This window comes from Mesoplodon densirostris, chromosome 3, assembly GCF_025265405.1.
Source record: "Mesoplodon densirostris isolate mMesDen1 chromosome 3, mMesDen1 primary haplotype, whole genome shotgun sequence".
In the NCBI taxonomy this organism is placed as follows: domain Eukaryota; kingdom Metazoa; phylum Chordata; class Mammalia; order Artiodactyla; family Ziphiidae; genus Mesoplodon; species Mesoplodon densirostris.
The window spans coordinates 36,747,050-36,807,997 of NC_082663.1; the positions used below are offsets into that span (position 1 = coordinate 36,747,050).

A 60,948-nucleotide genomic window follows, 5' to 3' on the forward strand; every position below is an offset into this window, starting at 1 on the left:
TTTATGCCACACCCCTCAAAGGCCACAGCGGTCTTGGTTTTAGACTTGGAAAAGATGACGATGGTGTGGAGGCTCAGAGCTATCAGAGCAGGGGAATCTAGGGAGAAAAATAAGTTGGAAGAAAGAAGAAAAGCGAGAGGGAAGGAAACTTTGGGTCAAAAATCCTGTAGAATTGAGAGGGAATCCAAACTGCGATGCAGACGTAAAGTTTTGCCTGCTAGAGTCGCCCCTTCCAAAACCAACGGTCATCAAAATTCATTTGCAAAAGCTAAGCAAAACAAAACAACAAAAACTAAAAAACTAAAACAAAAAAGCCCAGACAGTTTAGATCTGGGTCCCTGCCAGAAGATCCGCTCTGTCGTCCACTTTCTATGTCGTGTTCGTTTTGCACCTCTGCAAGCAGGGGAATAGCGCTGACTGGATAAGGGCTCCTGTCCTGCACCTCAGTTGAGGGATTTCATCTCAGCCCACCCTCCCAGTGCTGGGCCTGACGATTCCTGCTGACTGACTCAATTATTTGGGGATGTTTGAGGGGGGGAGATGAACTGTGGGTGGTTTCAATAGTCCAGCCAGTTTCAGCCTTTGTTAACCTCCAGGCTGGAAGTTTGGGGCCCCCTCAGGCTGGAAGAAAAGCAGTGGGGACTTTACCGCCCACTCACCATAGGGGGCAGCATGCCAGGCTCTACCGTGACACTGTGGTTCAGGGGCAAACCTGGAACCTGCAGTGGCCTATAAATCTGCACCCTTGGTCTGAGAGGATGGATCAACGTTACCGTTTTAAATTCAGCCACCAGGGGGCGGTGCTGCTTTCTTCAAAAAACATTTTTGTTTTGTTTTGTTTTTCTTCCCCCAGTTTTTTTGAGATATAATTGACATATCATATTGTGTAAGTTCAAGGTGTACAATGTGTTGATTTAATACACTTATATATTGTGAAATAATGACTACTGTAGCATTCGTTAACACCTTCATCACCTCACATAATCATTTCTTTTTCTGATGAGAGTATTTATCTACTCTCTTTGCAACTTTAAAGTATACAATGCAGTATTGTTGACCATAGTCTCCATGCTGTACATTAGATCCCCCAGAACTTATTCATCTTCTAACTGGAGTTTGTGCCTTTGAGATCTCTCCATTTCCCCTGCACCCCAGCCCTGGCAACTATCATTCTACTCTCTGTTTCTACGAGTTCAGCTTTTTTAGACCCCCCCCTGTAAGTGAGACTGTACGGTATTTGTCTTTCTCTGTCTGACTTATTTCAGTTAGCATAATGCCCTCAAGGCCCATCCATGTTGTTGCAAATGGCAGGATTTCTTTCTTTCTCATGGCTGAGTAGTATTACATTTAGTATATTTACCACATCTTCTTTAGCCATTCGTCTGTTGACTGACACTTAGGTTGTTTCCATGTCTTGGTTATTGTGAATAATATTGCAGTGAACATAGGAATGCAGATATCTCATCAAGATCTTGATTTCATTTTCTTTGGATATATACCCAGAAATGGGATGGATGGATCATATGATCATTCCATTTTTAATTTTTTGAGGAACCTCCATACTATTTTCCATAATGGCTGCACCAATTTACATTCCCATCAACAGTGTACATCCACATTCTCACCAACACTTGTTACTTCTTGGTTTTTTGGTGATAGCCATGCTAACAAGCGTGAAGTTTTATCCCATTTTGGTTTTGGTTTTACATTTCCCTCACGATTAGTGATGTTGGTATATTTTTTTGTACCTGTTGGCCATTTGTATGTCTTCTTTAGAAAAGGATGTCTATTCAGTTCCTCTGACCATTTCTTAGTTTTTTTTTTTTTTCGATTGTGTTATGAGTTCTTTATGTATTTGGATATTAGCCATTTATAAGCTGTATGATTTACAAATATTTTCTCACATTCTATAGGTTACCTTTCCATTTTTTTGATTGTTTCCTTTGCTATACAGAAGCATTTATTTAATATAACCCCACTTATTAATTTTTGCTTTTGTTGCTTGGGCTTTTGTGTCGTATTCAAAAAATCTTTGGCAAGACCAATGTTAAGGAGAGTTCTCCTATGTTTCCTCCAGAAATTTTAACGTTTCAGGTTTTATGTTTAAGTCTTTAATCCATGTCAAGTTAATTTTTGAGAGTGGTGTAAGATAAGGATCCAATTTCACTTTTCTTAGAGTGGTTATCTAGTTTTCCCAGCACCATTTATTGAAGAGACTATCCTTTCCCCATTGAGTATTTTTGGCTCCCTTGTCACATATTTGTTGACTGTACATGCTTGAGTTTATTTCTGTGCTCTCAATTCTGTTTGACAGGTCTTCTTTTATGCCAGTACCATGCTGTTCTGATTGTTATATCTTTTGTAGTATAGTTTGAAATCAGGAGGTGTGATGCCTCCAGCTTTGTTCTTTTCTCAGGATTGCTTTGATATTTGGGTCTTTTACGATTCCATACAAATTTTAGGATTATTTTTCTATTTCTGTGAAAATGTCAATGAATTTTGTTAGGGGTTGCACTGAATCTATAGAAAGCTTTAGATAGTGTGGACATTTTAACTATATTAATTCTTCTGATGCATGAACATAGGCTATTTTACATTTATTTGTGTCTTTTTCAATTTCTTTCATCAGTATCTTATAATTTTCAGTGTATAGATCTTTCACAGCCTTAAATTTATTCCTAAATATTTTATTGTTTTTGATGCTACAGTTAATGGGTTTGTTTCTTTTATTTCTTTTATTCCTTCTTTCTTTCTTTTTCTTTTTCATATAATCTGTTGTTAATATATAGAAACACAATTGATTTCTGTATGTTGATTTTTAATCCTGTGACTTTGCTGAATTTGTAGGTTAGTTCTAACAATTTTTTGGTGGAGTCTTTGGGATTATATAAAATCATACCATCTGCAAAGACAATATTACTTCTAGCATTCCTGGTGGATGTTTTTTGCTGTTGTTTTTGTTTGTTTTGCCTGATTGTTGTGGCTAGGACTTCCAGCACTATATTTATAGGAGTGGTGAAAGTTGACACCTTGTCTTGTTCCTAATCTTACAGGAAAAGCTTTCTACCTTTCACCATTAAGTATGATATTAGCATGGCTTGTCATATATGACCTTTATTATGTTGATGTATGCTCCTTCTATACCAAACTTGTTGAAAGTTTTTATCATAAAAATATTTTGTATTTTGTCAAATTACTTTTATGAACCTATGAAATTATCTAATAATTTTTATCATTTCTTCTTTTAATGTGGTGTGTCACATTTTTTTATTTGTGTATGTTGAACCATCCTTGTATCCCAGGGTTAAAACCTATGTGATCATAGTGTAGGATCCTTTTAATGTGCTGTTGAATTCAGTTTGCTAGAATTTTGTTGAGAATTTTTGCATTTGCATTCATCAGAAATATTGGCCTATAGTTTTCTTTTCTTACAGTGTCCTTATCTGGCTTGGTTATCAGGGTAAAACTGACCTCATAAAATGAGTTTGAGAGTGTTTCCTTCTCTTCAATTTTTTTGGAAGAGTTATGAAGGATTTGTGTTAATTATCCTTTAAGTATTTGGTAGAACTCACTAGTAAAACCATCTGGTCCTATGCTTTTCTTTTTGGGCAGGTTTTGATTACTGATTTAATCTTCTTACTCATTATTGATCTGTTCAGATTTTCTATTTTTTCATGATTCATTCTTGGTAGGTTGTATGTTTCTAGGAATTTTCTATTTCTCCTAGGATATCCAGTTTTTTGGTGTTCATAGTAATTTCTTATGATCATTTGTATTACTGTGGTATCAGTTGTAATGTCTCCTCTTCCATTTCTGATTTTTTTAATTTTATTCTTCTGTCATTTTTTTCTTAGTCTGATTAAAAGTCTGTCAATTTTATCTCTTCAAAAAAACAGCTCCCATTTCCCTTGATCTTTTCTATTGTGTTTGTGGTCTCTCATTCTTTCTGCTCTCTTCTTTATTTCCTTTCTTTGCTAACTTTGGGCTTAGTTTGTTCTTTTTTTTCTAGTTCCTTAAGCTTTAAAGTTAGATTGCTCATTTGAGATTTTTTTTCTTAATATAGGCATTTATCACTATAAACTTTCCTCTTAGAACTGCTTTTGTTGTATCCCCCATATATTTTGGTATATTGTGTTTCCATTTTGGTTTGTTTCAAGATATTTTTTATTTCTCCTTTTATTTCTTCTTTGACACATTTTTTGTTCAGGAGTGTGTTGCTTAGTTTCCACATATTTTTAATTGTCCATCTGTCATCCTGTTCTTGATATCTAGTTTTATACCATTGTGGTCAGGAGATAGTTGGTATGATGTCAGTCTTCTTAAATTTGTTAACACTTGTGCTGTGACCTATGATGTGGTCTGTCCTGGAGAATGTCCCAGATAGAAGGATGTGCTGGATGGAGTGTTCTGTATATGTCCGTTAGCTTCATTCAGTATAAAGTATAGTTCAAGTCTACTGTTTCTTTGCTGATTTTCTCTCTGGAGGATCTCTCCATTGTTGAAAGTGAAGTATTGAAGACTTCTACTATTACTGAATTGCTGTCCATTTCTCCTTTCAGATCTGTATTTGAATAACATGTTTAGGTGGGTATATGTTGATTATTATATCTTCTTCGTTAATTGACTTATGATTACATAACGACCTTCTTTGTCTCTCGTTATCATTCATGGCTTAACATCTATTTTGTTTGATACAAGTATAACTAGCCTTGCTCTCTTTTGGTTTCCACTTGTATCAAATATCTTTTTCCATCCTTCACTTTGAGCTTATGCATGTTATTTAATCTGAAGTGAGTCTCTTGTAGGCAGCATATAGTTGGTTCTTGTTTTTTTAATCCATCCAGCCACTCTACGCTTTTTTTTTTTTTTTTTTTTTTTTTTTTTGTGGTACACGGGCCTCTCACTGTTGTGGCCTCTCCCATTGCAGAGCACAGGCTCCGGATGCGCAGGCCCAGCGGCCATGGCTCATGGGCCCAGCCGCTCCGCAGCATGTGGGATCCTCCCAGACTGGGGCATGAACCCGCATCCCCTGCATTGCCAGGCGGACTATCAGCCACTGTGCCACCAGGGAAGCCCCCACTCTATGCCTTCTGATTGGAGAATTTAATCTGTTTCCAAATAGAGAATTATTAATAGGTAAGAACTTGCTAATGCAATCTTATTGTTTTATGGCTCTTTTATAGTTCCCTTGTTCCTTTCTTCCTCTCTTGCTGCCTTGCTTTGTGAATTGGTGATTTTCTGTAGTGGTATGCATTGATTCACTTCTCTTTATCTTTTGAGAATCTACTGTAGGTTTTTGCTTTGTGATTAACAGACAGCTTACATAAAACATCTTATAGATAGAACAGTATTTTTGTTTGTTTTTGTTTTGTTTTTGTTTTGCAGTATGTGGGCCTCTCACTGTTGTGGCCTCTCCCGCTGCGGAGCACAGGCTCCGGATGCGCAGGCCCAGTGGCCATGGCTCATGGGCCCAGCCACTCCGCGGCATGTGGGATCTTCCTGGACTGGGGCACGAACCCGTGTCCCCTGCATCGGCAGGCGGACTCTCAAGCACTGCGCCACCAGGGAAGCCGGATAGAACAGTATTTTATGCTGATAATCACATAACTGATGGCATACAAAAACTACCCTTTTACTACATCTTTTTGATGTCACAATTTACCTCTTTTTATACTATGTATTCATGCAAATTATTGTAGCTATAGTTATTTTTAACACTCTTATCCTTTAACATTTATACTAGAGTTAAGTGGTTAACACACCACCATATTACAGTGTTAGAGTATTTGACTATATAGTTACCTTTCCCAGTGTGTTGTACGCTTTCATGTTTTCATGTTACTCCTTGACTTTTCATGTTCCTTGAAGTTTTGCATCATTGCCTTCTCATTTGAAATAGCAGTCACCTCCTTCAGGCTTTACTAACTGCCTTTGGGAGAGAAATGTCTTCTCTCAGTCCTCCTAGAGATTCTGAGGCTATCTCAGACCGGCTATAGGTACACCTCCTCCACTCTTCTTGCTCTGTCTTGTGGAAGAATTCTTAGCTTGTATGCCTTCTCTGGATTCTGCAATGAACCTGGCCTAGGGATGACTGCCTCTCTTTTGTTTTCCCAAAGGTGGCGCTCAATCTCAAGTTTGGACACACTCTGGCTTGCAGAGTTGGGCAGGCTTTATGCACATGCTCACTAGCCATCTACCAAAGCTCACTCCTGCCACCACAGTGGGAGAGGGCCTCTTTGTCAGCATCTTGCAGAGTTGGAGAAGCAACATATCTTTTTTTTTTTTTTTTTCACGGTATGTGGGCCTCTCACTGTTGCGGCCCCTCCCGTTGCGGAGCACAGGCTCCGGACGCGCAGGCTCAGCGGCCATGGCTCACGGGCCCAGCCGCTCCGCGGCATGCGGGATCTTCCCAGACCGGGGCATGAACCCGTGTCCCCTGCATCGGCAGGCGGGCTCTCAACCACTGCGCCACCAGGGAAGCCCAGCAACATATCTTATTTTAATATAAGGAAGATCATAGGCCAAGAAAACCTCTCTTGGCCTTACTGTGCTGCTTTGGGGGTGGGGTGATGCAAGTAAAGTCAAGCTGTTTTCTTACACCCTTTGATGCATCTAAACTCGTGTGTGTGTGTGTGTGTGTGTGTGTATTTTTCCCTCCAGTGATGTGCTAGAACTTCTCTGGAAACCTGGACTTCCACAAAAGGGTCTTGTCATCCAATGGTGATTTTCTAAAACGGTGCTTTCCAGGTGCTCCTGGGCCACAACCAAGGGAAGCTGGAGATGGATCACAGACCACCATAGTGTCCATAGGCAGGATCAAGGTCTAAATGCATATTACCTGGTGCACAGGTGGGCAAGACTTCTCCTGGGTCCCTTGGCATATGGTACGAGATCTCACAGTGCCCACAAAGGCATCTCTGCCCGTAAACAGATGGCAAATTAATGTTGTTGACGGGGAAGACAAAAACAAGGGACATCGTATTCTACCATGATGTTGATGCCACTTTTCTGAAAACTCCTTTTGTACCACTCTTCCTGAAAATATCTGCTGGGAGAGGTGAAAGGAAAGAATAGAAGGCAAATCTTTGTAAAGTTGAGCGGAAGAAAAATCAAGAGCTAGGGATGACTTGTGCAGGTATGGCCATTGCTGATCCTTTTAGCCAAAGGTGGTCTAAAGGAAGGGATGAAGATTATATTAAAATAAGACACAATCCAGGAAGAGCAAGAAATGGAATTCTAATACATTTATCCCTTTTCATTTTATTTTTTACATTATAAAGATTCATTTAAAATTATTTAAGAATCTACTATATGTAAGACACTGTTCTGGGCACTTCAGATACATAAGGGAACAAAAAAATGTATCTGTCTTCATGGAGCTTACATTTAATAATAGCACATGCTTGGTGTAAAACATTTAGAAAATACTGAACCTTGTAAGGAAGAAAAGAAAAACAGACTATTACTCCACCAACAAAAGATAGTGAGTTTTTAGAGAATGGACTTGAGGACACGGGGAGGGGGAAGGGTAAGCTGGGACAAAGTGAGAGAGTGGCATGGACATATACACACTACCAAATGTAAAATAGATAGCTAGTGGGAAGCAGCTGCATAGCACAAGGAGATCAGCTCGGTGCTTTGTGACCACCTAGAGGGGTGGGATAGGGAGGGTGGGAGGGAGGGAGATGCAAGAGGGAAGAGATATGGGGATATATGTATATGTATAGCTGATTCATTTTGTTGTAAAGCAGAAACTAACACACCATTGTAAAGCAATTATACTCCAATAAAGACATTAAAAAAAAAATCCAGATAGTTAGGAGACTAGAAAATGGAATTATCTAGCACAATTATCCTCCACAGAAGATGAGTTGATAAGTTTCTGGAAAAACACATTATTTAGTGATATGGACATAATCAGCAAAATAATTAAAATTTTTAAAATTTTGAATTTAAATGTTTCAGTCTGGGAATGGGATAAGGGTGTGGAAAAATTAAAACTGAACGGACATTTTAAAAAATTCATTTATTTTTATTTAAAAAAAATGATAGTGAGTTTTAACATTCTGATGCATTTTTTAGTTCACTTTTTGCTATGCCTATACTCACACATCTATATAGTTTTAAAATTTGGGATTTTATTGTACCCTTGATTTACATAACACTATACTATTTGTAAAAGGATATGAAACTATCAAGCCTCCGTCATAAAAGTTGCCAAATGGCTTTCCAGAAATTTTGTTAGCCAACAGTCTGAGAGTTATTAGGGGCTTAAAATCAACAGAACTTGGTAATTGATTAGATGTATGTGTGTGTGAGAGAGATAGAAAAGTGGGAGAGAAAAAGAAAAGGGATACTTCTCAGATTTATGAGTTGCTCTACTAATGGACAGATGGAGGTATCAATAAACAAGAATAAAATTCATTAAAAGGAGTAAATTTGATATGCAGAAGATGTTGTTTTGAGGTACCCCAGGGGCAGCATCCCAACAGAGCCACCAGCCTGGAGCTGAACTTTAATGTCTGAGCTGGAGATATGGGTCTGTATTGTATATTAAACAAGGCCAAGGGTGAGATCACCTTGTTAGAGTGTACAGAATAACAAGAAGATAGAAGCTGAGTTTCAGGGAACTTGCACTGTCCCAGAGACTTAGCCTTGGACTTCCCAATCTGGGGGAGCTGGGGATGGTTGGGATGTTTCTAGGAAAGTCTAGAGTTTTCATCTACTCTGGCATTCACTATACATGGCTCTAGAGTTCTCTGATTGAGTTATCCCTCAGGTTTATCCCTAATCAAATTGGCTTATGGGGTCAGAAGTTGAGGTATAGATTTTCTGTTTACTTCCTTCTCCCTCTACACACTCACACATTCCTTGAGTTTAGGTTAGATTTCTCCATATAAGAATTTGTAATCATGCTAGGAAATCACGTGGGAAAATTATACATTGGAAGTTCTAGTAACATCACTGCAAAGTCTCGAAATTATGTGTAAAACAGAACTTTGGGAGTCCTAGCAATGGAATATAAAACTCATATTTTAGTATCCTAACTTTCAGAACTCAAATGAGTCATTCTTAAGAAAGAGTTTAGTCTAAAAATGAATTTCAGGGCTTCCCTGGTGGCGCAGTGGTTAAGAATCCGCCTGCCAATGCAAGGGACAAGGGTTCAAGCCCTGGTCCGGGAAGTTCCCACATACCGCGGAGCAACAAAGCCCGTGCGTCACAACTACTGAGCCTGCGCTCTAGAGCCTGCAAGCCACAACTATGGAAGCCCACGTGTCTAGAGCCCATGCTCTGCAACAAGAAAAGCCAACGCAATAAGAAGCCCATGCACCGCAACGAAGAGTAGCTCCTGCTCGCTGCAACTAGAGAAAGCACGCACGCAGCAAGGAAGACCCAATGCTGCCAAAACTAAAAAAAAAGAAAAAAAGAAAAAAGAAAAAAGAATTTCATTCTTTTTTATGCCTGAGTGATAGCCCATTGTATATATGTACAACATCTTCTTTATCCATTCCTATGTTGATGGACATTTAGGTTGCTTCCATGTCCCGGCTATTGTAAATAGTGCTGCAACGAACACTGGGACGCATGTATCTTTTCGAATTGTGGTTTTCTCCAGATATATGCCCAGGAGTGAAATTGCTGGGTCATATGGTAGCTCTATTTTTTTTTTTTTTTTTTTTTTTTTGCGGTACGCAGGCCTCTCACTGTTGTGGCCTCTCCCGTTGTGGAGCACAGGCTCCAGACACGCAGGCCCAGCGGCTACGGCTCATGGGCCCAGCCGCTCTGCGGCATGTGGGATCTTCCCAGACAGGGGCACGAACCCGTGTCCCCTGCATCAGCAGGTGGACTCTCAACCACTGCGCCACCAGGGAAGCCCCTATTTTTGTTTTTTTTTTAATGAACCTCCATGCTGTTCTCCATAGGGGCTCTGCCAATTTACATTCCCACCAACAGTGTAGGAGGGTTCCTTTTTCGCCACACCCTCTCCAGCATTTATTGTTTGTAGACTTTTTGATGATGGCCATTCTGACCACTGTGAGGTGAGTGATGTTGAGCATCTTTTCATGTGTTTGTTGGCAATCTGTATGTCTTCTTTGGAGAAATGTTTATTTAGATCTTCTGCCCATATTTTTTTAGAAATTTATTTATTTTATTTACTTTTGGCTGCATTTGGTCTTCGTTGCTGCACACAGGCTTTCTCTAGTTGTGGTGAGTGGGGGCTACTCTTTGTTACGGTGTGCGTGCTTCTCATTGTGGTGGCTTCTTTTGTTGTGGAGCACGGGCTCTAGGCACACGGGCTTCAGTAGTTGTGGCACGAGGGCTCAGTAGTTGTGGCTCGTGGGCTCTAGAGTGCAAGCTCAGTAGTTGTAGCATACAGGTTTAGCTGTTCCCATGTCCTCTGCAGTGGCAGGCAGATTCTTAACAACTGTGCCACCAGGGAGGTCCCAAGGTCTTCTGCCCTTTTTTTTTTTTTTTTTTTTTGCGGTACACAGGCCTCTCACTGTTGTGGCCTCTCCTGTTGTGGAGCACAGGCTCCGGATGTGCAGGCTCAGCAGCCACGGCTCACAGGCCTAGCCGCTCCATGGCATGTGGGATCTTCCCAGACCCGGAGCATGAACCTGTGTCCCCTGCATTGGCAGGCGGACTCTCAACCACTGCGCCACCAGGGAAGCCCTCTTCTGCCCATTTTTTCATTGGGCTGTTTGTTTTTTTGATATTGAGCAGCATGAACTGTTTGTATATTTGGGGGATTAATCCCTTGTTGCTTACTTCATTTGCAAATATTTTCTCCCATTCTGAGGGTTGTCTTTTCGTTTTATGGTTTCCTTTGTTGTGCAAAAGCTTTTAAGTTTAAATAGGTCCCATTTGTTTATTTTTGTTTTTCTTTTCTTTAGGAGGTGGAAGAAAAAAGATCTTGATGAGAGGCCTGTGTGCGAGCACAGGTCACTGTCCACGCCACCCTTCTGGGAGCCTGTGCAGCCGGTCATTGCCGGGGTCCTGGGATCCAGGGAAGGCTTCCCAGGGAGAACGCACGGTGCGCCTCGGGCTGGTGCAACGTCACGCCGGCCTCTGCCGCTGCAGGCTCGCCCCGCACCCCGTGCCCCTCCCTCCCCCCCGGCCTGAGTGAGCCAGAGTCCCCGAAGCGGCTGCTCCTTTAACCCTGTCCTGTCTGAGCGAAGAACAGATGCCTGCCGGCGACCTACATGCAGAGGCGGGGCCAAATCCAAAGCTGAGACCCAGGAGTGGTGAGAACAAAGAAGAGAAAGGGAAATCTCTCCCAGCAGCCTCAGAAGCAGTGGATTAAAGCTCCACAATCAACTTGATGTACCCTGCATCTGTGGAATACATGAATAGACAACAAATCATCCCAAATTGAGGAGCCAGGAGTCAGTGCTGTGCCTCTGAGGTGGGAGAGCCAACTTCAGGACACTGGTCCACAAGAGACCTCCCAGCTCCACATAACATCAAATGGCGAAAATCTTCCAGAGATCTCCATCTCAACACCAGCACCCACCTTCACTCAACGACCAGCAAGCTACAGTGCTGGACACCCTATGCCAAACAACTAGCAAGACAGAAACAAAACCCCACCCATTAGCAGAGACGCTGCCTAAAATCATAAAAAGTCCACAGACACCCCAAAACACACCACCAGACGTGGACCTGCCCACCAGAAAGACAAGATCCAGCCGCATCCACCAGAACACAGGCACTAGTCCCCTCCACCAGGAAGCCTACACAACCCACTAAACCAACCTTAGCCACTGGGGACAGACCCCAAAAACAACGGGAACTACGAACCTGCAGCCTGCAAAAAGGAGACCCCAAACACAGTAACATAAGCAAAATGAGAAAACAGAAAAACACACAGCAGGAGAAGGAGCAAGATAAAAACCCACCAGACCTAACAAATGAAGAGGTAATAGGCAGTCTATCTGAAAAAGAATTCAGAATAATGATAGTAAAGATGATCCAAGATTCTATATCCAAGATCCAAAATCTTGGAAATAGAATAGACAAAATGCAAGAAACAGTTAACAAGGACCTAGAAGAACTAAAGATGAATCAAGCATCAATTAAAAACACAATAAATGAAATGAAAAATACTCTAGATGGGATCAATAGCAGAATAACTGAGGCAGAACGGATAAGTGACCTGGAAGATAAAATAGTGGAAATAACTGCTGCAGAGCAAAATAAAGAAAAAAGAATGAAAAGAACAGAGGACAGCCTCAGAGACCTCTGGGACAACATTAAACGTACCAACATTCGAATTATAGGGGTTCCAGAAGAAGAAGAGAAAAAGAAAGGGACTGAGAAAATATTTGAAGAGATTATAGTTGAAAACTTCCCTAATATAGGAAAGGAAATAGTTAATCAAGTCCAGGAGGGCTTCCCTGGTGGCGCAGTGGTTGAGAATCTGCCTGCCAATGCAGGGGACACGGGTTCGAGCCCTGGGAAGATCCCACATGCCGCAGAGCAGCTAGGCCCGTGAGCCATAACTACTGAGCCTACGCATCTGGAGCCTGTGCTCCACAACAAGAGAGGCCATGATAGTGAGAGGCCCGCGCACCGCGATGAGGAGTGGCCCCCACTCGCAGCAACTAGAGAAAGCCCTTGCGCAGAAACGAAGACCCAACACAGCCATAAATAAAAAAAAAAAAAAAAAAAAAAAGTCCAGGAGGCACAGAGAGTCCCATACAGAATAAATCCAAGGAGAAATACGCCAAGACACATACTAATCAAACTGTCAAAAATTAAACACAAAGAAATCATATTAAAAGCAGCAAGGGAAAAACAACAAATAACACACAAGGGAATCCCCATCAGGTTAACAGCTGATCTCTCAGCAGAAACTCTACAAGCCAGAAGGGAGTGGCAGGACATAATTAAAGTGATGAAGGAGAAAAACCTGCAACCAAGACTACGCTACCCAGCAAGGATCTCATTCAGATTTGATGGAGAAATTAAAACCTTTACAGACAAGCAAAAGCTGAGAGAGTTCAGCACCACCAAACCAGCTTTACAACAAATGCTAAAGGAACTTCTCTAGGAAAGAAACACAGCAGAAGGAAAAGACCTACAATAACGAACCCAAAACTATTAAGAAAATGGGAATAGGAACACACATATCAATAATTACCTTAAATGTAAATGGACTAAATGCTCCCACCAAAAGACACAGATTGGCTGAATGGATACAAACACAAGACCCATATATATGCTGTCTACAAGAGACCCACTTCAGACCTAGAGACACATACAGACTGAAAGTAAGGGGATGGAAAAAGATATTCCATGCAAATGGAAACCAAAAGAAAGCTGGAGTAGCAATTCTCATATCAGACAAAATAGACTTTAAAATAAAGACCACTAGAAGAGACAAAGAAGGACACTACATACTGATCAAGGGATCAATCCAAGAAGAAGATATAACAATTGGAAATATTTATGCACCCAACATAGGAGCACCTCAATACATAAGGCAAATACTAACAGCCATAAAAGGAGAAATCGACAGTAACACAATCATAGTAGGGGACTTTAACACCCCACTTTCACCAATGGACAGATCATCCAAAATGAAAATAAATAAGGAAACACAAGCTTTAAATGATACATTAAACAAGATGGACTTAATTGATATTTATAGGACATTCCATCCAAAAACAACAGAATACACATTTTTCTCAAGTGCTCATGGAACATTCTCCAGGATAGATCGTATCTTGGGTCACAAATCAAGCCTTGGTAAATTTAAGAAAATTGAAATTGTATCAAGTATCTTTTCCAACCACAATGCTATGAGACTAGATATCAATTACAGGAAAAGAGCTGTAAAAAATACAAACACATGGAGGCTAAACAATACACTACTTAATAACGAAGTGATCACTGAGGAAATCAAAGAGGAAATTAAAAAATACCTAGAAACAAATGACAATGGAGACACGACGACCCAAAACCTATGGGATGCAGCAAAAGCAGTTCTACGAGGGAAGTTTATAGCAATACAATCCCACCTTAAGAAACAGGAAACATCTCCAATAAACAACCTAACCTTGCACCTAAAGCAATTAGAGAAAGAAGAACAAAAACATCCCAAAGTTAGCAGAAGGAAAGAAATCATAAAAATCAGATCAGAAATAAATGAAAAAGAAATGAAGGAAACGATAGCAAAGATCAATAAAACTAAAAGCTGGTTCTTTGAGAAGATAAACAAAATTGATAAACCATTAGTCAGACTCATCAAGAAAAAAAGGGAGAAGACTCAAATCAATAGAATTAGAAATGAAAAAGGAGACGTAACAACTGACACTGCAGAAATACAAAAGATCATGAGAGATTACTACAAGCAACTCTATGCCAATAAAATGGACAACCTGGAAGAAATGGACAAATTCTTAGAAATGCACAACCTGCCAAGACTGAATCAGGAAGAAATAGAAAATATCAACAGACCAATCACAAGCAGTGAAATTGAAACTGTGATAAAAAACCTTCCAACAAACAAAAGCCCAGGACCAGATGGCTTCACAGGCGAATTCTATCAAGCATTTAGAGAAGCGCTAACACCTATCCTTCTCAAACTCTTCCAAAATATAGCAGAGGGAGGATCACTCCCAAACTCATTCTACTAGGCCACCATCACCTTGATACCAAAACCAGACAAGGATGTCACAAAGAAAGAAAACTACAGGCCAATATCACTGATGAACATAGATGCAAAAATCCTCAACAGAATACTAGCAAACAGAATCCAACAGCACATTAAAAGGATCATACACCATGATCAAGTGGAGTTTATTCCAGGAATGCAAGGGTTCTTCAATATATGCGAATCAATCAACGTGATACACCATATTACAAATTGAAGGAGAAAAACCATATGATCATCTCAATAGATGCAGAGAAAGCTTTCGACAAAATTCAACACCCATTTATGATAAAAACCCTGCAGAAAGTAGGCATAGAGGGAACTTTCCTCAACATAATAAAGGCCATATATGACAAACCCACAGCCAGCATCGTCCTCAATGGTGAAAAACTGAAACCATTTCCACTAAGATCAGGAACAAGACAAGGTTGCCCACTCTCACCACTCTTATTCAACATAGTTTTGGAAGTAGTAAAGCTGTCACTGTTTGCAGATGACATGATACTATACATAGAGAATCCTAAAGATGCTACCAGAAAACTACTAGAGCTAATCAATGAATTTGGTAAAGTAGCAGGATACAAAATTAATGCACAGAAATCTCTGGCATTCCTATATACTAATGATGAAAAATCTGAAAGTGAAATCAAGGAAACACTCCCATTTACTTTTGCAACAAAAAGAATAAAATACCTAGGAATAAACCTACCTAAGGAGACAAAAGACCTGTATGCAGAAAATTATAAGACACTGATGAAAGAAATCAAAGATGATACAAATAGATGGAGAGATGTATCATGTTCTTGGATTGGAAGAATCAACCTTGTGAAAATGACTCTACTACCCAAAGCAATCTACAGATTCAATGCAATCCCTATCAAACTACCACTGGCATTTTTCACAGAACTAGAACAAAAAATTTCACAATTTGTATGCAAACACAAAAGACCCCGAACGGCCAAAGCAATCTTGAGAAACAAAAACAGAGCAGGAGGAATCAGGCTACCTGACTTCAGAGTATACTACAAAGCTACAGTAATCAAGACAGTATGGTACTGGCACAAAAACAGAAAGATAGATCAATGGAATAGGATACAAAGCTCAGAGATAAACCCACGCACATATGGTCACCTTATCTTTGATAAAGGAGGCAGGAATGTACAGTGGAGAAAGGACAGTCTCTTCAATAAGTGGTGCTGGGAAAACTGGACAGGGACATGTAAAAGTATGAGATTAGATCACTCCCTAACACCATACACTAAAATAAGCTCAAAATGGATTAAAGACCTAAATGTAAGGCCAGACACTATCAAACTCTTAGAGGAAAACATAGGCAGAACACTCTATGACATAAATCACAGCAAGATCCTTTTTGACCCACCTCCTAGAGAAATGGAAATAAAGACAAAAATAAACACATGGGACCTAATGAAACTTAAATGCTTTTGCACAGGAAAGGAAATCATGAACAAGACCAAAAGACAACCCTCAGAATGGGAGAAAATATTTGCAAATGAAGCAACTGACAAAGGATTAATCTCCAAAATTTATAAGTGGCTCATGCAGCTCAATAACAAAAAAACAAACAACCCAATCCAAAAATGGGCAGAAGACCTAAATAGACATTTCTCCACAGAAGATATACAGACTGCCAACAAACACATGAAAGGATGCTCAACATCACTAATCATTAGAGAAATGCAAATCAAAACTACAATGAGATATCATCTCACACCAGTCAGAATGGCCATCATCAAAAAATCTAGAAACAATAAATGCTGGAGAGGGTGTGGAAAAAAGGGAACACTCTTGCACTGCTGGTGGGAATGTGAATTGGTACAGCCACTATGGAGAACGGTATGGAGGTTCCTTAAAAAACTATAAATAGAACTACCATATGACCCAGCCATCCCACTACTGGGCACATACCCTGAGAAAACCATAATTCAAAAAGAGTCATGTACCAAAATGTTCATAGCAGCCCTATTTACAATAACCCGGAGATGGAAACAACCTAAGTGTCCATCATTGGATGAATGGATAAAGAAGATGTGGCACATATATACAATGGAATATTACTCAGCCATAAAAAGAAACGAAATTGAGCTATTTGTAATGAGGTGGATAGACCTAGAGTCTGTCATACAGAGTGAAGTCAGTCAGAAAGAGAAAGACAAATACTGTATGCTGACACATATATATGGAATTTAAGAAAAAAAATGTCATGAAGAGCATAGGGGTAAGACAGGAATAAAGACACAGACCTACTAGAGAATGGACTTGAGGATATGGGGAGGGGGAAGGGTAAGCTGTGACAAAGCAAAAGAGCGACATGGACATATATACACTACCAAACGTAAGGTAGATAGCTAGTGGGAAGCAGCCGCATAGCACAGGGAGATCAGCTCGGTGCTTTGTGACCACCTGGAGGGATGGGATAGGGAGGGTGGGAGGGAGATGCAAAAGGGAGGGGATATGGGAACATATGTGTATGTATAACTGATTAAATTTGTTATAAAGCAGAAAAAATATAAAATTAAAAACTTAAAAAAAAAATAAAATGGCATGGCATACCCAATTGTTACCACTCTGCTCACCATAAAAAAAAAAAAAAAGATCTTGATGTGATTTATGTCAAAGACTGTTCTGCCTATGTTTTCCTCTAAGAGTTTTATAGTATCCAGCCTTACATTTAGGTCTTTAATCCATTTTGAGTTTATTTTTGTATATGGTGTTAAGGAGTACTCTAATTTAATTTGTTTGCATGTAGCTGTCCTGTTTTCCTCGCACCATTTATTGAAGAGACTGTAATTTCTCCATTGCATATTCTTGCCTCCTTTGTCATAGATTATATGACCATAGGTGTGTGGGTTTACATCTGGACTTTTTATCCTGTTCCATTGAGCTATATTTCTGTTTTTGTGCCAGTACCATATTATTTTGATTACTATAGCTTTGTAGTATTGTCCGAAGTCACAGAGCCTGATGCCTCCAGCTCCATTTTTCTTTCTCAAGATTGCTTTGGCCATTTGTGGTCTTTTGTGTCTCCATACAAATTAGCCATAAAAAAGAATAAAATAATGCCATTTGCAGCAACATGGATGGGCCTAAAGATTGTCATACTGAGTGAAGTAAGTCAGACAGAGAAAGACAAATATCATGATATTCATTATATGTGGAATCTAAAAAGGGGTACAAATGAACTTATCTACAAAACAGAAACAGAGTTACAGACGTAGAAAACAAACTTATGGCTACTGGGGGTGGGGGGGAGGGACAAATTGGGAGATTGGGATTGACATATACACACTACTATATATAAAATAGATAACTAATAAGGACCTACTGTATAGCACAGAGAACTCTACTCAATACTCTGTAATGGCCTATATGGGAAAAGAAACTAAAGAAGGGTGGATATGTGTATATGTATTACTGATTCACTTTGCTATACACCTGAAACTAACACAACATTGTAAATCAAGTATACTCCAGTAAAAATTTAAATAAAAACCATTATAAGACCCAGAAAAAATCAATTAAGAATAAATAAAAACAAATTTCAACAAACATTTGTTGAATGTCTGCTATGAACCAGCCACTGTGCTAGGCTCCAGGTACAAAGATGAATAAGACCAGGGCCAATGCAAGAGTTGGAGCCAGAGGAGGCAGGAGGCCCATTTGAATTAAGACGTCATATACTTGAAAGGCCTCAGAAACAGAGCTACAGTGACAGGAATGCAAGGTGGTAATTCTACAACTTTAACTTTTTGTCCCTGTTTGGCACTATTAAGTATCTTCTTTTTAAAAATCCTGTCATTTTTTTTGGAAAAGCATAACTATATTATATTATACTTTAATTTGTGAAAAAGCAGAAATTTATTAAATCAGAATTTTTAACAGGCTACAATTTTTGGAAAATTGTTTCAGGATTTCTCGGTGTTTTAATATGTGAGGAACTTCCAAAAATGAGAGAGACCCCTGAGAGACCACAAACAAGACATAGTCTCAATCCTCAAGAAACTTGCAATCTAAGGGGAGAGAGACACACATTAACAGGCCATTTCAGTTTTGTGTGAACCTGAAGCTTTCTTAAGCCCTATGTGAGAATGTTTCAAGACAAACTGGTATCAACAGCAACAACAATGGTTTGGCCAGAAACAGATACTAAATTGAAGTACTTAGTGGTGAGGGGGAAAATGCTAAATTTTTTCACTCCATTTATTCTTCAAGTTTCAACTAATTCCATGTCCCATTCTGCTATTCCTATCATTTCATTTCAATAAAGGTTCAAAATGTATTGAACAAGTTACTTTGCCTCTTTTCATCTAGTTAATGTCATCTTATGAAGTGAGATTATGAGCTATCTCTATTTCAGGGGAAGACAAATTATTTGGTTGGAAGTCTATCCAAATTAAGAGTCTGCACAAAGACCATCCCAGGTCTCCTCCCCACTACAGGTTATAAACAGACTGTTCATACAGCACTATTCTCAATGTCTTTCTTTATACCCACTATAATGTTATTTTTCTTTTTTGACTGACATCAACTGCAGGACTCTGTTTGCCTGATCCTCAGAGGAAAAAACAAAACAGGGGTTTAAAAGATTCAGAAGAAACCAGTGAACATATAAGAAAGTGCTACCTTCGTCAATAAAAATAATGTTCTGGGCTCTAAAGCTTACACAAAAAGTGGTGAGAGAGAGGGATCCTCACACTAAGCCCATGTGCCCTCACCCTATCTCAGTGGTTTTCCTTAGACCTGAAAAACTCTTATTTATCATTATCACCTCAGGCCAGCCAGGGCAGGGCACTACTTCCCCTTTAACTCTGTCTGGCCCAAGGAAGTACAAAATATTGATTACCAGCATAGACAATTATGGAATATTATAACATTCCAGAAACAGACAATGAGAAAAAAATCCAAACAATATTAACAAAGAAGAGGCTTTGATGTGGGTTAAGAACCTATACCCTAGGATTAAGGGAGAACAAGAAGTAGATTGTTCCTCAAAGGGCAAGAAGCTAATCTTTGAATCACCTCTATTTCTGACATTGGATAAGGTTATCCCAATTACCAATGTCCCTAGCTGCCTGCCAAAAGCAAAATTAAATCTTCTGTGGAGGCACGCCATGAATCACAACCAGACAGCCTGTGCAGCACAACTACTGAGCCCGCGCACTCTGGAGCTCGCATGCCACAATTAGAGAGCCTGTGCACCGCCCAAGAGCCCACGCGCCGCAACAAAAGATCCCTTGTGCTGTAACTAAGACCTGACAGCCAAATAAATAAATAGATTTTTTTAAAAATCCTTTATGGAGGAAGATAAAGTCATCCCATTTCCATTCGGTTCTTCTTTATATCTTCTATCACTTTGCTGAGGCTTTGTATTCTTTTTCATTTGTTTCAAGCATGTTCATAATTGCTCCTTGAAGCATTTTTATCATGGATAATAACTGTCTATTCATTCTCACGTCTCTGTCATCTTTTTGTTGGCATCTATTGATTGAAAATAGTTTGAGATCTTTTGGTTCTTGCTTGGTAGGATAAGTGATTTTTTTCCCCCTTAGGATGAATGACTTTTTAAATTGAAACTTGGTTATTTCACATGTTATGAGACCCTGGATTTTATTTAAACCCTCTGTTTTGACTGTTTTTTTATGACACTGCTCCTGCAGAGGAAATAAGCACCTTATTACTGCCCGATGGAGGTAGAACTCCAGGTTCCCCACTTGGCCTCCACTGACACCCAAGGAAGAGGTTGATCCTTGTCATTACTGGGCAGGAGCGGATGCTCTGGCTTCCCACGTGGTCTTCACTGACACTGCAGTGGAATTGGCCTGTTACTGCTGTGAGAGTCCTGATGCTCCACTAGGCCTCCTGTAACATCACCCCAGGGGGAGAGAGAGGGGAACCTTGTTACTGCTGGGTCTGGATTAAAATCTGGGTTCCTACTTGGCCTTCTGTGACACCACCCCAGGAGAGGAGGGGAATTGGGATGCATCACTACAACCTGGAGAGGGCAAACGTTTATGCTCCTCACTCAGCTTTGCTGCCATGGGTAGTGGTGGGACCACATTCTTCTCTGTGGTGTTTGGCCTCAGTAGAGAAGTTTCTGTCTAAAAGTTTTATGTCTTGTGAGGCTGCCCCTTTCTTGGTCTTTTGACTAGAGAGAGCAGGCTATTGCAGGGTTGTTTTTTTTTTTTTTTTCGTGTGTTCATTGGCACCTCTGACTTGCTGGCTTCTTTGCCTACAAATCTGGGATATATAAGCCAAAAGAAACCTCAAGGAAGTTAACACTGTGTTGTTCCTCGGGTTGTGAGGTCCCTAGTCAGTCTTCTTTCTTCTATGTTTCAGAGTCTTCTTATGTTTGTTTTTTACATAAAGTGTCGGGTTTTTAGTTGTACTTAGTGAGTGAAATAGTGAAAAGTACATCTACGCTATCTTCCTGGCAGTAGAGGTCTTGCATTCATTTTGTTTCTAAAAACATCCTATAAGAATAGTATTTATCTTGATTTCTGAGTTTTGACCCCCTCTTAAATTTGGCAAGTCAGGCAAGTGCCTCCCTCACCTTACCCTAGTTCCAGTCCTATTTAGAAGTCATCTTAGAAGCCAAAAAAAAAAAAAAAAAATCCAAAATAAGGCAAGAAATGAGAGAGAAATAACACAGAACAGTAAGACAAATAGAAAACAAATGTTAACAAAATAGATTTAATCCCAAATATATTAGAATTACAATAAAATTAATGGGGGGGCACATGAACATGGAGAAGTTAAGGAAAACAGGAATATCCAGAGAGACCAAGGAGAGTTCAGTGAGTTTCATGTTTGCAATAAAAATTTAACAATAAAAGCAGAGTGCATGGATCCTAAAGGACACTTTGACAGTATCAGCATTCGTGAGTTTCTCCAACTTCCAGGAGAATAGTAACCACTTCCACACCTGGGTGTTATTACATTTCATATGGTTGTTATGCCAAGATGGGACCAGAGCTGAACTTGAACACTCAAGGTTTAGCAGCCACTCGGGGCAACAATGCTGAAAAGAAACTTCTAGGTCTGGTGTGTCATCCCCTGCTTAACTTGCTGTCTTCTGTGATTTTTGCTGTCCAGCTGCTGTCCTGCCTTCCTCAGCTCCACAGGAATGATTGAGTGCTCTCCTAATTTGGAGTTTCCAAGCCAACATTAAAGTTTGACTAGTATAAGAATAAAGGTCACCATCTACAAGTTGGGAAGCAACTAAGTAACTGTCCTCAAGCACATACTGACACCCTAGTTCCAGCATGTTGCCTGAAGAAAGAAAAGGAGGAAATAACCCTAATAATTTGGTCAGTTTCTTATTTGTGGCATATGTAAAATATTATGTGCCGCTCTGAAAAATCTGGACTCGTTATGATCCCTTTATCAGCTTTCTGTATCTGTGGGCTCACTGGGGACATCCTGGATTTTTAGTTCCTTTGGGCAACCACAAGAAGATTTCTTTTTTTCTTTTTCTTTTTCTTTCCTTTTTTTTTTTTTTTTTTGCCATGCCACACAGCTTGTGGGATCTTAGTTCCCCGATCAGGGATTGAACCCAGGCCCCAGCAGTGAAAGCACTGAGTCCTAACCACTGGACCGCCAGGGAATTCCCAAAGATTTCGTTTTTTGACCCATAAATAGCCTTTTAAAATTTTTAGCAGGTAGCAAACAGAATATAAACCTTATACTGGGGCATAACAATGAAGACCATGTAATGAAAGCTTACTACGTACCAGGTACTAATGTAGGTGCTTCCCATGTATTATCTCATTTGCTTCCCCTAACAACACTATTTTAAAGATGAGGAAATATTTTAAAGATGAGGAAATGGAAGGTAAATGAAGTTAAACAATTGGCCCAAAGTCACCCCACTATTAAGTTGAACTAAGACTTCAGCCCAGGCTATCTTTCAAACCAAACTCTTAACCACAAGGCTATCTCCTTCCCAATGTTGCCTTAAAACATATACAGGAATATGGTAGCCAGAACTACCCTTAGTTTGTCAACTCTCCTTAAGTTTGAAGAATCCATTTTAACTCCAGAGAACATCTATAAACCTGGTTATTATTAACTGACACAAAATCTGCACCACAGAGAACTGTGTTTTTTTTTTTTTTTTGAGAACTGCGTTTTAACACTAACTTCATTCTTATGTCCTCATCCTTATTATCCTTCTAGGTACCTGATTACTAAATGCTTCTGGAGGAAATCACAATGCCTGACAGACTGCTATCACAGAAATTCGAGGTCACCAACTTCTACCAGATCCTGTTGATGCTATTGTGATATTATTATGTTCAAGATCCATTTGAACGCTTTCCATTCTGTGGTAGGCAGATTCTAAGATTGCTCCCAAAGATCATGCCTCCTAGGACAAGCATACTGCACTTTTAAAAATTTACTTATTTTTATTTATTTATTTTTGGCTGCGTTGGGTCTTTGTTGCAGTGCGCGGGCTTCTCGCTGTGGTGGCTTTTCTTGTTGCGGAGCACAGGCTCTAGGCGTGCGGGCTTCAGTAGCTGTGGCATGTGGGCTCAGTAGTTGTGGCTCATGGGCTCTAGAGAGCAGGCTCAGTAGTTGTTACTCACGGGCTTAGTTGCTCCGTGGCATGTGGGATCTTCCCAGACCAGGGCTCGAACCCATGTCCCCTGCATTGGCAGGTGGATTCTTAACCACTGTGCCACCAGGGAAGCCCTGCACTTTGTTTTATTGCACTTCGCAGATATTGTGTTTTTTAAATAAACTGAAGGTTTGTGGCAACGCTGTGTTGTCAGCTGATGGTTAGTATTTTTAAAGCAATGAAGTTATTTTTTAATTAAGGTATGTACATTGTTTTCTTAGACATAATGCTATTGCACACTTAGTAGACTACAGTATAGTGTAAATATAACTTTTGTTTGCATTGGGAAAGCAAAAAATTCACGTGACTCACTTTATTGTGATATTCACTTAATTGCGGTAGTCTAGAACTGAATCTGCAATATCTCCGAGGTGTGCCTGTAGTTCCACCACCGTATGATTACTTTCCTTTGACTGTGGGCTGCACCTGGTGACTTGCTTCTAACAAATAGGATACAGAAAAGTGATGGAATGTCACTTCTGAGATTAGGTTACAAAAAGAGTCTGGCTTCAGGCTTCCCTGGTGGCACAGTGGCTAAGAATCCACCTGCCAATGCAGGGGACGTGGGTTCGAGCCTTGGTCTGGGAAGATCCCACATGCCACGGAGCAACTAGGCCTGTGCACCACAACTACTGAGCCTGCACTCTAGAGCCCGCAAACCACAACTACTGAGCCCGTGTGCCACAACTACTGAAGCCTGCATGCCTAGAGCCCATGCTCCACAACAAGAAAAGCCACTGCAATGAGAAGCCCGCACACCACCATGAAGAGTAGCCCCTGCTCGGCGCTACTAGAGAAAGCCTGCCTGCAGCAATGAAGACCTAGTGCAGCCAAAAATAAATAAATAAATAATTTTAAAAATCTATTTAAAAAAAAGACTTTGGCTTCTGTCTTGCTTGTTCTCTCTTGCTCTGATGGAATCTGTCAGTCCCTATTGTGAGCCCCAAATGGAGGAAGGTGGTATAAAGAAAATTGAAGTCCTCAGTCTAATAGCCCAGGGGAAACTGACCTCTATCAACAACCACTTAAGAGAACTTGGAAGCAGATCCTGCCCTAGCCAAGCGCTGAGATGAGAGCAGCCCCAGCAAACATCTTGATTAGAAACTTGTGAGAGACCCTGAAAATCCAGCTAAGTGATATCCTCAGACCCACAGAAATTGTGGAATAACAATATTGTTTTAAGCCACTACATTTTGGGGCAATTCGTTTCACAGCCTTAAATAACTAATACATCTCCCAATCTCAAACTTTTCCTCCCCAACACACACACACACACACACACACACACACACACACACACTCACACCTTTCTTCTCCTAATCTTGGCTTTTAGCAGATGACCTGGCCACCTATTTCATAGAGAAAATAGAGGTTTTCAGTTAGACGTGAATTTTCTCAACCTCCTGGAAGCAAATCTACACTCCTAAGAACACCAAATCTATTAATCCTTCCAGCGCTAACAGATGTTCTTCTTCTTATCTGAAGCTGATTCATTCACCTATCCTCTCAACTTCATCCTCTTCAGTCTCTTCCTCTCTTGCACAATTAGCCCCTTTTCCTCCTGTATTTTTATCATCTTCCACTGCTGGATTCTTCTCTATCAGCATTTAAGTTGTTTAAGTCTCTCCCATACCAAAACACAAAAACTAAAACTGGCTTGACTTATCACCCTCTACAGTTACTACTTTCTTTCCTCCCTTATTATTTTTTGTTTGTTTGTTTGTTTTTTGCGGTATGCGGGCCTCTCACCGCTGTGGCCTCTCCGTCGCGGAGCACAGGCTCCGGATGCGCAGGCTCAGCGGCCATGGCCCACGGGCCCAGCCGCTCCGCAGCATGTGGGATCTTCCCGGACCGGGGCACGAACCTGCGTCCCCTGCATCGGCAGGCGGACTCTCAACCACTGCGCCACCAGGGAAGCCCCTCCTCCCTTAATTTTTAATGAGGGTTCTGTCATTGTCAACTCAACTTATTTTCTTAATTATTCCTTAACCTACTTATTTATTCCTAGACTCCCCCACCCACCATGGAACATTCCTAATCCTTATTTAACTTGAGCACTTTGGAGCATTTGGCACTCCTGATCATACCCTGTCTTTTGAAACATTGACCTCCTTGAAGTCATACTCCTCTGGCTTTCCTCCTTTCTCCAGCTGCCATACTGTCCTTTCAGGTTCTTTTTTTCCTGCTAAACCCATAAACGTTGATACTTCCTAGGGATAAAGTCCTACACCTTCTTCCATTCTGACCCCGTAAGGCCAAGAGAGTCCAAATTCAAATGCTTTAAGAAAAAGGCAAGTAAAAATGAATGATATGCACTGGGTCTAAGACACTAAACAGTGATGGGGGCTATGGTGAACTAGATAGTTCAAATCCCATTTAGAGATGGCAATCTCTATTTGGCTTAATCCAATTGTTATTTTATAGGAAAGTAGCCGTATAGACTGGAATTTCCAAAATGCCTATTTCTAGGTGCAATTTCTTAGTCTTAAAAACACTCTGTGAATAATAATGATAATAATAATATTAAACCACCAGCAGTCCAATTTAACCTACAAGCTGCTAGTCTCTCATCCCTGCAGATTCTCCTAAAATAATCTCATCTATTTCCATGGCTTCAATATCCACTTTATGCTAAATTTTTCCAAATCTCTAAGGTTAGCTCTCTCCTCCATGCTCTATACGGATCCATATATAGTTGCCTTTTTTTTTTTTTTTTTTTTTTTTTTTTTTGACTGCACCACACAGCTTGCAGGATCTTAGTTCCCTCGACCAGGGACTGAACCCCTGCAGTGGAAGCGCAGAGTCCTAACCACTGGACCACCAGGCAATTCCCTCTATCAGTTTTCTAATCCCATTCGCCACCATGGTTTCATCTAGATTACTAACAGCCTCCCAACTGCTCTCTACTTCTATTTTGTCCCATTTAATCTATTCTCCGTAGAATTCTCTTTAAAAAGTAAAATTTACGATGTCACTATCCTGTTCAACCTCCAAGACTTCCCTTTGTGATTATAAGAAAATCTAACATCTTTAACACTGTTTCCAAGGCCCCTGTGGGTCTGCCCAGCAACATTCCTTCAGTTCCCGGAATGCTATAATCTTGGTGCCTCTGCAGGTTCTTGGCTAAGAACACTCACACTTCATATTGCTTCTTATAGGTCACTAGTTTTCCTTGACCTCCAGATTATCTTGTTCTTCACATCTCATAACACTCAGCAGTCAGCACCCAGTCAATTCACTGTTCAGAATGTCTATTTACTCCATCATACTAAGATTGGGAAGGCAGAAACCACATATGCCTTGTTCACCATCGGAATTCCCAGTCCCTTAAACAGCGCCTAGCACAACGTTGGCTCTCAATAAATGTCAGTTGAAATAATGATTACATTTACTCTTGCAGACAGCTATTTAAATCCTTCCCTAATCCCTAATCCTAATCTTTCTTTTGAGAGAAAAGAATAAGTAAATCTTGACTATCTCATTCTCAAAAGGCCAATTACAGAGGAATGAATGAATGACCCAGTCACGTGAGGCTAATTATGGGTCACTGGCCACTTTAAGCGCGGGAGTTGGGGAATGGAGAGCTGCAGTAACAGCACCATGCGTGAATAATCGAGCAGCTACAGGTCCTAAGCCTAGCAAACACGTGCTGCCCGCCGAGCACGGAGAGGGCGGGCACCCGGGAGGAAGATCCTAGGCGGCCGGAACGTGCTCGCGCCCGTGGCCGCCGCCGCCCGCGCCGCGGCCGTCCGGGTCTCGGAGCGAGCGCACGTGCGCCGGCCGGACCCAAGCAGAGGGAGCGCCCGGGCACTCGCAAAGAAATGGCGAGCGAGGCGCTGTTCAGGGTTAGGGAAAAGTGTGGGGCGAGTTACGCCCCGAGAGGGGAGAGTAGAGAAGGTAAGGCTTTCGGGACGGAAAGGAGAGAGGGAGGATCGTGAGCTAGGTAAGGCGTCCCGACCTAGGCCTTGGGAGGAAAGGGGGCGGGGGGGGGGCAGCGGTACAAAGGTACACCTGAAACTGGCTGCGAGTTTATTCTAAGGTCCGGGTCGGAAGTGCTCACACCTGGAGTTTGGCGCGGGTGGGTGGAAGGTGGAGCCCCACCCCGACAAAGCCAGGCCCTCCACCGGCCCAACCTCACCACAGCCCGACTTCCTCCTCCCAGCGCGGGCGGCCTGGCCTTCTCGAGCGCCAAATCCCCTCGCTTAGCTCCGCCCTACCACTAGAGGAGGGCGGGTGGGGGCGTGGCCCGCCCACTCCCTCGTCTGCGCTCAGTCGGCGTCCGCGTCAGCCGGAGCCCGACGCGGTGACGCGGCACGTCGACGTAAGTGACGCGCAGGCCCGGGCTGCTCCTCCTTCCTTGAGTGAGTGCCGGCCCGGTCTGGGCGGGGGAGAAGAGGGCGGGAGGGGGAGGGAGAGGCGACCCGGGAGTCGTAGTGGGCCGCGGGCCGGACCGGGTCCCGGGGCGGCGGGAGCCAGGGCCGGGCCGAAGGGCTTGGCGGGCCGTTAGAGGGCCGCGGCGGCTGTCGGGTCTCCTCCCCTGCCGGAATTGCGCGCCCCGGAGCCCGGGGCCTCCGGCGCTGTGCCCACCCCGCTCCAGCTCGCGTCTCCCGACTCCAATTAGGTCAGGCTCGGAGTCCCGCGGCCGCGGCTCCGGCCCCCAACGCGCGGCGGCCGCCCGGCTCGCCTTTCTTTCTTCCCTCGCCTTCCTCTCCTCTTGTCTCACCCTCCCCTCTTCTTTTCACGTTGCTGGGGTTTTGTTTTTTGTTGTTTTATGCTTTAGGGGTTTTGTTCCTCAGCCCGAGCTCATGGGTGTACGTTATCATGCTCCTCTTTTGTAGAACAGCCCGACGGCCATGGAGGCCGAAGAGACGATGGAATGCCTTCAGGAGTTCCCTGAACATCATAAAATGATCCTGGACCGATTGAATGAACAGCGAGAGCAGGACCGGTTTACTGACATCACCCTGATTGTCGACGGTGGGTAGCGTGGTGGGCCGAGGAGCGAATTTGTGGCTTCACATCTTCTCTCCCCTTCCCCCATCCGCCTTTTTTATCCACCTTCTATGGACTCCCTATCGAAAGTCTGCGGACGGTGTGCTCTGGAACCCGAGGACACTTATCAGTGTCCCTTCACGTAGACCATGCTGCAGAAGGATAGTCACGCTTTCAACATAATCATGGCATTTTAACTTCTTGCAGCCTTTTGAAGTGTTCGCCTTGTACACTTGAGTGCAAGGTGGCGGGGATAGGGAGGATGTCTCTAAATGTTTGGTTAGTAGATTTCTGCTGCTAAGCTGCTTTGAGCAGTCTCCCACAGGAGTCATTTGGGAAGTGTTCTTTCTAGTTTCCCAAATGGTCTTGGAGGGAAAATGTGAGATATTCCTTTGCAGCACTGGTACCCACTTTGGTAACCCCCAAAATATAATGTGGTCTTTACCAGTCTTAGGAGTAGTCATTATAATGGATGCAAACCCAGCTCGGGTATCTTTTCTGTTTAGTGAAAATAGACTTTTTGAGGCAAGCTATACTTTATTATAGCCTACAGCAGGTCTGCTGTAGGTTGAGTTTCCAAATATTAGGCATACTAAAATGTTTTCCATAGCAAACACATCCAGCTTGGTGCTTATTCTGTGGCTTTTTCTTATCTTTTCAAATGACGTATAACCTTTTGGGTTGTGTTTATATTTAGCAGTTTCAACTGAATAGGATATGCCTTTGACTTAAGTGGTACCTCCTGAAATGTTGTAAGGTGGCCTTTATAAAGCTGACTTAATAAGGCCCTTGAGGTAAAGATCTTGCTTCATGTCTAATTGAGATTTAAATTTGTCAAGATAGCTGTCCAGAATATAGTTTTATAATTATATTAAGAAAGACCTATTTTACTTTAATTTCTTAACTTGTTTTATAGTTTTATATTTGATTTTTGTGAATATGATGATTTTATTTTGTTTTTTCTCTAGGACACCATTTTAAGGCCCACAAGGCTGTTTTGGCTGCTTGCAGCAAGTTCTTTTACAAATTCTTTCAGGAGTTTACTCAGGAACCTTTGGTGGAGATAGAAGGTAAATGCTTGTTTTAAATACAATATTTAGCAAGCATTATAATTTGATGAAGTTTTAGGCAGTTAATTTAGCAAGATACCGTGGGAAACAGGCATCAATGGTTTCTATTCGGTAACTGGATAAATTGTTCTTTTGACACCTGAGAATTCTTACTTTTAGTAACGTGCTTCGTAAAATGATCTTCCAGGAAAAACTCTTACATTAAACGGTTGGTCTCTTAAAGGAGTCTTTTTCATTGCTAATACCAGTGATCACTGTCTTTTGAAAACATGTATTAAAAGTGAATTTCCATCTTATTTAGTGGGCTTATGTTTCAGCCTGGTCCAGATGCTGCAGGCCTCTGTATTAGCAGCATGATATGCACAGTGTGAAATGGGCTGTCATAATATGGAAAGGGCTAGGAAAGATTAACTGAAGTAGCATTCAGAAGAAATTCTAGTGGCTATAGAAAGTCTAGGATGCAAGGGGGTCATCTACTAGATACTGTCTTAAAACAGAAATTTTTATACTTGTTTGACTTTTTGTAATAATAGCCCACCAAGTGCCAGGTATTATGCTGTGTAGCTTGTGTGCATTTTCTGAGGTTCACAGCAGTGCTTTGAAGTAAGTGGTTTTATTTCCAATTTACATATCAGGGAGCAGGCTCTAAAAGGTTACTTGACTGAGGTTGCCCAGCTAGCAGGGGATTCAGTTTGTGCTATTAATTCTGCTGCTACCATAGCTAGCCCTCTACCCCTCAATCCAAAACTGTAGGAAATAAATCAGCTTACCTACATAAATACAGGGTTCTTGAGTTTGGGTTTTGTATCTCTCTCAGTGTGTATATATTCTCCGTTATGAATGGGTTGCCTAGAAACAGTATTCCCTTGGAAAAATTTGGTGTCTAGGGGAGTAAAGAAAACGTAGAGTTAAGAGTATTCTCTTATTTTGATAGTTCCAGCTTACCTAGCATTCTGGCTGGTATCCATAGATAGATTATCTTTGATTATCTGTGATGGACAGAGCACAGGCATGATGGAAATCCTCAAAGCTTACTAAAGTGAGAATCCATCAGCCTAGATGGTGTTTCTGTTACAAGGCAAAGTTTTGTCCGTTTATTCACCTGAGGTACTGAGACCCCAGGCAGTTTACTTTATCTCAATTGCTTATTTGCCTCTTCATCTGAAAAGTGGGTTAATAGGCTTGTACTATTGTACTAATGATTAATTGAAATAGCATCTGCAGAGTGCCTGGCATACTGTTTGGTGCACTGTCAGAGCTTAATAGGTTGGGGCTGTTTATCAGATTTAATACTTATTATAATATACCGTGCCAGACCCAGGAAATGAGAAATTGATTAATAAGACAGCCCTTAGAGAATTTGCAAATTTAATCATGGATAAGCAACAGTTAAGGAGTGCAAAAAATGTTGCAGAGAATTTTGTTGCAGAATGGTGTCACTAAGGAGGGAGGGTGAGTGGTTTAGTTTACTTTAGAGAGGAGGATTTCAAAGATGAGTCAACTTCTGGGCAGAATCCTAAGTCAAAAAATAAGTGGCCCAGGCTAGAATATGCATTGCTGGTGGAGTGTGGAGTACTGACCTACCTGGAGAAGTAGGGTCTTTTCTTCTGAAGACTAATCACCTTGGGATTATCTCTTGTACTTCTGATGTGCTATGTCCATTATAGTACAGGACACACAACTTTCAGTATTTAAACTATAGAAAGTAAGAAAGAAAAATGTAAAAACATTCTTCCTGTTTTTGCTATTTGCCAGATTCAGGTTTAAAGAATCAATTTGGCTCAATGTCTTCTTAAGCCCTTAACTTTGGAACTGCTGTACTATCTGGCTAGGTCACCTGGCTGTAGAGAAAGCCCTGGGCATGCACTTAGAAAACCTGACTTGTAGTCCCAGCTTTACTGTTTGTCAGTTGTGTAACACTGGACATCTTAGCTTCCTTTTTCTCTTTTAATCTGCAGAATATGTCAAGTAATTTTGGATTATGTCATGGGCATTATTTTTTTCCTTTTTTTTTTTTTTTTTTTTTGGTCTGTCAGGTTGTTGAGGCATGCGGGATCTTTCGTTACAGTGCAAGGTTTCTTTGTTGCGTGTTTGGGCTTCTCTCTAGTTGTGGCATGTGGGTTTTTCTCTCTCTAGTTGTGGCGCGTGGGCTCTATAGTTTGTGGCACGTGGGCTTAGTTGCCCGGCAGCGTGTGGGATCTTAGTTCCCCAACCAGGGATCGAACCCGCATCCCCTGCATTGGAAGGCGGATTCTTTACCACTGGACCACCAGGGAAGTCCCTGTCATGGGCATTTTGAATATTATGTTTTGACACTCTGTGTGCTGTTAGAATCCTCTGGAGAATGCTTTTGGTTTTTGTTGTTGTTTTGATTTTGTTTTCTTTTAGCAGACAATCAACCTGATTAGGTTCAGACTGCCTTGTGTGGACTGTGGATCCAATTCCAATTTAGTTTTCAAGACCTTTGTTGTTCTGTTCAGGTCCCAGGTGTGCCGACCTGGGTGGTAGTCCACACCACAGTGTAATTCTCAAGGCCTTTGCTGTGCTGCCTCACGTCATTTTTGCACATGTGCAGCCGGGTGGTTAGCTCAAGACTGCATACACAGATTTAAAGGACCTCTCTCCAGCTCCCTCCTGATGGCCTCTGTACTTCAGCTCCCCTGAGCTCCCTTTCCTGGCCCTCTGGCCGGGAGACTAGGAGGTTAGCCTCCCTGTGCTGTCGTACATTTTCTGCAGTGGAATCCATTTCCTGGATAGTAACATGGTGAGAGAAGAAAATAACAAGAATTCTCTCCATGCTCTTCAGATGATAATCTCTTTCCTAGTTCTCAGCCAGAGAGAACTTTCTCTTAGAGTTGAGTTGCCTGCTTGGTGGCAACTAGCCATAAATGTGCAGCGCCAGAACGGGGGCTTGTCTTGAGGGAGGGCTGAGAGAGGAATAAAAACCAGCTATTTTTCCCCACCCCCACACACTCTCCATCCCCTTTGCTGGTTCCCTAGCCGGAAAGAGTTTCTCTTGGAGCTTTTTCTGTCTGCACCTGCTACCCAGTTACTTACGTTACTGGAGTTGGGCTGTCCTCAAGCCGGGTTATGTGGGAGGAAAAATATAAAACCAGGAAACTTACTGCTGTTCTTTGAGTTTTGATTTCTCTCCCCAGTCTCTTTGCTTCTGTTTTTTCTTCGGAGTCCTTGTATATTTGCTTTATGTATTCTTTTCAGGATTTTTAGTTGTAATCAATGGACAAGATAGGGTGGCGTATGCGTTCTTCATCCTAGCTAGAACTCCCATCTGTAAAATAGGGATGGTTCTTGTCTTTAGCCGCTCATTAGAAACACCAGGGGAGCTTTTGCAAGTACTAATACCCATGCTTTTTCTCCAGATCAGTTAAATCGGTCTTTGAGGGGTGAGATCCAAGCATCTGTATTTAAAAAGTTCTCTAGGTCCTTGTTATTCAAGGTGTGGTCTGAGGATCCGTAATGCATGGGCATCACCTGTGAGCTTGTTAGAACTGTAGACTCTCAGGTTCCACCCTAGACCTACTGAATCAGAACAGAATCCTCAGATGATTCCTTTGTACAGCAAAGTTAGGGCAGCACTGCCCTAGGACAAGTCCAGTATGCAGCCAGTGTTGAGAACCACTGCCTTATAGGGTTTTGTAAAAGCAAATGTATGTAAAGAGAATTTAAATTGTAATATGCTCTATGAGTATAAACTGTCATTAGATGCAAGCTGAGCCGGCTCTCTCCCTGTTTTCTGGGTCCCTGGTGAGCTAAGTTACCTTTGATTAGGACTGCAGGTTCACGTTTGATTTAAGTCAAAATTGTTGTCCTTGAAGCCAGTTGCATCCCAGCTCAGCTCTGTGACTTGGATTCACACCATATAAAATCTTCAGCAGACATTCACTCCCTTGTTCAGAACACAACAGCCTTCTCCTAACCTGAGCCTCCAATTTTCCAAATCCATTCTTTTTTTTTTTTAAGGAATTTTGCCTTTTAAAAAAAAAATTATTTATTTATTTATTTATTTATGGCTGTGTTGGCTCTTTGTTTCTGTGCGAGGGCTTTCTCTAGTTGCGGCAAGTCGGGGCCACTCTTCATCGTGGTGCACGGGCCTCTCACTATTGCGGCCTCTCTTGTTGCGGAGCACGGGCTCCAGATGTGTAGGCTCAGTAATTGTGGCTCACGGGGCTAGTTGCTCCGCGGCATGTGGGATCTTCCCAAACCAGGGCTCGAACCCGTGTCCCCTGCATTGGCAGGCAGATTCTCAACCACTGTGCCAACAGGGAAGCCCCAAATCCATTCTTTACTTCTCCTGAAACCACAGATCCATAAGCACCTAGTTTCTCTCAAACAGCAACTCTACCATCGCGTCCAAAATCTTAGCCCCTAATATCAAGGACAAAACATCCAAGCACATATTCATACATCCTATTTGAGTAGGAGTTTTCCACCAATTGAGGAATTCTGTAAGACTGTAGAAATTCCAGAATGCCCACCCCCCACTTTTGCCTCTTCCTAAGGGGAAAAATGACTCAGGTTAAGTGTTTATATTAACATTTTTCTTAGATACTTCTTCAGAAAAATTGTATATTATGAAAGGAGTAAGGAATTGAGAAAATGGGCTGAAATTTGAAAGTTACTAAACTAGTCCTGATAGAGTATAAAATATTTTTGCAGCTGTACATCATCTACCAACCCTTCACTTATCTGGGCAGGTGTTATAAGTTTGGTTCCTGTTAGCTAATTAGATCAGTGGCTTATTCCTAGGACCAGTGTTGGACCGGCCACATAAGAAGCACTTAGGGGGCTTCCCTGGTGGCGCAGTGGTTGAGAGTCTGCCTGCCGATACAAGGGACACGGGTTCGTGCCCTGGTCCAGGAAGATCCCACATGCCGTGGAGCGGCTAGGCCCGTGAGCCATGGCTGCTGAGCCTGCGCGTCCAGAGCCTGTGCTCCACAACGGGAGAGTCCACAGCAGTGAGAGGCCGCATACTGCAAAAAAAAAAAAAAAAAAAAGAAGCACTTAGGGTGGGCTTCCCTGGTGGCTCAGTGGTTAAGAATCCGCCTGCCAGTGCAGGGGACAAGTGATCGATCCCTGATCTGGGAAGATCCCCAGTGCCGCGGAGCAACTAAGCCTGTGCGCTACAACTACTGAGCCTGCGCTCTAGAGCCCGCCGCGAGCCACAACTACTGAGCCCATGCGCCTAGAGCCTGTGCTCTGCAACAAGAGAAGCCACTGCAATGAGAAGCCCGTGCACTGCCACGGAGAGTAGCCCCCGCCCGCTGCAATTAGAGAAAGCCTGTGCGCAGCAATGAAGACCCAGCGCAGCCAAAAATAAAACAAACAAATAAATAAATTTATTTTAAAAAGAAGCACTTAGGTGCTTATAAAAAACAGTTCCCTATCCCAGTTTTGATTCTGGAGATCAGGGACCCATGCTTAAGTCTACAGGTGATTCTGATTAACCAAGATTGGGAACTAAGTCCACAAATTCTTGGAGGCCAGTTGCTTCTTGAAATTACTAATTTTTAGAGTTTTCTGTGGTAATCCACTGTGTGTATTACATAATACTCCCATTGGGGTCTGGGGCAATATCCTATAACCAAATAATAATCCAGTGTATTATTAATAAGCAGCATAGCTTATTAATATTTACTCTAAGTGGGATAAAGATTATAAATAGCCTCATGTCAGTTCAGATCAAATTTTGCTGCCAAATTTATGGGAAAACTTCTGGTTTTAAGAGATTTGGGGGACTTTGGAAATATGAGTAAAAGATTACAGTCCTGTAGTGAATGAGACATGGATATTCAAACTCTTCCAAGAAGGAATGTTTCATACCATCATCCTATTTAAAAATCTTTATCATGCACTTTGGAGTCAAGCCATCTGGGTTTGATTCTAGTATTATCACTTAATAACTATGTGACTTTCACGAGTTACTTAAGTTCTCTGTGCCTCAATTTCCTCATCCGTAAAATGGGGATTATAATAGTACTTCATAGGGTTGTCAGGAGGATTAAGTCAGTTGATGATTTGCAAAGTGTTTAGAGTCCTGCCTGATACGTATAGTAGGCATACATATGTGTGTTTGATTAAAAATCAAAATCTCATTCTGCGTCAGGAAAAATTTACACATTGTTTTTAGGAAAGATTTCTGTTGCACTTTTAAATGTTTGGTCAAAACAACTTAAAAAAAAAACCCAGCAAAATCTAGTTGTCTGTTCCTCAGGCTACTCTCATATAATAAAGAACATGGTTAAAAGACAACCAGGAGAAAAAAGATTAGGGGACCCAATAAATTAGCCATTAATGAATCCAGTTATTTTTAGTTTGCTTATTTGGTAGCATGTAAATTGGTCATATTACATTATATTTTATGGTGCTTCTCAATATTCAGATTGTTTTCAGGCATTTTGAAGATGAGTTTTCTGAGGCTCAGAGGTTCTGACTTGCCCCAGATTGCACAGGTTATGGAGAGACTGAACTGAAACTTGAAAGTTGTCTTCCTGAACGATATTTTTTCCTAACACAAATAGAAGATGGTGGATATTCCACCAGTATTCTTACTGTTGTCCTGAAGGCCACATTCAGGTGTATAAAGTACATGGGAAGAACATAAAAATATTTTTTCTTTTCCTATTTTTTTTTCTTTTTTGGCCACCCAGATCGGCTTGTGGAATCTTAGTTCCCCAACCAGGGATTGAACCAGTGCCCTTGGCAGTGAAAGGGTGGGGTCCTAACCACTGGACTGCCAGGAAATTCCTGTTTTGTATTTGTAATTGTGCATATTGTGTGCAGCTTGGTCTTGGGCATTTCTTAGCATAAAAAAAAATCTATAAAAACAAGTTTTCTCTTTGTTCCTGTCAGTAGCTTTTCATAGCCTTGCATTAGCAGACTGAAACAATATTATATAGCTTTGAAGAGCACAAAGAGGTCGAGTATCATTTGGGGCCAAAATTTAAGCAGAAACTTGGAAGGAAAGCTTGGAATTGTGGAAGCTTAATTCTGAAAGTGACTTTAGCCTTTATCCATTTATACCTACTTTGTGTGCCTGCATTTTAGGAAGCATTGTGTTAGATACTGTGAGGTGGGTGTAGAGGCAGATTTCCGTGAAGTAGCTTATAGTCAAGAGTTGTCCATGAATTCTAACTATAAGACCAGGTACAGAGTTCAGCCTGAGGGAACTATTAAAGAGGTTCATTAAAGATGTGGCATTAAAATTGGTCCTTCAAGGGTGGTAGGATTTGTCGAGGTAAGGTGATTAAGCATTCAGGATGGAGGGTGTTAAGGAAGGCAAGGAAATTCTTAGAAAGTGAAGGGTTTGTTTGAGGATCAGTATATAGTGTGGGCTTGATATAGTTTAAAATTTGGAAGGAAAAATAGTGGTAAGTAGAAAAATAATGTGAAGGACCTTGAAATAAAGGCAGAGTGGTACTGAACTTTATTTGCTAAGCTTTTGAAAGCTCTTGATGATTTTGGAGCTGAGTTGACACAGAGCTCCCTGGCAGGCAACATAGCATGTCTGATGTAATAGCCCATTCGTGTATTTGAGTGATAGATTTTACTGTTCTGTAAGAGCCTTAGGAAGTCTTTGGGAAAGATCTTAAAGTAGTTCGCTAGTTAGTGCTGAACTTGGCTACAAAATTATTATACTGTAAATGAGAATTCTGCCAGGAAATTATCTTCCAAAATGACAAATACTAATCATTTTCCAAACACTGGGCTTCTGTTTTTTTCTTTAATAAATGTTATAAGATGTGAATCAATGTGAATACATGTTAATGCATGTCTTTTTTTTTTTTTTACAGGTGTTAGTAAAATGGCCTTTCGTCATTTGATTGAGTTCACATATACAGCAAAATTAATGATACAAGGAGAAGAAGAAGCCAACGATGTATGGAAAGCAGCAGAGTTTCTACAAATGCTTGAAGCTATCAAAGCCCTTGAAGTCAGGTAATTACTTATTTCCTTAATGGGGAACAAATAGTTATATTCAGTCATGTTCACCCTGACTGTTAGTCAAGAATTTACTATGTCATGCCATAAGGAACGGATTTCCTTAATGAGGCAGAGATAGTTATAGTCAGTCATGTTCACCCTGTTAGTCAAGAATGTATTGTATGTATCATGCCGTAAAGAGCTGATGTTTTGAAATTAAGAATATGTATTTAAGGATCTATAAAGTCCTACTGGTTATGATTGTTCTTTCCCTCACGCTTGATTTCTTGTCCGTATGTAAAAACTGTGCTAATATTAACTCAGGTAGCATCTTTTGTTTCTAATAAAATAAAGAGGACTAGGCATCTTTTTAGGAGTTCTCTGGGTTCCTATAAACTATTCTGTGGATTCAGGTTGTTAATTGTACCAAGACTTACTCTAAAAACAGTTTGGCTTACAAAGATTAATATGGTACTGTTTAAAAATAAGTGAGGAGGGGCTTCCCTGGTGGCGCAGTGGTTGAGAGTCCGCCTGCCGATGCAGGGGACATGGGTTCGTGCCCCGGTCCGGGAAGATCCCACATGCCGCGGAGCGGCTGGGCCCGTGAGCCATGGCCGCTGGGCCTGTGCGTCAGGAGCCTGTGCTCCGCAACGGGAGAGGCCCGTGTACCGCAAGAAAAAAAAAAAAAGTGAGGAAATCGGTGAAGATATAAGAAATAGGCCAGGTGGAAGTGATAATCAGTGAAATGTGATAGCCAAAATGCATGCTGTTTAAGTCTGTACACTTGCTAGATGGGCCGAGTCTAGCTCTGAGTTCTGAAGTACCTAGCGCAAAGAAAAAGGGGGGAAAAACACCTCAGTTACATTATTTATAATAAGATGAGAACAAATCAGTTTAGGAGCCATTCTTGGTTTTAAAACACACAGTTTCTCATAGGACGTTATTAGGAAAACATTAAGTGATATAATGAATAGAGACCTCAGCATCTTACATAATGAATAGTGGCATGGTAGTGTCTAAGAACAAGAGCTCTGGAGTCAGACTGCCTCGGTCTGCTATCAGCTGCTCAGTTGCCTTATCTGTCAAACGGGGATAAAAATGGTACTTTCTACATAGGATTATTTGTGAGGGTTGAATGAATGAATGTAAAGTGGTTAGCATGGAGTCTGGCACGGGGGTTGTTATTATCTCCTGGCTTTGTTTCTTGTGACCCTCAATATAGGTCATTGGTATAACACTAATGTGCAGTTTGGTAAAATCAGTTTCACGTGGGACAGAATGATCTAGTCTGACTCACTGATGTGGTTCAGTCAAAAGATATAACTTGGAATAACTAAGAAATAATTGAACTGTAGTCATCCAAAAATACTCTTTCTCCTAATGAGCTTTTAATTAGTTTGGTGACAGAGTTCAAGATTAGACTTTTCTGACAAGAGCGTGGTGTATATATTTTCTCTGATGACTACTGCTTGGCACATAGTAGGTGTGCAGTAAACATTTATGAATGGATGAATGGGTGCATGCCCATTAAAACCAAGCCAGTATTCTCCTGCAGAGAGAGCTAAGACACGGCTAGCAAAATAGAGGTGTGTTGAGGATATATACCTGATTAGGTCATACCTTCTCAATATGGAGGTAGGCTAGGGGAATATATATGCATGGGGCAACATCAGATTTGTGGTTAGATCCTGTATGAGAACTTTTTGAAAACATGTTCTGTGTGGTCCCTTTGCTGCTCATGGTAGCGAGTAGCATCTTACTACAGGGAAAGTTCTGAGTAACAGAACATTGGAATATATTCTGTGACAACGGCCCAGGTTGGATTTGGTAGGCATTTAATTGAGTTCATGTGTCTAGTCATTGGGTAAGAACAGCTGGGTACAGCTGTTTTACTAGGCCTATTTAGAACCTTTTAGAAGGTTTATTATTATAAGACTGGGATCCTTATAATAATTATAACCATCAGCGCTTTACAATATAAATATAGTAGCATGTTGAATTGTTTCATGAACCAGTTAGGCATGCAGTATACTCTGAAGAATTCTTCAGAAAGATAGCAGTATTACATATTGGCTGTTTATAATTGGCTGTGTATAATGTTATACAATTTAGGAATAAAAATTACATAATGTAGTTGTATTTAAATCAGCTGGTGAAGGCAACTCTATTGAGTAAGCTATTGTATAACTGTTTTGCAGGTATGGAAGGTGAATAAGGCTCTTCTCACATTTGCAATATGCAAGTATTTTTGGAATATAGTGTACACTTTTTGAATGGCACTGAAAAAAAATACTAGGACCTTATTTTGCTGAAATTGCATCATTGTTTATTTAAAACTGTAGGAGAAGATTCCTGTTATTTGTTAGGAAGAAGCATTTGCCTTACAGATTTTTTCCTCCCCAGCCTTTTAAGATGTAATTTACATATAATACAATTCACCCATTTTAATGTAGAGTTTGAATTTTGTTAATTGTACACAGTGGTGTAACCACCACCACAATCAAGACATAAAAACATTCCCATCACCCTAAGTTTTCTTATGACCCTGCAGTCGACCCTGATCCCCAGCCCCAGGCAACCAGTGATCTGATTTTTATCACTGTGGCTTTATCTTATTTAGAATGTCATATAAATGGATTCCTAAGGCGTGTAGTCTTTCGTCTTTGACTTTCTTCACTTAGTGTCATGTTCTAGAGGTTTGTCCATGTTGTTGTGGGTTCCTTTTTATTGCCGATTATTATTCCATTGTATGGATATACCATCTGTTATGGACATTTAGGATGTTTCCAGTTTTTGACTGTTACAGGTAAAAGTGGCTACGAATGTTTGTGTGTAGGTCTTTGGACATATGGTTTTATTTCTCTCAGTAAATACCTAGTATTGGAATAGCTGGGTTGCATGGTAGATGTATTTAATTTTTTTTTAAGAAACTGCCAAACTGTTTTCCAAAGTGATACATTCCAACTTGCAGTGTATGAGAGTTGCAACTGCTCCACAGCCTTGCTAATACTTGGTATGATCATACTTTTTCATTTTAGCCAAGTTGGTAGGTATATAGTGGTTTTAATTTGCATTTCCCTAATGACTAATGATGTTGAGCATTTTTTCATGTGCTTTTTTGCCATCTGTTTATCTTTTTTGGTGAAGTATCTTTTGCCCATTTTTAAAATTGGGATATTGTCAAGAACTGACAGGTGGAGGACTTTATCCTATTTGCAAGCTAATAAGTTGGCCTGCCACATTTTTATGGATGCTGGCAGAAAACATGAAACTCATGAGTCAGAAAGGACTTTATTTCTCTCACAGCATATGGAGCAGCATGAGTTTCATGTTCATATCAACATGAAGCTCATGATGCCCCCCCCCCCCCGCCCCGAGTCCAGTGGGGAATGATGCAGTGGCCTCGCTGTGTACCGTGCTCACAGTGGTTTACATCACAGTTGAGGAACTCTGGGCTTTAGGAAACCCAAATCTTTTATAATGAGCTGTAAGCAAACCTGCCCAGCTTTTGCCCCAGAGGGGCTGTTATCTTTATTATTCTGTATAATAAACGAACCTGCCCTCCATTCTGGTGGAAGACAGGCTCTATTTTCTAAGGCAATTTGCTGTACAGACAACCTTGAAAAGATAGAACAAAAGACTGCCAGTGTGTTTGTGTATAAGATATGCAGAAACATGAGGGATCCATGGAGAGTTTTCTTCTACACTGTTTTAGCTTCTGGTGAATTTTCCCATGAGCACACTACTCCGTGACCACTCTGATTGATCTGACAAATAGGGGACTGGGACCTAATCCATTCAGTTTTCCTTACACTGGATTTAATTAAGACAGCTATCAGCAGCACTCCAAGTAGCAGGATGTGGCCACCCTGCAGTGCTAAGCTTAAGCGTGCACGTACCCCCCCTAAGGTCCTACACTCAACCAATTGAACTAATCCCTAGAAAGCCAGGTGGCTTTCTCCTTTAGTTTGTGTATTGACTTTTCCACTTAGCCCTAAGCATTAATCTAAGTATAGCAAGATGTTTTAGCCATTGCACAGTCTGAGCATTGGTCCACAGGGAGGAAGTCTAAGGCAAGTCTAGCCTCTATAATAACCCTGGCCAGTGATTTGAGGCTGACATGAATACCTTCCAGAGCCCAAGTGGTGTCATTGATCACATTGTCTTGAGTCAGGCACAAATTTTCTACCACCTTTTTATTTGGATGACTCCCATTGTAGAGAAAACTGCCCGTAGGGCTTGCATAAATGAGTCAGTTATTCCTCCAGGATGCTCCCCCAAGTAACCAAGGGTTACTTTTCTTCTTTTGGCTGCCCAGGCGGCATGTGGGATCTTAGCTCCCTGACCAGGGATTGAACCCGCGCCCCCTGCATTGGAAGTGTGGAGTCTTAATCACTGGACTGCCAGGAAAGTCCCAAGGGTAGCCTCATTTTGGAGAGACCTCCATGGTCATCTGAGAACTAAAGTGATCTACTAGTGGTGTTTCCCTGAACACTGGATGGTCCCTTCTTCCCACCTCAGAGTTGCAAGGCATATTTTTGGGAGGGAAGGAAGTTAGTACTTGGCTTCCATACAGGACGTATAGTTGTTTGTGCCCCCAAAGGGGGACCTTCGTCAGTCAGGGGCACAGGTTGACATTGTCACCAGCATTGTCTCCCTCTTTCCCAGCTCAGAATGATTGGGTCTAGGCCTTGTTTTTGGACTGAATGTCTGAGGGCAGCCAGTTCGGTCTGTTCTGTTTATCCTGAGCACCTGGATGCCAGCTGAATGGCAGTCAGCCACCTCGCGAACTGAGCCTCAGCTTTGGGAATGGTAGTGGGCCAACATCTCGTGTTTTGCATGGGGCATGCAGGACGCTTGACCATCCCCTGCTGTTTGCAAAATACTTCTCGGTAAAGTTAAGGGAGATGGTGATCCAGTTGTCAGAGCCCTCTGGCGTGGGATGGCAGATCCAGCACGTTTCAGCAGTGGGGGGGAGCTGCATGAGAGCCTCTTCCTAGCTGAGGAAGGCTCTAAGAGCGGTTCTGAAGAACAAAGGTTTTTAATGTCCCTTCTTCCCCCATACCTCCTGGAGTCTAAGAGGTTCTCTCTCCAGGTTCCAGGGTGGTGGTTCTCCCTCCAACTCCACAAAATCAGTGTATCCCATTCTAGTAGCTGTAACTTAATCCCTTTTCCAGTCATTTCTTCCCCTTACCCAGACCTTTTATCTGGAATGGTCAGGGACAAGAATATTTTATAAAACTTAAGAGACCCGTTATGTCTCCCACTTTGGCTCACAAGGGCCAATCTGATTGTACTTGGCAAGCAGTATATTCAACCAGGTGGTCATTACTCTTAGGATCTAAGATGATGTCCATTCAATAAGAGAATCCAGATGGCTGAACTTGAACTAGGTTTGAATCTGCTAGGCCCACTTTTGACCAGGCTGTCACCTGGAAGTGGTACCAACCAGGCCGTCCCAGGGTTGCCATTAGGCAGAAGGAAAAAGATTGTGTCTGAGAATGGTCGGGACAGATCCTGAACTTCCATTTAGGTTTATGTAACTTCCCACCCCATTAGGCTTGATCATTACCCAGGAGGCAGCTAAAAACAGATCCTTTTCCTGGGAGAGCTGAGTTTGATGACCAAACTGCCTTACTAGGACCTTTGGACAAGGAGGAAGTGAGGGAAGTAGAGTCTGAAATCTTTTTGAGTCAGTAATTGAGGAAACTATTGTAATTCTCTACAATATCAGTATCTGTGGATGGCAGGGAGCTTGAAAGTTTTAACAATACCTTGACTAACAGCCAATTGAATAGCTTTTGGTGCATCATTATCAGACTGCAGATGGTCCAGAAAGCTAAACATATGACACAGCTTAGTTTCAAGAGCCATCTGGTGTGGCCAGAACCAACTGCTCAGACTGGAACAGCAACAGTGTAACCTGAAAAAGTGTCAGTAGTTGTGAGGCATCAGGGATAGCCCTGAGATGGGGTGAAAGGTCTAGTGTAGTCAGCCTGCCAGGAACAGTTGGACACAATGCCCTGTATGATTTGGCCTCATTCACCATGAAACAAACAGGCCAACTTTGGCAGGTGTCACAAGTCTGACATGCGGTAGCAACTTCTCCATCAGAAGCATAGGGTCTTTGAATTTCTGCCCAGTCTCTGATGGTGGATGTGTCACCATGTTCACAATAATGTTGGGCCTAGGTGGCAGTGATGGAAGTCTGGGCAGTGTAGGTTGATAAGCAACTTGATTCCAGTTGGTATCAGAGAACAGGCTTTTACCATGAGCGTCTAATCAGTTATCCAGAGAGTTGAAACAATAGCTGCTCTTCGTTGCCACAGTTGTGGAAAGATGGGTGTCTAATCTGCCAAGACTTGCAGGTCTCCCAGACAGCTTGGCCATTGCAACAGCCCAAGAGTCAGTAAAAATACAAGGCTCATAGTGGAGAGTGTCGTCCAGAGCGACAAAGACAGCCTTGAGTTCTGCCTTCTGAGCAGAGCAGCCATGTCCACTTTTGGTTTTGCAAAGTTGGTGTTAAGGCTGAGCATCCGCAGCAGCCCAGTGAATACCATCAGCCTTCAGCTTAGCCAAACCATTAGTGAATCAAAGACCCCATCGATCTAGTGGCTTTCTTTGGGCAGCAGCGTGGGGGAGCCACCACTTTCTCACGTAAAGCCGAGAGACCAACTGCTTTCTTGACTGTCACTATTTCTTTATGACCAGTGAGACTTGTTGGGCACATCTTACCTTGCTAGTCATGAAGTCTTAGTTAACACACTCCCAAACGGCAGTATCAGGCTAGAGAGCCTCAAAGTTTTCATGGATCAGGCATCACTTTTTTAACAAGAGTCCAGTAGCAAGCTAATCCTTTCTTGTCAAAGGGAGCGTACCTTGTAGCCATGTCAGGGAATTGGCAAGTCCAAAATCCAGGGAATACCTTGGGGTGGAGACGACCTCCCGTTGCCAGAAGCTCTAATCTGCAAAAACCATCAGTCTCAGAGACTTACAGCTCAAAGAGGTCGTTAGGGTTTTGGGCCCCGGAGGTAGAGATTGTGCCACAGCTTGGTGGAAAATTCCAATGCAGCCTGTTGGTTGGAGCCCCACTTAAAAGACGCTGTTTTGCAGATTGACTGATACAACGAAGAAAGTAGAATGTGCAGGTGAGGCACATATTGTCTCTAGTACCTAAAAAGTTCAGTAAGATGCTGGGCTTCATTTTTGGTGGGAAGAGGGAGGAGGTGAAAAAACAGGTTTTCTTTTACTGCTGCAGGGGATTGAGTGTTGTGAATCTGCCTGTCTAGTCCCAAGAAACTCTACCTGGTGAGCAGTCCTCTGAATTTTGCTGGGATTTATCAGCAACCTCTGCTGGTAGAGGTGTCATAACACTACGGTCAGGGCCTTTGAGACTGAGACTTCTGGCTTGCCAGTCAGTAGGATATCAACAGTATAGTACAAATTTTAGATATCAAAAGATAAGACTCTTGTGCTGAATTCTGACCCAGCTACTGGTGGCTAACGTAGGGGAGTTTGTTCCAGTAGCTCTTCTCTACATCTGGCTCTTCTCAATTGGGATGTTCCGTCTCTGGTACTTATGGGATGAGAAGTGGTAAATGCACGTGCCATACCAATCCCTGCTGTGCATTCAGATGTCAAAGCAACAACAGTATGTAGAATCAGGCCCACCCACAGGGTCAGGACAGCCTCCCTTTCCTGCTGTGATCCTTGCCCAAGCCGCATCAGTTGAATGTAAGTGCCTCCTCTCTGTGGAACCAGGTGGGATGGTGAGTTGGACACCTGCTGGATAAAACAGAGCCATGGAAGTTTGAGCCTCTCCCATTCTTGAGTTTTCCTCAGCATACTTGGCTGCATACATGGTGTCTTCACTGTTTACCCTTGGGAACAAGGAGACCTTGGCTCCAACCCTAATTATCTTTCTCCAAGCCGGTGAGGTCAAGTTAGAGGCAACGGGAAGGTAGAAGGAGGGGAAGTGGTGTGGAGGGAGAAAGTGATTCTCTGCCAGTGCGCAAGGCACATTTTGGTTTCAAGCAGCACTGGAGCTGCATGTGGCTCAGCCAAACAAACCTCCAGTGTTTTCAGCCCACTCAGAGCCCTCTATCAGGCAGCAAAGTCATCACTACTGACACTGTCAGTGTCAGTTTGGGGGACCCCTTGATTCAGTAGCCCCATCCACATTGATTTCTGGTTGGGGCCATGTGGTTTATGCCTTTTAGCTGACTCAGACTTGACTTCTGCAGTGGTGGTTTTTTTTCAATAGTGTAGCTTAATCTTGGACATTTGCTGCCCCACTGTCATGATAACATCTCTTACACTTTTTCCTGGTCTAACATAACAGGGGGCTTTTCAGCAGGCCTGACCAAAGAATTTTATATTACTTTGGATCCTTTTTTCATTCCCCAGTGACTCATCTTCATCAGCATTATAAACCCAGTTGAGCAGGAAGACTCTTAACTAGTCAATGCCTCATCGTAGGAATTTGCTTCAGAGAAGTCTCTCCAAGAGCATCCACAGCACCCATAGGGCAGCCAGGACCCACTGCAAAAAAACTCAAACCTTTTACAGTCATCTCCAAATAGATCTCAGGTGGACATGACAAACTGCAGGAGGAGCTGAGCCCTGAGATGGCCCAGGTGTTGCAATTCTTCCTTGCTCTACAAGCATTATGTTGCCCCCTCATCTCCCATGTGGACCAGCCAAAGTTCTAATGACTCAACTGGTTTCTGCTCGTAGCAGTTGTGAATTTCCCTCCTGGCACACTTGGTTTAGGTACATGTGACAGTAACTTGTCTGTAAAGGGGCAGAACCTTCTGTCTCCACCCTCCTACTCCCTTTGAATCTTAGTGTTAATTGTTACTGTGGGCAGACTTCAGGCTGACCACCCAATTGGCAGGGAAGTCCTCCGCTGCCTCCCCCACCCCTAGCAAGTTTGCAGCAACTGGGACACCATTCCAGTTGAGTACTGCCCAGTACTCATCCTGTAACCACCTTCTCAGTTTTTCCTCATTAATAGGTGTTTTCGTTTCCTGGGGCTACCATAACAAAGTACCATGAACTGCATGTCTTCAAACAACATGAATGTATTCTCTCACAGTTTTCGAGGCTAGAAGTCCTAAATCAAAGTGTTGGTAGGTCCATGTTCCCTCAAAAGCCTCTAGGGGAGAATCCTTCCTTGCCCTTTCTAGTTTCTGGTAGCCCCAGGTGTTCCTTGGCTTGTGGCAGCATATCTCCAATCTCTACCTGTATCTTCACATTGCCATCTTCCGTCAGTGTTTTCATATGGCCTTCTCTTCTTTGGGTCCACATGTCCCTCTTATAAAGACTTAGTTAGAGTAGGGCCTGCTCTAGTGACCTCAGCTTAACTTGATTGCATCTGCGAAGACAATTCTAAATAAGGTCGCATTCACAGATACCAGGGGTCAGGACTTCATCATATCTTTTAGGGGCACACAGTTGAACTCAGAGCAATAGGCAAATAAGTAGAGGACCATTTATTGCCCAGTTGACCAAACAATTTGGTAAACAGGTTTACTGCCAGCTCTAGTAGACTTCCTCAAATTCCATTTGCTCTGTGAGGTTTCATCCTTCCTGTTCCAGAAAGCCTTGTCTTTTTCAGCACCCTGTTCTTGGTTGCCAAACTTTGGCAAGATCTGTGAGGGATCTGAGTTTTTATCCTACTTGCAAGCCAAGAAATTATCCTGCCATGGTTTCATGGATGCTGATAGAAGATAACAGGACTCGTAGGTCAGAAAGAAGGACTTTATTATTCTCTGCACAGCAGGCAGCATGAGTTTTCTATTTGTGCCACTTTTCCCTTCCTCAAGTCCCACAGGGGTAACATAGAGTGGCCCAGGTGAATGCTCTGCATGTGGTCATTTTTCATCACAGCTGAAGGATCTCCAGCTTAGGAAACCAAAATCTTTTAGAATGGGCTGCAAACAAACCTGCCTGACCTTTATCCCACAGTGGGGGATATTATTATATTGGACAGTAAGTAAAGGTGTCCTCTTCTCCAGTGGGAGCCACTCTATCTTCCCAGGCTGTTGGCTCTTCAGCAAACAAACATCCTTGAAAACTAGTCCAGAACCAAAGCTGTCAATTCACAAGATACGCAGAAACACAAGGGACTCATGGGGAATTGTCTCCCAACAGTTGTCCTAAGCCGTTGAGTTCATTGAATTGTACGAATTCTTTTTGTATTCTCTATATAAGACCTTCGACAGATATATGTTTACAAATATTTTCTCCTGGTCTATGGTGTGCCTTTCTGTTAACTGTGTATTTCAAAGGACCAAGTTTTTAATTTTGATGAAATCCATTTTATCAATGTTTGCTGAAAGTCTCTGCTTTCTGTGTGCTATTTAAGAAATCTTTCAATGTTGCAAAGATTTTTATCCTGTTTTCTTCTAGAAGTGTAATAGTTTTAGTTCTTACATTTAAGTCTATGATCCATTTTTAATTTTTTTGTGTATAATAGGGTAAGGGTCAAGGTTTATTTTTACCATATAGATACCAGTTGTTTCAACACCACTGTTTTATATTTTCTCCATTAAATTACTTTGGAACCTTTTTTCAGAAGTCAGTTGACTATATATATATGTAGATCTATTTCTGGACTTTATTCTCTTCCATTAATCTCCATGTGTATCCTTTCACCAATATCACATTGTCTTAATTTTGTAGCTTTATAGTAAGTCTTGAAATCAGGTAGTATAAGTCTTACAGTCTTGTTTTCTGCCTTTCCATACAAATTTTATTATCAGCTTATCAATTCTTCCAAAAAGCCTGGTAGGATTTTGATTGATCTTATAGATTTTTTTAATCCATACATATTGTGTATTTCAGGAACAAAGAAAACTCAGCTCCACTAGAGGAAACTACCACAGGAAAAAGTGAAGCAAAAAAAAGAAAGATTGCAGAAACTTCAAATGTTATCACTGAGTCATTGCCGTCTGCAGAATCTGAACCTGTTGAAATCGAGGTGGAGATTGCTGAAGGCACAATCGAAGTGGAAGATGAAGGCATTGAAACGTTAGAGGATGTGGCTACTGCCAGGCAGTCCATAAAGTATATTCAGAGCACAAGTTCCTCTGATGATTCCGCTCTGGCATTATTGGCAGATATCACCAGCAAGTACCGTCAGGGTGATAGAAAAGGGCAGATTAAAGATGAAGATGGCTGTGCCTCTGACCCCACAAGCAAACAGGTAGAAGGTATTGAAATTGTGGAACTTCAGCTGTCACATGTGAAGGACTTGTTCCATTGTGAGAAATGTAACCGTTCATTTAAATTGTTTTACCATTTTAAGGAACACATGAAATCACACTCCACTGAGAGTTTCAAGTGTGAAATATGCAATAAAAGGTATCTTCGGGAGAGCGCGTGGAAACAGCACCTCAATTGTTACCACCTTGAAGAAGGTGGAGTCAGTAAGAAGCAAAGAACTGGGAAAAAAATTCACATATGTCAGTACTGTGAGAAACAGTTTGACCACTTTGGACATTTTAAAGAGCATCTTCGAAAGCATACAGGTAATTAGCAAATACTTTATGTTAAAAGTATAGATTTTCCACATTCTCTTGAAGCTAAGTGTCTAAATCCTTTTTTCTTATTTTAATTAGCACCACAGGAACCACTTCCTGTGTTCCCTAATGTGCCGGCTGAGCACACAGTGTTTTTATAATATTAGTTGAAATATTTATGCTTTCAAAGCAAAATCAGTACTAACTTTGAAAGTAATTTTCATTCTTACATCTTGCCAATTTTTATTTTTATTTTATTTATTTATTTTTTAAGATGTTGGGGGTAGGAGTTTATTAATTAATTTATTTATTTTTGCTGTGTTGGGTCTTCGTTTCTGTGCGAGGGCTTTCTCTAGTTGTGGCAAGCGGGGGCCACTCTTCATCGCGGTGCGCGGGCCTCTCACTATCGCGGCCTCTCTTGTTGCGGAGCACAGGCTCCAGACGCGCAGGCTCAGTAGTTGTGGCTCACGGGCCTAGTTGCTCCGCTGCATGTGGAATCCTCCCAGACCAGGGCTCGAACCCGTGTCCCCTGCATCGGCAGGCAGATTCTCAACCACTGCGCCACCAGGGAAGCCCCCAATTTTTATATATTTTTAAAAAATACATAAAACAGTTGGTGATTCTTTATTAAGGGTTATAGATTGTGAGATTTTAATTACAGTTGAAACTTCACTGTTAACTGTTTTTACTTTCCCTGCCTTATGTTAACACATTACATAGATGGGTACATTTGCAAACAATCCCAAATATGTTTATACCTTTGCATACATTTGGTTATCTGTTTTGACCTGGCAGATAGGAAGGCAGTATTTGTCCATCTCCTTCATCTCTCCAAGGGCAAACATGTCAGGACTGGTGCACAGCCAGGGAGGTGAAAAGGGTAAGGTCTCTGTACTCTCCTAAGAGCCATCCCAGACGTGAGGGAGACGTCCAGGAAGTCTACCTTAGAACCTCTGGCCCTTATAGTTCTGCATCCATCCCTGGGCCTATTTTTCTCCCTGTCAGATTCCCTGTCCTTGGTCCCACACCCCAGGCTTTCTCTGCTAGGTCTCCTGTGCCACACCACAGGAGTTAACACCACGAATGACTTGGAATCTTGGGGAGTCCCTAAACCCACTGTGACAAGGTGTGGGGAAGGCAGTTGCTGCAGAGTGCTAAGTGTCAGACTTCTGGACCTTTGTTCCCAAGTTCTTACTGTGTGAGATGGTTAAGGCTGTTGAGACTGTTAATACAGTGAATACAATAGCGTTATCCGACACTATTCAGAACTTTCTCTTTGATGCTAGAGTTTGGAGAACTTTGGATGAAATTTTTTCATAGATCCCTTGCTGTCCAGAGTTGCTTGCTACATACTACTTGAAACTGAGAAAACAGATAGATTCAAATAGTGTGGATCCCTCACTATTCAAACCCTTGGTAGTAATACTCAGGAACTGGATAAATAAGTGAACAGCAAGGGAATCTCCTAATTTACTTAAAGGCTCACTATGAATTTAGAAAGCTTTAAGGTAACTAATTTGGGGTAACTAATAGGCATTCATGAAATCTTTGGGGGAAATGCTTTCTGGTTTTACAAACATTATATGTAAAGACCTGTTCTATATTTGGAAACTGCCTAAAGGTATAGTTTTTAGTTCTTAAAAAACAAATAAGCACCTATGTTAATGGTCTTCTGATGAACATGTTTGTGGTAACTGTGCATTAGTTTTGCAAAAGCATTGGTGTACCTGCAGCACAACTTAGTAAATAAATGTTACTTGGTAACTAGCACATTTTGATAGGAGTTTCCAGTACCCCAACAGATAATCACTTTTATATTATTTCCTATCAGTGTGAAAGTAGAAACAATTGTCTCTTTCACCTAAAACATTACCTAGTGACTTACCTGTTTGAACATAGGAAATGCAGACCATTTTGGAAGTTTTAAAATATACTTTCCAAGCCCTGCATATTGTATTTTGGATTGAACAGAAAAGTTTAGAGCTAAATCACATTATGGTTTTTTTTAAATTTATTTATTTTATCCATTTTTGGCTGCGTTGGGTCTTTGTTGCTGCACATGGGCTTTCTCTAGTTGTGGCGAGCCGGGGCTACTCTTCGTTGCGGTGCGCAGGCTTCTCATTGCAGTGGCTTCTCTTGTTGCAGAGCAGGGGCTCTAGGCGCATGGGCTTCGGTAGTTGCAGCACACAGGCTCAGTAGTTGTGGCTTACAGGCTGTAGATCGCAGGCTCAGTAGTTGTGGCGCACGGGCTTAGTTGCTCTGCGGCATGTGGCATCTTCCTGGACCAGGGCTTGAACCCGTGTCCCCTGCATTGGCAGGCGGATTTTTAACCACTGCACCACCAGGGAAGCCCCACATTATGTTTATTTATTTATTTATTTATTTGCGGTACGTGGGCCTCTCACTGCTGTGGCCTCTCCCGTTGCGCAGCACAGGCTCTGGACGCGCAGGCTCAGCAGCCATGGCTCACTGGCCCAGCCGCTCTGCGGCACGTGGGATCTTCCCGGACTGGGGCACGAACCCGTGTCCCCTGCATTGGCAGGTGGACTCTCAACCACTGCGCCACCAGGGAAGCCCCCCACATATGTTTTATGTCTGTTTCCCTTCAGAATTATGTGAGATAACTTAAGTACCTTAGTTAAGTAGTTGTTACAAATTACAGAACCAGATGCCCTTTGAAGGAACAGTTCAGTATGTAAAGCAAACTGAACTTTTACTGTCTTTTTTAACCTCAATCAATTATTGTACTAGTAATTAGTGACAAGACAGTAGCATATGTGATCAGTGATTTAGTAAATTCAAGAGGAACATAAGTAAACAGGGTTTTTAAAATAAATTTATTTATTTATTTATTTATTTATTTTAGGCTGTGTTGGGTCTTCGTTTCTGTGTGAGGGCTTTCTCTAGTTGGCGAGCGGGGGCCCCTCTTCATCACGGTGCGCGGGCCTATCACTATCGCGGCCTCTCTTGTTGCGGAGCACAGGTTCCAGACGCGCAGGCTCAGTAGTTATGGCTCACGGGCCCAGTTGCTCCACGGCATGTGGGATCTTCCCAGACCAGGGTTCGAACCCTTGTCCCCTGCATTGGCAGGCAGATTCTCAACCACTGCACCACCAGGGAAGCCCCCAGTAAACAGTTTTTAATTGTGTTTGTGTTAATAAAGGGTGGATCATTTTTCACTTATAATAAAGTAAGTGTAAAGATAAATGGTCCCGTTCCTGTTTCCTACTCTCAACATATACATGATACACCCCCCTCAATTTCATATTTTGCATACTTTCATTAGTTTAGTGCTTTGGTTTCTTGTATGTTCTTAAAGCATGCACAGTAATCCACGCTTGATTTGCAAAATTTTGGCTGTTACTTGTCCTGAATTATTGTTTCCATCTGGATAATAGTGATGATAATGCCAGCCTGCTAGGTCATGGAGATAAATTTTAGAGTCCCTGCCTTCAAGGAGTTCAAAGTTACGTTAGGGGAGACAAGCAGGCACAATCAGCTAAGTGCTGATAGAGGTAAGCACAGAGTCTTATGGGAATGCCTGCTTGTGCTGTTTATGATGAAGGAGACAAGGATGGCTTCCTAGAGGGTTTACCCTATGACTCCCAAAGGAAAAGGAGTTAGCCAGGAGATGAGCGTTCCAGACAAAAGAAATTAAGTGTACACAGACATAGAGGAGAGATAAGTCACTCATTTGGAGTACTTGCTAGCAGGTTGTTATGACTGGAGGATTGGGTCCAAATGCCAGGAGATGCAGCTAAAGAGTTTGGAGGGCTGACCATGTGGCATGCACTTAGGCATCATGGACGATCTCCCAGTGGTTCAAGGACAAGAGAGAAAGTGATGGGACATGAGGCTAAGATCATGTAGTTATTTTCATTTAAGTGTTCTAAATGAGTTTGGATTTTTATCTTGAAAGACTCTGGGTCACTTTAAAGAAATTTAAGCCAGGGAGTTTTCTGATTAAATTTGTGCTTTAGAGAGAGAGAACTGGCAGGGTAGATTGGAGTGGGTGAAGCCTACTGGGTCTAATTCGAAGGCTGTTGGAGTAATCTAAACAAGGATGGGGGATTGAATAAAGGCAGTAATAGTGAAAAAGGGTTGGAGATAGAACATTAAGTAGGCAGAATCAACAGGGTTTGGTGATTGGTGAGATGTAGGGGTAAAAGAGAAGGTGACTCCCAGCTTTCTGATTTGGGTGGCTACATGATTGGAAGTTTATTAATTTAGAAAGAAAAATATAGAAGGGTAAGATTTGTGGGTGGGGGGAGAGAGCAGATATATTGACAGATATGCCTGTGGGACACCGCATGTGAAAGAATCCAAAGATGACCTGTAACCATGTTTTCAAATAATTGTTCCCTAGTTGCCCAGAGAGGTAGTGTGGAATTGTAGAAAAAAATCTGGGTCCGGAAACCATAATTAGATTCAGGCTCCAGGTTTTTTTGTTTTTTTTGTTTTTTGGCCACACCGCGCAGCTCTCGGGATCTTAGTTCCCTGACCAGGGATTGAACCCTGGCCCTGGCAGTGAAATTGTCGAGTCCTAACCACTGGACCACCAGGGAATTCCCAGGCTCCAGTTCTGACATTTGTCAGCTTGATGAACTTTATCTTTGGGCCTCTTTCCTTGTCTGTGTAAATAAGAATAATGATGCCTACTTTACAGGGTTGTGACAAATAAGAGAAAATGATAAAAGCACTTGGAAGACTGTACTTTCTGCACATCTAAAGTATAATTAATCTCTTACAATTCCTGGATTTTATTGGGCTTAATAAACTAATTTTTTAAATAGCAGAAGCTCAAATGATGTGCACTGAAAAGTGAATCTCTTTCCTACTTAAATAGATCTCCCCAGAAGCAGTTGCTGACATCGTTTTCTTATTTATCCTTCCAGATACATTCTTTGCATTTTCAAGTAACCATAAACAGACACAGAAGTTTTGAAACAAACAAACAGGAGCATGCAATACAATGTTACGCCATTTAATTTATCTTGAACTCTTTAATGGGTGAAACATTCATGAATCTACTTAATTTTTTTCATTGTGGCTGCGTGGTATTTCAGTGTTTGGGTATGCCATAATTTACTTAACCATCCCTGTTGATACACTTTTAGGTTGTTGCTAGTCTTTTACTATTACACGCTGCGCTGTAATAAACACACCTGTACATAATCTTTGTGTACATGTTCAAATAACTTAATTTTTGACAGCAGAATTGCCAAGTCACAGAATATGTGCATTTTATATCTTGGCAAATATCAAATTGCCCTTTAAAGAGGTTATGACAATTTTTATCTGTAGGCTTCATTTATAGTGAAAAATTATACACTATTAAAACAAAACTATTCTAGTTAGCAGTATCTCCCAACATTTGGGGAGTTGTAAAGGAGTTTCTATACCAACAATAATTCTAGGCGATTAGGTCTTCTCTCTCAAATTAATTTTTTCATCTCATGAAAATTATATAAAAAATAAGCTATAATTGTTTTGTCAGGGATAAAACACAGCTCAGAGTTACTTGACTGTGTCTGTTCCACGTGAGTACGAGGGTCATGTCTAGGACCAGATCATCACTGAGGTTCCACCTCTGAAATCTTAGTCCTGTTCTCTACAAGCATCATCCCGTCTCTTGAATTCTCACCGCTTTCCTTACTTTGACTGTGGGAGTCTGCCTCATTTAGCCTTCCTGTCTTTCCATACCCCTTTCCACCTAGTTTACTGCCCCATTTCTGACGTTATCTTGTCCTCATTGTATATATCTTAAGTCACTTTTTCTTGTACTCTAAGCATATTCCCTTTGGCTTTTTTTTCCCCCCCACATTCAGTATTTTTATTTAATTTTTTAGCAGACAATTTACATACCTCCCCCACCCCTTTCTTTAAGTTAGTGTGACAATTTTCCATAATAAACTACTTAAAGAGAAGCTTTGGTCAAGAATGGAATGAAATAGCAAAACAAAAAAATAAAACCCAAATCACTGCTGCTTTTAAAAAACCAACACTTACACTAATGATCCTCAAACAAAACACACAACAAGGTTTGCGCCATATGTGTCTTCAGTGTTTCCTGGTGGCTGGCTCTCCTGCCCATGATGCAAATGACGCAGCCTGTCCGTCCTCATGCTAGATCTGGGAGGCTCGCTCAGCTTCACATTATCCGAAGGCCCTGGATAGAAGACTCTAAGGTCTTGAAATCCCAAATGGTCATGGCTCCGTCGATGCCAGTAGTGCAAAATTTGCGACAATCTTGCTTGTCCACCTCATAAATAGACACTTGAGTGATGCTGTTCTGGTGCAGTGTCTCCAGGGCCGTGTTGCGGTCCTCGGTTGTGGCCCACTTGTCCGTGTTGCGGAAGCGCTCCATGGCCGACATGTTGCGCTGGATGCTCTGTTTCGGGATGTCTAGCTTGGAGACGAAGGTCAAGCAGCCGCGGTCAGCGCAGCTAAAGAGCATGGAGCAGCAGTCACGGCCGGCGGCCACGACGCTGTTCTCTGAGACGAAGCACACACTCAGGAGGGGCAGGAACTGTCTTCAGAGTTGAGACCTGCACGCTTTTTGAGGCATCGGCAACGGACTTGGTGCTATCGTGGCTGACCCAGGCCAGGCGGCTCCCGCTGGTGGAGAAGCTGACCCCGTGCACCCAGCCGCCAGTGCCACTGCCACCGCCACCAAACTCTGACATCAGCTGACCAAAAGGCATCTTGCTGCCCCAGGGGGTACTGGCCGGCTTCTCGTCCACTTCTTTAATGTAGGCAGAAAACACTCTGCATTTGAAATCACAGGATCCTGCTGCCGGCAAGACATTGTTGGGATGCCAATCCAAGCTGAGGACCGTGGAACGAATGGGTTTTTTAATGTGCTTGCTTACCTACCAGTCATTTTCGGACTCGAAGTAACAAACAGAAATGAGTCGTGCTCCGCTGCGCACAGCAAATTTGTTCTCTGGTGGGGACCACTTGACAAAAGTGGCTGCACGGTTAATTCTCAGGATCACCAGGGTCGGCTTCCAGGCACCATCTTTTTGACTCCACACGTAGGCATTGCGGTCAGCCCCACAAGTGACGACGCGGTCACTCTTGGGAGCCCAGTCGGTACCTGTGATGTGTCTGTTGTGCTCCTTGAGTTCATGAGCTTTCACCCACTGGCTCCTGTTCTCATAGATGTGGACTTCATGGTTATTGGGGCTCAGGGCAATCTGGGTACGATCCCTGTTCCAGCCATGACAGGTGATTGGCTCTAGTAAAAACTGATGCAGGGACATTATTCTTAGTGTCTTCAAAGGACAGAAAGCTGGGGGTCGGGGCCGTCCGAACAGGCTCGGAGCATTGAATTCGCGGACTCTGGTTAGTCAACGCGAACAGGCTCCGGTGGGCGCGGGCGGAGGACCGAGGCCCTGCTCCCTTTGGCTTTTGAACCCTACATCCTGGAATGAATTATTGCAGTCATTTACTTCTGCTTCCTGCTGAGCACTGCTGGAGAAAATTCTTATCAGACCTTGAGTTAGGCCTTTTGGTGTCTGATTTATATCTTTCCTGTCCTAATTGGCATTCTAGACCTTCAGTGCAGCACTCAAGACCTCTGCCCACACCCTACCCTAGCAGGTGACATGTCTGACTTCCTACCCCCAACCTAGCTGTGGTGTAAACGATGTGGTTCCTCGTTGTCTCCTTCTCTTTTATTACAGAGAAAGATATTTCCCTTTTCTTCAAGGCCAATCCTGAATCCCACACCTTGATGTCTCCTCCAAGACCATGTTTCATCTGTCATGCCTACTACTCTCCTTCTCCACGGGTTCCTTCTCCTTCAGCAAATAAGTAATGACTCTCTTCTGGCTTAGAGAACCTCTTATTGACATGTCCCCCTCTAGTCACGTCTCCTCTTTACTTCCAAGCCTTCTTGAAAGAATTCTGTACTGACGGTTTCCATCAACTTGCCTCACTCATGCTCCCTTATCCCACTGTAGTGTGGCTTCTGATTCCACCATACCACTCACAGTGTTCTTGCTAGAGTTATTCCAGTCCCCTGTTGTTACCCTACCTGATCTTTCTGTTCAGTTAGGCGCTGTTTATTACCTCATCTTCCTGAAATTTCTTTCTTAATTTTCCTCAGTGTTCTTTCCTTCTACTTCTGGCTATTCTTTTTGTTTTCTTTGCTTGCTTCATCGACCTGCTGTTTTTTTTGTTTTGTTTTGTTTTGTTTTTTGCGGTACACGGGCCTCTCACTGTAGTGGCCTCTCCCGTTGCGGAGCACAGGCTCTAGACGAGCAGGCTCAGCAGCCATGGCTCACGGGCCCAGCTGCTCCGCAGCATGTGGGATCTTCCCGGACCGGGGCACGAACCCGTGTCCCCTGCATCGGCAGGCGGACTCTCAATCACTGCGCCACCAGGGAAGCCCGACCTGCTGTTTTAACTGGATGTTTTATTGGATTCTATATCTGTATGTCAGTCCACCCTCTGTTTAGCTCCAGATTTGTCTATGTAACTGTCTACCAGATTTTCCACTTTGCTTTGAGTACCTCAGACTCACCAACTCAAAAATGAATTTATAATCTTCCCTAGCACATCCCACTCCAAACCTACTTGGACTTCTCTGTTCTTTATTCTGGTTGGTATTCTAAGCCAGAGATCCTGGAGTCAGTATGACACCTCCCTCCTTACTCCTCACCTGCCATGCTGTTTTACACTTCTGTGCCTCTGCCTAGAATAACCTACTTCTTTCCTGTCCTTCTCTCATTCCATTCCAGGCAGAATTCATCACTCTCCTCCTCTGTACTGCTGCAGTCCCGTTTCCCATTGCCCTCTTCTCTGTAACAGGCCTTCTGTGGTGCATTGCATTTGTTTATGTTCATGTATTTCACCTTCCTGAAATACTGGCCTATGATATGAAGTTTTTAAAAACAAGGACAGTTTATCTTCATTACCTAGCACATGGCCTGGCAACGCAATAATTGCTCAAAAAATGCTTGTGGAATGGAGAGGGGTGCATGTCCCCAAAAAGGAAATTGACCTTGATTTCTGTCTAAGGGAAAATATACAATTTTTTAAGAAATGCAAAAACATGGAACAACATTCAGATCCAAGTTTTATTTCTTTGCTAGAGCACAGATACAATTATAAGAATCATTAAAAACTTACTATTTCCACCTCTTAGAATAGTCTTTTGGATGTGGTGGAAACATCTGAGTTATAAATTCTGATCCTTCTTTCAAGAAGGTGCTATTAGAATTAACCAAAAAGAAAAAACTTTTTGCGTTTTCTGTTTTTCTTAATTTGTCAATATGATTTTTTTTCTATTCTAACAGGTGAAAAACCTTTTGAATGTCCGAATTGTCATGAACGATTTGCTAGAAATAGCACCCTGAAATGTCACCTGACTGCATGCCAAACTGGAGTGGGGGCAAAAAAGGGAAGAAAGAAGCTTTATGAATGTCAGGTATGTGTGGGTGTACTCCGTCCTTAGCAAAGGAGTCTGTGTTTGAAATCATTAGAATTGAAGGGTGACAGACCTAGAGCAAAGGTACAGAGCTGACAAGCTTAGAAAGAAATGAGAGTAAAGAACATCATTGTCTTCCTTTCATAAGGGGGAATAATAGTAGTAGTAGTTGTTGTTTTTACCGAACCCTAGATGATACCAATGTCAATAAAATTATGTCCTAAGTAACATAGTCTGAAACTATGGTTACTCTTAACCATAGAACAATCATTAGAATTCAGGAGTGGGGTGGAGGAGGCAGACCAGCTATAATTGGCTCTTCTTCCATGATTAGTGTGTATTTATTCCACATGGTGAAATTGTTCTTAATGTTGATATCATGGAAGAAATTATAATAGTGTTACTTTATAGTCCTTTAATATAGGCAATATTAAAATGTTCCCCAAAAGGATTTAAGTTGTTAGCTAATCAGGTAAAATATCAAATAAACAAAAGAATTATGAAATTCCCTTAGACTATGTTACAGATGTCATATTTATAACATTTTCAGAAAAATCTTCAACTTTTTTCTTATAGAGAATAAATGCATCCATATTTCCTTCAGTTTGAATATAAGTGTTAACACCAAATGTTTGGTTATTTCAGGTCTGTAATAGTGTGTTTAACAGCTGGGACCAGTTCAAAGATCACTTGGTAATACACACTGGAGATAAACCCAACCATTGTACTTTGTGTGACTTGTGGTTTATGCAAGGAAATGAATTAAGGAGGCATCTCAGTGATGCTCATAATATTTCAGAGCGTCTAGTAACTGAAGAAGTTCTTTCAGTAGAAACACGTGTGCAAACTGAACCTGTGACATCAATGACTATTATAGAACAAGTTGGGAAGGTGCACGTGTTACCATTGCTTCAGGTTCAAGTGGATTCAGCACAAGTGACTGTGGAACAGGTCCACCCAGATCTGCTCCAGGACAGCCAAGTGCACGATTCACACATGAACGAGCTTCCAGAACAGGTCCAGGTAAGTTATCTAGAAGTGGGTCGAATTCAGACTGAAGAAGGTACCGAAGTACATGTAGAGGAGCTGCATGTTGAACGGGTAAATCAGATGCCAATGGAAGTACAAACTGAGCTTCTAGAAGCAGACTTGGATCAAGTGACCCCTGAAATCATGAACCAAGAGGAGAGAGAGCCTACCCAAGCAGATGCTGCTGAGGCGGCCAGAGAAGATCACGAAGATGCTGAGGGTTTAGAGACCAAATCAACGGTGGATTCCCAAGCTGAAAAGTCAGGAAATGAGAATAGAACACCTATGCCAGTTTTAGAATGAAATAACAAATGAATATATTTTTAAATTTATGTGTTGAGTTTTTGAACTGAGGGGCAGTGTGACTGTCCTTAAGCTAACAGACATGTGGACCAAAGTTAAGCTCTTTCCTGTTGTGTTGAACTGTTTCTGTTGAAACAAACTGATTTTCCCCCACTTGATGCCATGGAGGAGGGATCTTTCCCATAAGTGAATGGGAAGCTTTGAGAAGTATATTTCTGGAAAACTGAAACGGATTATATTCTTATTATATAGTTGGGTACGAATGTATCTATTTTCATTGTGGTAAGGGTTCTCCCTTCTCTCTTTGCCCAGTCATGTCCTTCCTCAAGTTTTTTTTCCCCCATATTGTAAAATCAAATGTAAAATCATTAGAATACAAGTTTATGTATTCTAATGCATGTTAGAACATTTGAATATATAGGATACACAAGGCTGCATGAAGAAAAGTGCATTGTTACTGTGCAGTTAAATTTTGGCTTCTGGCTTTCTTTAGCTTGAACAACACTCTTGTCTACCCTGACAGTCACAGATGTCATCTCTGCAACAGAAACGGTGGTGGTGGCGGCGGCAAATTTCTAGAATGTTTAAAAACCAACCACACCCATGTGCCTTTTCAAATTCAACTAAACTTCTGTAAAGCGCCTCTGGTTCTTTCAGAGTTTGTGTTGCAAGGAGCAATGTAGGTCATGCTATAGCACTCGGTATTTTCCTTACAGTGACAGCTACCAGTTCTTTTTCACTTCAGTTAGATTGAGAAATTTCATTCAATGGCGGCTGAAGGGCCATTTTCAATTGGGAAAATTCACTTATATCTGTGGTAAACTTTATTTTGATGAAAAGTTGCACTAGTATTTTACCACCAGATGAAAAAAAGATAAGCATCACTTAAAAATTAATGTATTTAAAATAAAGTACAGAGAAAAAACATGTATATAATATATCAGGCTTTGTTTTGAATGAATCTTTTTCCCCAATCCTTAATGTAAAGATCTTGTGCTATAACTTTTAAAGCCATACAAATAAGAGTGCTAAACTGTGGACTTAAAAGTAGGTGTGTAAATATTTTTAATCAGTATTACTTGGAAAATAAAATATAACAACCACATACACCAATATGCTATTTTCTTTACCTGTTAAATATTGGGAGATATTTACATTTTTAAAGTAAACTTTAAAATTATGTGTTCATGACTCTTTTTTCACCTTACCAGTGTGGAAGTTGGTTTGTGGTCAGAGATGTCTTCTCATCTGTATTAACATGACTGATACACGAATTGAGATATAAAATTCTCAGTACACATCTCCAGTCCCCAAAAATCAGTTCAAAAGAAAGGAAGGAGGAAGAGGTTGATATT

General features: G+C 41.8%; 1 protein-coding gene and 1 pseudogene across 11 annotated transcripts; one reads left to right on the forward strand and one right to left on the reverse strand.

Annotated features, from left to right (window-relative positions):
* Positions 1-27,050: 27,050 nt before the first annotated feature.
* On the forward strand, positions 27,051-60,733 carry ZNF131 (zinc finger protein 131). Of its 11 annotated transcripts, none has more exons than XM_060092847.1 (7): positions 27,051-27,240; positions 28,136-28,274; positions 29,258-29,359; positions 37,171-37,315; positions 48,149-48,834; positions 58,131-58,261; positions 58,907-60,733. In XM_060092847.1, the coding sequence occupies exons 2-7, from the start codon at positions 28,151-28,153 to the stop codon at positions 59,591-59,593; spliced, it is 1,875 nt and encodes a 624-aa protein (XP_059948830.1). In that variant the 5' UTR covers positions 27,051-27,240; positions 28,136-28,150; the 3' UTR covers positions 59,594-60,733. The 11 variants fall into 11 exon arrangements, with proteins under 11 accessions (XP_059948830.1, XP_059948831.1, XP_059948834.1 ...); XM_060092848.1 differs by having other exon boundaries at positions 27,051-27,194; XM_060092851.1 differs by having other exon boundaries at positions 27,051-27,194; positions 28,141-28,274.
* Positions 54,936-56,205, reverse strand: LOC132485181 (actin-related protein 2/3 complex subunit 1A-like; annotated as a pseudogene).
* Positions 60,734-60,948: the final 215 nt, after the last annotated feature.

Bases quoted from the DNA above. Each gene is read 5' to 3' on its own strand.
- ZNF131 (XM_060092847.1), top strand. From the start codon at position 28,151: ATGGAGGCCGAAGAGACGATGGAATGCCTTCAGGAGTTCCCTGAACAT. The intron at 48,835-58,130 runs GTAATTAGCAAA...CTATTCTAACAG, and splicing joins GCATCTTCGAAAGCATACAG to GTGAAAAACCTTTTGAATGT. The intron at 58,262-58,906 runs GTATGTGTGGGT...TGGTTATTTCAG, and splicing joins AGAAGCTTTATGAATGTCAG to GTCTGTAATAGTGTGTTTAA.